The 72,089-nt window shown below is 38.3% G+C and overlaps 1 protein-coding gene across 7 annotated transcripts; it reads right to left on the bottom strand.

Annotated features, from left to right (window-relative positions):
- Positions 1 to 783: 783 nt before the first annotated feature.
- LOC133782815 (deoxyhypusine synthase-like) lies at positions 784 to 12,671 on the bottom strand. Of its 7 annotated transcripts, none has more exons than XM_062222209.1 (8): positions 12,518 to 12,671; positions 9,322 to 9,404; positions 7,564 to 7,657; positions 5,719 to 5,925; positions 5,252 to 5,638; positions 5,075 to 5,161; positions 4,445 to 4,550; positions 784 to 1,693 (listed from the first exon to the last, which is right to left on the bottom strand). In XM_062222209.1, the coding sequence occupies exons 4-8, from the start codon at positions 5,914 to 5,916 to the stop codon at positions 1,296 to 1,298; spliced, it is 1,176 nt and encodes a 391-aa protein (XP_062078193.1). In that variant the 5' UTR covers positions 5,917 to 5,925; positions 7,564 to 7,657; positions 9,322 to 9,404; positions 12,518 to 12,671; the 3' UTR covers positions 784 to 1,295. The 7 variants fall into 7 exon arrangements, with proteins under 7 accessions (XP_062078193.1, XP_062078197.1, XP_062078198.1 ...); XM_062222213.1 differs by having other exon boundaries at positions 5,719 to 5,945; XM_062222214.1 differs by having other exon boundaries at positions 5,719 to 5,945; positions 9,322 to 9,401; positions 12,518 to 12,670.
- Between the last annotated feature and the right edge of the window lie 59,418 nt (positions 12,672 to 72,089).

Raw genomic sequence — 72,089 nt, forward strand, 5'->3', positions numbered from 1 at the left:
GTTTTAAGGACTCAATTCCCAACAAAAGAATTTGTCCATTTTATTAATATGCACTTTATTAAACCATACATATTTTAAAAATATCTTGTTTATGTGAGTTGTTTTATAATTCATTGTGATTTTCTTACTATTTGGTGTGGTTGGTTCAATTTGTGACTTTCTTTATTTTGATTTATTAATATTATTTTTATTATAATTGGAGTTATCTTTGTTGTTGGAGTCATTTGTTATTTGCTAAGTCTAACAAAGTAATATTTGAATAATGCAATTGACAATAGTTGTACTCCACAGGTAAGTTTTTCCTCTTTTTGTTCATTATAATTGATTTTTTTATAATTATTGTGACACTCACTATTATTGTCCATTAAAATTTCATCATTCATTTACTTTCTTATTTATTCTTCTTTACCAATATTATTTTTGTTTGCATGATAATTTTATTTTGTAAGTTGCTTCTCAATTATACAAGTAGAATATGTGGAGTTGAAAGTAACATTGAATTAGAGCCATTAGACTCTTTTACTAGGTCTTTCAATGGTCTTGTTAGAGAATATAGCAAGTTTGTTATCTAAATTTTCAAAAATATGCATAATTTATGTTCGTTGTTCCTTAAATTAAATTAGATGTGTCTTAAGAAGGATAGACAACTTGTTTTATTAGAAAATATTCTTTGTTTTTTTTTAATATTAGAATTTCTAGCTTGTATGACATTAGTTTTTTTTATCAATAAGATATCATTGCTAAAAAAAATCTATTTCTAATTTCTCATCACGGTTAAACATATAACTAAAAAGTAAAAACATTACTACTAATAATAATCAATGACTTTTACTTTACAGTACTAGAATTCCCCATCTAACAGTATAATATTTGATTACTATATAACTGCGCAAGAGGGATACAATTTTGTGGTAACAAACCACGTGCCACCATTTGAACTACCCCAATGAGGTGGAATATTCAACATTAATGAAAACATTTTGGATAGATAGCCACTAATAAGTTGGAAAAATAAAGTACTCAATAAAAGTTGTTCTGGGAAAGCCCTGCGTTATTCAAAATCTCACACAAGTAAACCTTGCCTTGTCAAACCCACCATCGAGTTCTCCATTCCTGGTGGCCAACAGAACCACAACATCCTCTCCTCTAATATGTTGCTTTTGTCTGCCTGTTATTAATCGTAAGAATTATACAGTTCTTCATCTCACAATAAATAGAGTTGAAAAAAAAAAACTCAGACAACCCATTTCTTGGCAAATGTTTCTGCAACCAGTAGAGGAAAGGCAATTGTTGCATCACAATGCACCTGATGATTGGAAGTGAAGACACACAAACACATGAAGATGACACAAACAGTCATTGCAATTAGGAGGTTCAGAAGTTTTAATGGAATGATTTTTGTTTAGTTGACACTTGACAGAACAGAAATTCAAAATCAAGACTATAATTAAAAGTACCTTGACAGTTTTAGCGGAACCTCGGATTTTACCCCATGATACTGCCTCATCCGGACGAGCACCAGAATCACTCCCATCAAACTCTTGTGCAGTATTGATGAAGACACCATAATCTGCACCATTACGCATCATATTGGCATTGCATATGTGATGTTTAGGCAGACCCCCTCCAAGTACAATAATTCCCGTCTTTCTAGGACTTGCATGGACAGCTTCACCATTCATCGCCCTAATATCTGTTCAAACAGAATAAAGCACTTCAGTTCCCTCATGAAGCTGTTATAGAATATATATCTATATATATGTTGAACCGTATTTATTATTATTATTAAATAAAAAAAGAATCGATTTGGAGTAAAGGAGAAAAGGTAAAAAAATGTCTCCACTATTCTCTCCACCTTCCCACTTCCCACTTCCCATTCTCACCACTCTAACCACCCTCACTCTACTTTCCTTTCACTTAACCTAAAATTGAGTCTATAAAAGAGAGAAAAAAATCAGACAAAAAAAAAGATAGAGAGGAGACTCTGCAAAAATAGAGAGAGAAATACACACCATATGTGAAAAAAAAATCAGACGAAAAAAATAGATAGAGAGGAGACTCACACGATATGTGAAAAAAAGAGGAGAGAAAAGAAAGAGAGCAAAATTCTACTTCTCAAAATTCTTCAGGTTCTTCAAGGGTAAGTAATCAAGCATCTATGGTATGCGTTCATTCCTCCCCTACTCTCTCCACTCATCTAAGGAATGCACTCATTCCATTCAAAATCTAAGAAATGCACTCATTCCACTCCAAATCTATGGAATGCACTCATTCCGCTCAATCTTTTGAATGCACTCATTTCATTCAAAATCTAAGGAATGTACTTATTCCATTCAAAATCTAAGGAATGCATTCATTCTGCTCCAAATCTATAGAATGCACTCATTTCCCTCAAATCTATAAAATGCAGTCATTCCGCTTCAAATCTTGGAAATGCATTCATTCTCCTCAAATCTATGGAATGCACTCATTCTCCTCAAATTTATAGAATGTATTCATTTTGCACCTACACTTTTTAAAATAAAATTGGACTGTAATGCTGTCAAAATTGTCTTTAAAATGCTAACTTTGATTCAAAACAGTAAAATCAAGAAAATAAAAGTTGCCAAAATCTCCATACTCTGCTGGAACGGCTTAAACCCAAGAGCACATAATTTATGACTCCTGGCGTGGGATCCGAAACTCAAGTAAAATTCCAGTCGTGGTATAGAGAAAGAAATCTGCTCAAAAGTGCCTAACTTATATATGTTTGGTCAACAAAGTAAAAGTGACCGTATATACATACAACCTCAGTTCAATGATTTTATATCTGTTTAAAGACTGGAAAAATACAGTGCAACAGTATTGACAAAAGATTGATTAGCTGACTCTAAATATATATACATATATTTAGAGTCAGCTAATCAATGATGATGTGCACCCCCTCCCCCTGCAAAAAAAAACTTGGAATGTTTAAAGATAATCATCATATTTATATAATATATTAGTTATATACATATATGTTCAGGTTAATGAAAGAAAGAAAAAAAAAGGCCTTTGACGAAGCCTAATTAATTCGGATGGGAAAAGAAATGTGTATGCATATGTGTATAATCAAATTACAACAAGTTTTGGCATTAACATTTTACCAGGTTTATATTTTGTTCCTAAAAGTCTACCAAAAATATAAGGTTATGATGCTTTTGTGTATAAATATACTATAAAGATCAAGACTAATTCAATGGATAATTTCTCCTATGAATATCATTTGGAGATGTCAACAATCAAAAGACTTCATAAAAACATGGTATCACCAAGAGTCTAAAGATCAATTTTTGAGAAAAAGAATTGGAATGTGAAACAATAAGAAAATATGACAAAATATAAAAATGACTAAATAAATACAAGCCGTCATATCTATGTCAAAAAAATATTTATCTCAAATATTATTGGATTCAATTCCAAACTATAAGATTCAAATTACTTTCATAAAGACACATTCTCAAGTAATTTTGAATTTTGTTTCACAATTCTCATTAAAATAGAATTGCAATTCAAGTGAAATTAAAGATGAGTTTCAATTAAAAACAAACTCAATGTCTCCAAAAAAAATACAAAGATACAAAAAAAAATTGAACTACGTTTAACTTGATTCCTCCAAAGGATACACAGACAACCTAATTGCTAATGTTAGGTACAATCACAAACTCCCCAAGTTTCTCAATGAGGTGATTCACCTCAAACTTTCCAAACGAAGTCATTCACCTCAAAACCCAAGTGAGGTCATTCACCTCAAATGGTGAGAATTTCAAAGTGAGTTAATTCTTCACAAAATTCTCACAGATACAAAAATCCTTGAACTACGTTTGACTTGATTCTTTTAAATGATACGTAGGCAACTTAGTCGCTAAATCTAAGTACAGACACAAATAGCCCAAATTAACAAATTATTCAAACATCAAACACAAATCTCAAAATTTCATAAAATGTCATTTACCTTGGAATTCTTCCTAACTTTCAAAACAGCAAATAATTCCATGATATGGTCATCTACCGGGATTTCATAAATTTCTAAAAGTACATTGAATTCCTATGAATGGTCATTTACGTGAATTATTCCACTCACTTTCTAAAATATCACATTCAGAACTACAAGTGGTATGATCCCTCAACCAGGGTAGATAGACAACTCACTCAACCAAATTCAGTCACAATTCCAAATTCAACCAAAAAAATTTCCCAAAATTAACAAGTAATTAATATCATCATAATTGGAATCAAAAGGTTTTCCTTTAAACCAAAAATGATAGTAATTAAGAGGTTATTCTTATAATCTTAGATGGGTCGAACTCAAATGAATAAACTCTTATGCTATAAAATTGGCATAGGTAAAATTGTGTTTAACTTTAATTTTAATATTTTAAATTAGAAATTTTTGTTTAACTATATATATATATATACCTACCTTGCACTAGGTCGACTATTAGACCAGGGTTGTGAAAAGAATGGAAATACAACATGTCCCCCAAAGAGCCATCTGTTATACTGGGACAGAAGACAGGAATGTTGTTCTGCAAAACATCCAAAAAGTACATCAATTGATCTCTGCAATATTTTGCATAAAATTCTAGTAGCTTTAAGTAGTGCAACCCTTCAAGAGAACCTGCCTTCGAAGATATAACACTACTAGAAAGAAGGGCATAAAAGTGGTAAAAGGGGCAACTAAACCTAAGAATCAAACCAAATAGTAACAATTGATGAAAGAAAGAACATCAAATAGTAATAAAACAGTCGACCACAAAAAAAAAACAATATTACATCAAAGCATAGAATGGCATAAACTCAACTATTAAATAAAATAAAAATACTATTTTTAACAATTGATAGTTTTCTATTATAAAATATCATATTTGTAATTTTATTGACACAATTTATGTATGATAGATCAAAATCTTGTACTTCAAATCTTGATTGACACCAAATGAGATTAACAAGCTGAATAGGATTATTGTGACAATACAATTAAAAAAAGACAAATGTTTAACAAAAACCATAATATGACTAAGAATATATACAAACTATACTGAATACTTGCCTTATAAGCCCAATAGAGGTAAGAACTCTTGTCATTTATCTCCTTCCCCAAGCGAGCAATTAATTTATATGGCGTCCATAACAAGTTCTGCTCATAAATTGTAGTTTTAGAGGGTTACACTAGCAAATACTCCAAATACTCACAGAATGTACAAGCATGACAAAACATGATACTCACATCTTCAATTTGCTCCTTTAACATCTGGTCAAATATAGGAATGATCCAATCCTCAAACTTGCAATAATTATCATTGGGAACCAATAAGTTACCAATTCGATTCAACCCTTTGGAGCGCAAATAAGCTCCTGGTAAAGAAAAATCACCTTTGTAAGTTGGTGCAAGACATTTTATAAGGTCCTCTTCCATACCACCAGCTGTTGTAACTAATACATCCACCATTTGATGCTCAACTAGATAACGAACTGTATCTCTAACACCAGATGAAACCAAATTGGATGTAAAACCCAAAAAAAGTTTACACCTCACAGAGCTTCTATATGTTAAAGCTTTCTCCTCTTCACTGGAGTCCTCAACTATAGTCTCATCAGCAAGCCTCCAATCTAGCTTTAATGAAAAATATAGATAAATTGAGAAAGGAATATGAAAGAGGAACTGGAATCAAGGTGAAGAGAAGCTAAGCTAACCATTTCATTTACAACCTGGATGGCATCTCCAAGGTTGGAGGCTTGGAATCCAGTAGAGATCATGGAGCTTAATAAGCGCGGGTAGTCCACTCCCTGATTGAAATCATAGCCTTCAATCTTAGAGCATTTTCCTTCTAGACTTTCTGATTCTTTGAAAGTTGCTAAGTGAGCTGCCGCCAAAAGGTGGTTGTTCTCCATGTCCTTGCCCTGCCAAACCGTTAGGAATGCTAAGAAGTAGGATACAAATCTATCAGCTTCAACCAACAAGAAACAAGAAAGCCCCTTCTAACTAGTATTTCTTACCCTATTATAATTTCTCAAATAAAACTAAAAAGATGGCAATCCATGCACTACACTAAACATAAAAACCATTTAAGCATTCACAAAACATTTAACTATTAAAAAAAAGAGAGAGCCCCTTCTAACTAGTATTTCTTACCGATGTTTAAAAAAGCGGTTTTGAGGCGCACCTTGAGGCGCGCCTCAGTGTGAGGCGGAAAAAAAACCGCACCAAAGCGTGCGCCTTGCTTAGCAGAGGTGAGGCGTTGAGTTGAGGTGGGTGAAGCGGATATTGGCGTACGGCTCAGGGGTGTATTTCATAATGGGCTTTTTTATGCCCAAAAAGACCAAAAATAAAAAACTGGTCTTAATAAGCCCAAAAAATACTTATTAAAACTTATCTTAAATAGGCCCAAACCCAATAAAACTTAAAACTTATATTTTAACTAGGGCTGAGCATTGGGCGGGTTGGTCGGGTTACAAGGCATTTTTACCCGTCCAATGTCATAATCGGGTTAGCAAAAGTGACCCGTAACTTGCCCAATTAAGAAAAAAAAAATTTTTTAACCCGTCCAATAATTTGGGCGGGTTGGTCGGGTTAACCCGCCCAAACTGAAATTGTATTTTTTTTTGGGCGGGTTAGTCGGGTTGGGCGGGTTGGTCGGGTTAACCCGCCCAAACAAAAGTGGTATTTTTTTTTTTTACATTTTTGTAATTTTTTTCTTTTAAATACTAGTACTAATAGTGTGAAGTTTATCTTTTTAAGCTTAAAACAATATTTTAAATTATAGTAAAAAAATTAAAACAAAACTTAATTAATTTATATATTTATTTGAATATATTAAAAATAACAAATTGATAATAAATGCTTAATTGGGCGGGTTGGGTTATATTTTCAACCCGCCCAATGTAACAATTGGGCGGCTTAAATTTTGGTCGGTTTATTCGGGTTGCGTTTTTTGGCGGTTTTTTCGGGTTGGTTTGGGCGGATTATTCGGGTTGGACGGGTTGTAAAATTTTTTGCACAGCCCTAATTTTAACAAGCCCAATAAAACTTAAAAAAAATAAAATTACAAACCCTAACAACTCACTCACTCAGCCTATCCTCTCCCTCTCGTTCATCTGCCTTTTGTTCATCTCCTCAGCCCAGAAACCTGCCTGAAGCTGCTGAACCAGAGAAAGGGAAAAAAAAAAAACGAAACCAGCTTGCCTTCCTCCCTACCTCTCTGCATATCTGCTGAAGCTTCTTTCTATAGTAGACTCCAGCTTCTATGTTTGAGTACATTTTATGACATTTCTTATTCTATGTTTGAGTTTTATAAGATACATTGATATTTCTTTATATCTTTAGATGTTATAAAAATATATTTTTAATTAAATATTTGAGACGTACGCTTCGATGCGCCTTGAGGCGTAAAAGCAATATTTTTAACATTGTTTCTTACCCTATTATAATTTCTCAAATAAAACTCTAAAGATGACAATCCATGCACTACACTAAACATAAAAACCATTTACACATTCACAAAACATTTAACTATTAAAAGAAAGAGTGAAATACTGTACCTGCTTGGTGGACGACAGTAACTGAGCTACTCAGATGGTCGACGGACGGGTTGCCTTGCCGGTGGATGGACGGTCGACGTTCCTGGTGAGTGGCCTGCCAGTGGGAGAGAGAGAGGGTTAGCGTGAGCGTGAGGGGAGGGGCGGGAGAGAGTGTTTGTCTCACAATTAGAAAAAAGTATTTTTTAAAGGTGTGATTCTGAAATGATAATATGAATTTAGTTATTGAAAACATGTTTGATTAGTTCACTGTTAGTAGACTATTTTTAAATTTTAAAAAATTGAATCTAAAAATACAACAGAAATAGAATATGCAATTGGTTCAGCTGAATCTAAAAACTATTTTGAAATTTTAACAGTATTTGTTTGAAGATCCCATCCCATACCAATTTGTTCCAAAAGATGAAAAAATTCTAGATGTACCTTCCTCAACCAATTGAATTTTGATTTCAATTTATCCATTTTATCTCTTTTCAAAAGCATTAAATATGTCATTTTCTGTCTTTGTTTGTAACTTTTTTTGGCCTCTTCATGTAAAAGACCAACAAAATATGATTCAATAGACTCGGAGTTGTTGTTTGTAATCATTTATTGGCCTCTTCTTGTAAGAGACCAATAATATATGATTCAAGAGACCCGGGCTAGGATACATGATCCTCATTGTCTAACTTCTTTGCATCCATCTAATCATAATATCAATTATCATAATGTCTTTATAGAATACCACTAAAGCAACAACAAAATCTATCTAACAATGATTCGTAGAATAATAATAATAATAATAAAATTTGTAATGATCCACCCTGTAAAAAAAAATCGGGTTTTTAATTATTCACTACTTGGTTCATAAAAGAAAAAAAGGTTTGTGTTTTCACTTAAATCACGAAAGACAGAAAAGTAAGTAGAAGAAAACGTTAGTTTATTTGATCTCAGCTGGTTAGAGATTTGTGGCATCTTTATATAAATGTTGAAGTAGTGTCTATTATATACAAATCTGTATATAGATTAAACTGTGTGGCTAGATTTCATAGAAGATTTAAACAAGTGGGTATCTAATTATATGATGCATTACAAAAGAGTAATATAGTAGTGAAGGGTCTCCCATTGAAGATAACATACATATCTCTTTTCACCAAAACCATCACTGTGTCCAATTAAACTAAAGTGGAGGTTCTATTATTTAACTGCTTCATCCAAACACTTTTGCCAGGCATTACGTTACAAAGCCGATAGAGTCAAAAGCACACTTTTAAAAGCCATGCCAAATGAACTCGCATATTAGAAAAAAGGTTATGTGATTGTTTCAAAATATCCTAATATATCAGACTACAAAACCATTCCTACCATATCAGATCTCCCAAAGCCAAAGTTGTTGCAAGCAATTGGAAATCAATAGAGCAATACAACAATTGCTCATAAAAACCCAAGGACATCCCTCATAACACAACCAGGCCTCTTTACAAAACCAACAGAGCAGAGCAAAGAGAACAACACAACTATACTACTGCAATCCAAAGATTTCGAGCCACCCCATAACCCCACACAATATTCTACGGCAATCCAAAGTTTTTCAGCCCCACAAAAGTTCACAGAAGACAGAAAAGCAAGTAGATCCAGCAGATTGATGGGCATATATATATACACACACACATATATATATATATATATAATATCAAGAAAGAAATACTATACCAGACAGCATATGCAGTCAAGAACCCTCATAATACCAGACAGCAAAAAAAAGAAAAGGAAGAAGAATACCTGACAACGATGAAGAGCAGAGATGGCCGAGAATGGAGATCGCCGAGAGAGTTTGTTGCGATGGTCTGCCAGGAAGGTGACTGCTGAATAGAAGGAAAGGAGTTGAAGTGTACTTAGGAAATGGAGAAAACGTGAATATATCCTTTTCCAATTTTATTGCACAAAAATCGAATAATAATTTAAATTTTATTTTAAAAAAGATCAAGAATTATGCTGGGTCCCATCCCATCACTTTTAATTATTATTTTTTTTTTGCGACAAAAAGACCAATTTCTTGGTTTTAACAGTTTACAATTAAATTCTATCAACTTTAACAAATTTCATTAATCTGCCGTTATCTTTAACATTTTTTATAAAATAAATTAAAAAAAATTGATCAATGATTTGAAAATTAATTATGTCAACTTTAACGATTTTGATAAAATAAATTAAAAAAAAAATTAATCAACGATTTGAAAATTTGGTCCTTCACTTGGCTGAGAGTTAGTTATGTGAGAAAGTTAACGACAGATTAATGAGGCAGATTAATGAGAAAGTTAACGGCAAAGTCCAAAATATCACAAAAGGGTTCCAACAATTCATTTTCCAGAAGAACAAACCTCAATTATATAGTATAGATGAGTTAAAACATGCCTAACAGTGTGCATAAAATGCAAGTAAAACTCCTTCAAAAGTTAAACCTTACTCAATCAAAGTACTAACTCTGCAAACTCTCTAATTGGATTTGATTCAAAACCTGCAGCCTTTGCTAAATTTAATCACGAAAAGCTTGCATCTTCGCAGAAATCAATTCAAGATGCTCAACCATTATTGATCAAAATTATAACTCCACAAGAGCAATTAAGTAGATTACTCCAAGAGTTTGACAGGGAAAAAAATTATATTCCAATTTCCAAATGAGAACATCAACTATTGTAAAAATTATATTCCAATTTCCAAATGAGAACATCAACTATTGTGAACACTTTTTTTGTTAAGGTAACTCATACCCTGAAAACGTTTTCTAATTCAGCCACTTTGTTAAGATCATGTTCATTGGAAGAAATCAAACTATAGATTCTTGTGGATAGGGAGAGGCCATAATTCAAAGACTCAAAGCCTCACTCATAATGAGCAAGCGAGATTCAAATCAATCCAATATACAAACACATACTATGACAATTTGATGCTATACAACTTAAGCTTCAATCAAATTTCTTATAAAAAAAAACTTTAATTCAGTTATTTCAATCTACAACAAATAGAAAAAGGACTGAATGATCGTCTCAACTTTACTAACCCCAATTACATCAATAGAGTTAATATTCTCAAATAAACGCTAAGCAATCAAGTATTTACAAAAATAAAAAATTGAGTGCAATGAATTGAAGAGATTAAACCCAGATTAATCCAATAAAAATACTTGAAAGAATTTGATCAAACCTAGTTCTTCATTTTCTTACTAAAGTAGAAGAACATGTTAATACATTGAAGAAATTGCAGAATAATCACACTTACCAGTGCAAAGAAGAAGAAAGTTGTTCCAGTACGGTGTAGCATTTGGTCCTTTGGTTTCAAGAGGAAGAAGAAGAAACACAGAAATTACGGGCTGATTGGTTTATTTTCTGTAAATAATTTTTTAATTTTAAAAAACTAAATTTGTGATTTGTAGAATACGTATTAGAATGTGATTGCTCTCGTTGAATTTAAAAATTATTTTAATTTAACATTTGTAAATAAATATTGTATGATATTAAATTTTAATTTATGAAAGTAAATTTTAAAATTAATATATCGATTAAATTCATAATAATAGTACATTTGCATCAGTTTTCTTTTTAAATTAAAGCTATACTTTTAAAATTAACTAAACTCTATTTCAACAATATCATCTCTAATATTTTTCATCTGAGTTATATAAACAACATTTATCCATTAAAGGAATAAACTTCATAATATATAGTGTGCAGTTCAGTTTTAAAGCATTTGATTTAGTGAGTCAAACACTTAAATGTGTCTTATCACAATTTTGGTGGATCTATAATCAATGTAAAATTTGGATATACATATATGACTAGGAATTATTTGTTTATTACGGGTCTTTAGTGATGCATGACATAGGTGCATTACACAGACATACTTAGTAAAGGCCATTTAAAGAATAGTTGTTCATATCAGCAATAGAAGTTGATGTATGGTTATTGATTATTACATCAACAAGGTCCTACCAGAACATGAGGTAGTGCCACAAGAGTACATCAAGAAAGTATATCTGCAACAACAACAGAATACACATATCGAGGGACCCCTCCATTCTAATACATGTAAGTTTGGCTCTATGGAATACCATGCCAGTTTTGGCATTTTATCTGTCTACAATGGCATTCCAATTTTACAAGAAAGTAACCATAGGACTCAAAATTAGTTTCTAAAAATTAAAAGAGAAAGACTAAATTGGTTCAAGTGATTCTTAGTTTTAAGCATGGAGAGTTTATTAGCACCAGGACATTGTATTCCCTAGAATAGCTCTGGCTTTGTTATTCTTCGCAGTCCTAAGGTGAAACTTGTAATACAACACATTTGGAACTTTAATGACAGCAACCTTAGAATGGGAAGGAATTGCGTCATTTAAGATTGGAATGGGTGGTGGAGTAAGTGCTCTAATTGGAATTGGTGATTTTGCATTGTATATGCTCAAGGGAGGAGTGACAATCTCACGACTTGGATTAAAGTCTTCGGACTTATCTATTCATCCAGCAAATGCAAGCTAAGTCCTTATCTCAACTTTCGAAATTACTACCATATATATAATTATATAATATAGTGAATATACATTTCATAAGACAGACAAAGAATGCAAATGTTGGTCTAATACTAATGTTTGTAATTTCCCCTTAGAAAATACCAAGGATAAACACACCAAAGCAAAAGAGAAACCTATCAAATATAATAAACAAAATGGCCGAGGGGCAGTGAGGAACCTATCAAAAACAATAAATATTTATATGCAAATGAAAGAACAAATCAAAACTCCATGGAAGAAAATAAACCCCACAAATTCAGCCTCTAACAGTCCAAGAAACCAAAGAAATCTAACCACTTAATAGTCACACAAACATATAAATGTATATATATATATACATATAACATTCAGAGTGAAACCATAGTTTAGTAATATCGTATGAATAATGGCAAGAACAAGAGAGGAGAGGAGAACCTGAGTTGTCAACGGGGCAGTTGGGAGGGGCGGTGAGTCGACTAGATCGCTCATTTAGAGCAGTTGCTTTGGCAAGCTTAGAACAATCACACCGGTAGCGAGGACATGGATGACGAGAAGGACAATCTTCTAAGAGGTGAGTGGGAAGAAGATACTCTTGTGAAATGAGGCAGAAGACAGGAGCAGAGAGAACAAGTAGATAGATTATGATTTTAATTTTAGGTTTTTGGAGAAAAAATCACAAAACTAAGAAAACGCAAAATTGTCGTTTTCTAAATTACAATACAAAATTATAATTCTGATTAGGATATAATTTTTAAAAACAATATAACAATTAGATATATTATAATTCTGATTAAGATATAATTTTTAAAAACAATATAACAATCAGATATTTTGGTGCGCCCACAAATTGAGTTTTTAAAATCAGAATCCATTACAAAACACCTAAGAGCATTTGAATTCATCCAACAATCTATAATGACTACTTAACAGCCGTGTAGTAAGTTATTGGCTATTATCTATTTTTTTAATAAGACAAACATAAATGTACACATGCATTCACCTAATTATATATATTTATATAAAATTCCTCAACAAAGTATAAATTAACTTTCTTATATAAATTCAGAAGTAATATAGAAAATGATATATATTTTACTACTGTGTATGCATGTGGTGGTGTATGCATGATTTAAAAATGACAAATTACTTTTATAATGTTGTCTTTGTTTTTCTTTGTATTGACTATTATTATTATATTCATATCAACTTACAAGGGGTATATGCTTCCACTGGAACTCTTTCTATAAACGAAAAACTCCGAAATAATCAAATCTTTATTTTAAAACATTGACTTAAAATTTATTTATTAAGAAAAAACAGCACATGGTCAACTTATAAAATTTAATGAAACTTGGGAGGAATCAACTCGACCTCTTTTGATTAGGATCATCAATTATTTAGATCATTCTATCAGCAAAAGCAAGAATTACACCACAGTTTTCTTGCAAAGTTCTTCATTCTAAATGTTAGAATACACTAAAAAAATCATTAGTTTTATGGTCCACTAAATATTATACGTAAACAGATATATAAATAAATTTATATATATATATTAGCAGACATACATAGATAAATACTCACATCTTCACCACGGAACCAATTTAAACTCAGTTAACATTCTCTAAGACATTTTGTCAAACACTTTGTGGCTTTAGAAATAAAAACTGAGCAAAATCAAATGAAGCAAGATAAAGACCACACAATATATTCAGTATTCACATCAAATGACAAATACCAGTTATGAACTGTTGTAAAAAGTTGCTGCACGAAATTACCGAATGATTGTCTGGGTTGAGTCGTGGACTAGGTCGCTCTCTTTAAGATGTTCGCGGCACTGCCCAGAATTCGTGCAAGCAGACTATCAGTCCCGTCGTCCCCAGGATAAAACAGTCCAGTCTAAACTGTAATCGGACCTCCACTGCACCGTAGAGAACCGTCGTATACCACACCCTTAATGATACTACTGCTCGGATTTTTATTAAATATTTTTTTAGAAAAAATAATAAGGTTCACACCACACCAACCAACCAGCCAGGTCGGTCGGTCGGACGGACGGCGGTGGCGCGCGCGCGTGTGTGGTGGTCAGGTGAGCCTTTGTGTGACTCCTCCCTCTCCCACAAAAGTGGGTACCCCTTGAGGCACAACCCCAAGGCTGAAGTCTACACTCTATATACCCTTACAAGAGAGTATTCTAAACCAATGTGGGACTCTTCCTCTAGGGAGTCATTAAAGCACCTTTTCTATTTTTTAATAATTCATACTATTATATATTATAAGTTCCAACAATCCCCCACTTGAATTATTAAAAAAAAAATTTCATCGAGCAGTAACCTAAGAACAATAAGATTGAGCATAAACAAAGGTATCTTTCGACTTGAACCTTTGCATAGTGAATGCAATTTAGAATATACTAGAGTGACACGTAGTCTTGAACTCTATCTCTAACATTGCACCACGCACAATCTTTCTAGGGTGTAGTCCAAAAGCCCGTGCTTTAATGGCCATGCACGTCTATCCCAATATAGTGAACGCTCTAGAAATTTGCCCTAAAATTTCATAGGAAGCGGCCCCACTTCCACATTCACGTAGGCGAGTCTATCAAGAGTACTCCTGTAGCTCGGTACTCCACTCCACATAGAGTATAGATCTCATTAAGAGTTTCGATTAACTCATCCTTATGTCGCTTCAGGAATTCATGCTTCAAGTTAACTTTAAGTAATAGCATGATCTATCTCATATCACATCATAACTTGTTATTACCCATTGAACCTATTTCTTGGGATCTCTAGTCTATAGGTCGGGTTACCATCATGTGTGATTCATCATTCTAAGGGCAATAGTCCCATTCCTTTTGATGTTTTAAGGACTTTCTCTCTAGCTAATCCTTTCGTCAAAGGATCAGCTAAATTTTCATCAGTGCGTATATGATCCACTCTCACAGCTCTAGTAGAGAGGAACTCTCTAACAGTACTGTGCTTACGTCGAATTTGACGTCTTTTACCGTTGTAATAACGGTTCTGAACTTTTGCAATAGCCGCGGTACTATCACAATGGATCAACACAGCTGGGATCGGTTTTTCCCATAAAGGGATCTCAGCTAGCAGGCCTCTCAACCATCCTGCTTCTTCACTAGCAATAGCTAGTGCTATCATTTCTGACTCCATTGTAGATTGAGCCAGAATAGTCTATTTTTTAGACTTCCATGAAACAGCTCCACCAGCTATGCTAAAAATATAGCCGCTGGTTGCCTTGGAGTCATCTGACAAGGTGTTCCAGTCAGCATCGCTATATCCTTCAAGGACAGCGGGAAACTTTTGATAATGCAATCCAAGGTTCATAGTTCTCTTAAGGTACCTCATGACCCTTTCTATAGCATGCCAATGCTCAACACTAGGTCTACTAGTAAACCTGCACAATAGTCCCACAACATAGGCAATGTCGGGTCTAGTACAATCAGTGGCATACCTAAGACTGCCAATGATGCTCGCATACTCTGTTTGTCTTACACCATCACCAGTGTTCTTAAATAGCTTTACACTAGGATCATAGGGTGTACACGCAGGTTTACAGTTAAAGTAATTGTATTTCTTTAAAATCTTCCCAATGTAATGAGATTGATCCAAAGAAATTCCCTTTTCAGACCTAGTGATCTTTATACCAAGGATCACATTTGCTTCTCCTAGATCTTTCATGTCAAAGTTTTCACATAGCACAGATTTTACATCATTTATGACATGTAAGTTCGAACCAAAAATAAGCAATTCATCTACATATAAACATATGATGGTGCAAATGTCATTCTCAGATTTATAATAAATGCATTTGTCACTTTCATTCACTTTAAAACCATGTGAGATAACTAGATTGTCAAACTTTTCATGCCATTGCTTAGGTGCCTGTTTCAAACCATACAAAGATTTATCTAATTTGCACACTTTATGTTCTTGACCATGGATCACAAATCCCTCAGGTTGGTCCATGTAAACCTCTTCTTCTAATTCACCATTTAAAAAAGCAGTTTTAACATCCATTTGGTGCACAACAAGATCATGTAAAGAAGCTAAAGCAATAAGCACACGAATAGATGTTATCCTTGTGACAGGTGAGTATGTGTCAAAGAAATCTACATTTTCTCTCTGTCTAAAACCTTTGGCAACAAGACGTGCCTTGTACTTATCAACAGTACCATCAGGTTTCAATTTCTTTTTTAGAATCCATTTGCAACCTATAGTCTTACATTCTGGAGGTAAATCAACTAAATGCCAGGTTTTGTTAGACTCAAGAGAGTCCATTTCATCATTAATGGCTTTTTGCCACAGGTCAGCATCTAATGAGGTCATAGCTTCTTGGAGGTTCGAAGGATCCTCCTCTAAAGTATATGCACAAAAATCAGAACCAAAGTCTTTAGAGACTCTAGCTCTTTTACTTCTTCTAGGTTCAGTTTCATTCCCCTCAAGATGCTCAATGTCCCTAATCACAGGCATGTTACTAGATGATGCACCCCCACTATTTCTCAATTTAAATGGAAATCTATGTTCATAAAAATCAGCGTCATTTGATTCCAAAATAACATGGTCTTTCAAATCAAAAAATCGATATGCTTTACTATTAACAGCATAGCCAATAAACACACATTCATATGCTCTACTAGCCAATTTTATCCTTTTAGGATCAGGAATTCTAACATATGCTAAACAACCCCAAGTTTTAAAATAAGAGATGTTTGGTTGTTTATTTTTCAAGATCTCATAAGGAGAAATTTTGCATTTTGATTTTGGAACTCTATTAAGCACATAGCAAACAGTCAATAATATTTCTCCCCACCAATAAGATGCAGCACCAGAATTAAGCAAAATAGCAACAATTGATTCAGTAAATGTTCTATTCTTCCTTTCGGCTTTGCCATTCATTTCAGGTGAGTATGGTGCAGTTCTTTCATGTATAATTCCATGTGAGTTATAAAAATCAACAAACATGCTCGAAACATATTCAGTGCCTCTATCACTATGAAATCTCTTTATCTTTCTATTAAATTGATTTTCAATTTCAGTCACAAAAGATTTAAACATATCAAGAGCATCACTTTTATTTTTCATCAAGTACACATATGTAAAATCAGAACAGTCATCTATAAAGGTGATAAAATAACGTTTTCCATTTCTGGTCAACGTCCCATCAAGTTCACAGATATCAGAATGAATTAAATCTAGAGGCTCAGTTTCTCTAGTCACAGATTTATGGGGTATTTTTGTGATCTTAGCTTGGCTACAATAGTCACATTTTTCAAAATCATTTAAAGATAATTTAGGAATTAAGCCTAAACTACTCATATTCTTGATTATGCGCTTGTTAACGTGACAGAGTCTAGCATGCCAAGTATTAAAACTACACAACATATAAGCAAAAGCATTCACTTTATTAGCATCAACATTCAATTTAAACATTCCCTCAGTTGCATACCCTTTCCCTACAAATATCCCATTCTTAGTTAAAGTAAACAAATCAGCCCCTATAGTCTGTGTAAACCCCGCCTTGTTGAGAAGGTAGCCCGAGACCAGATTCTTTCTCATCTCTAGAGTGTGCATGACTTCCTTAAGAATCACAGTTCTTCCAGAGGTAAACTTTAATTCCACATCACCAATACCAGCAACAATCGTAGTGTGCGAATCTCCCAGCAACACTTTCTTATCCTCAGTAGCAGCAGTATATGTCTTAAACATATTCCAATCATAGCAAACATGGCGAGAAGCGCCAGTGTTTACCCACCACCCTTCTGATCCACCAACAAGGTTGATCTCAGATATCATAGCCGTGAAAGGCTTTTCAGTTGTCAGGTTAGCCTGCGGAGCAGAGCTTGGCCTGTTCCTGCACTTGCGTGCAATATGACCTGGTCTGTTGCAAACAAAGCACAGAAATGGAGCAGGTTCATTCTTATTATTAGGGGGGTTTTGCTGCTGTCTGTTTTGGTTCCTTTGATGGTTCCAATTCTGATTATTGTTCCGAGGTTGATTGTTGCGGTTGGAATTCTGCTTTCGATTCTGATTCTTGAAATTTTTCCCATTGGGTTTCAGAACCGCAGTGGACCTTTTGTCAGTGTTGTTGTTGCTGGATACAACAAGCACTTCTTCTTTTTGGTCCTGTTTACGAGCTTCCTCCTCAATACGAAGGCGAGTGATCAGACTTTCTAGTGAAAATTCTTTTGTTTTGTGCCTGAGAAATTTTTTAAAATCTTTCCACGCAGGGGGCAGTTTGTCAATAATCACAGCAACTTGAAATTGTTCATCTAAAGACATACCTTCAGAAATTATTTCATGGGCGATTTTCTGAAGTTTATGAGATTGGGCTTCCACTGACTTGTCATCGGTCATTTGAAATTTGAGGTAGCGACTGACAGCGTACTTCTTGGTTCCAGCCTCCTCAGTGTCATACTTCTTTTGCAGCGCGTCCTAGATTTCCTTAGCATTTTGGTCATAATTATAATAGTCATACAAGTCATCAGATAAACCATTGAGAATGAAATTTTTGCATAAAAAATCATTTTCGACCCAAGCATCTAAAGCCTTAGTTTGTTTCTCTTTTTCATCGTTGTCATCCTTTTCAGATACAGTAGGCTTATCAGTGGTGAGAGCTGTGTTAACCTTTTTGATTGTGAGGAAAAATAACATCTTCTGTTTCCATCTTTTAAAGTGGTTACCCTCAAAACGAAATGGTTTGTTTATGTCAACAACACCAGAGTTATCATCAGTAGTCATGGCAGAAACTAAGCGTCTTAAATTTGTTGTAAAAAGTTGCTGTAGAAATAAAAAGGAACGAAATTACCGAATGATTGTCTGGGTTGAGTCGCGGACTAGGTCGCTCTCTTTAAGACGTTCGCGGCACTGCCCAGAATTTGTGCAAGCAGACTATCAGCCCCGTCGTCCCCAGGATAAAACAGCCCAGTCTAAACTGTGATCGGACCTCCACTGCACCGTAGAGAACCGTCGTATACCACACCCTTAATGATACTACTGCTCGGATTTTTAATAGTAAAGAGAGTTATTTTTTCTGAAAAGAGATATTTTGTTCTGAAAAGTAATTGCTCTTTTTAAAGAAAAAATTCGATCTTAATTAACGGGAATAAAGACGTTTTATTAAAAACGTGGGAGAGGCATGGCAGTTGGAATCCTGAAAAATCTGAAGAGATTAAGTCTTCAGTTTACCACTTATTAACCACGTTTTTATTAAATTAAAAAATATTTAATAAATAATTTTTTTAGAAAAAATAATAAGGTGCACACCACACCAACCAACCAGCCAGCTCAGCTCGGCTCGATCGGACGGACGGCGGCGGCGCGCGCGCGTGTGTGGTGGTCAGGTGAGCCTTTGTGTGACTCCTCCCTCTCCCACAAAAGTGGGTACCCCTTGGGGCACAACCCCAAGGCTGAAGTCCACACTCTATATACCCTTACAAGAGAGTATTCTAAACCAATGTGTGACTCTTCCTCTAGGGAGTCATTAAAGCACCTTTTCTATTTTTTAATAATTCATACTATTATATATTATAAGTTCCAACATGAACCAGAAAATTAGAAATCGACCAAGAGAAAAACCACAAAATGTTCACATCAAAATATATTCAGCCATGAATTAGAATCAAGATATTACAAAGAAGAAGAGGTGTTATTGCCGTACCTGTTTTTTGGAGTCAACGACAATGGGAGGTCTGAGCTACTCGTCAACGATGGGAGGCTGGAGCACGGGAGAAAAAGATATGTCTGTCGTCGTGGTGTATCAGCTGCGTATGCGTCACTAGTTCTGAGTTGCCGCTGCTGCTGCCGTGCTGTCGACGCCGTCGGGGAAGGTGGGAGAGACGAGAGGACTAAATGGAGGGAGACTCAGTGAGAGAGAGAGGGCATTGTAGCGGCGGAAGGGAGAGGAGAAGAGTGAAAGCTGATAGAGTTGGAGAAATTGTTGCAACTTTTTAAAAAAAGTTAAAATGAATTGGTAAAAATTGAAAAAGTATACTGGTGTGTGACATGGAAAAGTCACACGTGATCTGAAACACTCTTCTAAATTTGTATATAAGATGCAATAGTCATTCGTTGGGTGTGGCCAAAGAGGTACCCAGATTTGTGCGAATGGGTGAAGACTCACGCGCCGCCGCTGTCTATCCAGCTAAGCGGGTGGTGGTGTGGTGTCATACTTTATATTTTATTGAAAAATTATTTAATATTCGTTTTAACTGCAATGATCACGGTATTTTCTCCCACGTTTGAAAAACGTTTTCTTACTGTTTTTTAAGTTTGACTTCTATACATAAGTCAGATCAAAAGAACGAGAGAAATACATCTTTATTTTTCAGAAAAATATTCTCTTCAAAAAAATCGAATTTTCTCTAAGCTTTTTGAGGGTGTACAAGAGCGAAGCCTTTCGGTGCAGAGAGGTATCGCAGTGGCTGTTTTTTCCTGGGGACGGCGTGGTTGATTGATTGTCGTACACACTTGGGGCAGAGCTGCGAAACGTCTTAAAGAGAGCGACATAGTCTGCGACTCAGCCAGAAAATCGATCGGTAATTCGTTCCAATTTTTATTTCAATTCGGAATTATCAGAAATAGAGGAGTAGGCTTCTTGTTATTTTTTTAAAGATTTATTTACCTAGAAATGGGTTGGCCTTTTCTAGATTTTAGGTTTTTTTAGGGGTTCTTTCGTAAATGCCCATTTTTTTATTATATTTTTACATTTTTAGGGTCTTCAATTTTTTTTTATATATTTACTAACTCAAGTTTTCAAAAATACGAATTACACTAAACATCAACTTACAAAAGATAACGTTAAAAAACAACAAGAAAGCAACGCGACAACAACCTCGTAACAACACCGTGTAACCCATTGCAGCTACAAAAAAAATTAAAAAACAACACAAAACACAACATCAAAAAATTCATTCTTACATTAAAAAAAACAACAACACACTGCAATACAATATAAAAAAACAACTTAAATGGAACACGACAACAACTTCACAATAATACAGTATTAAAAAAGCAATTAGACATCAATTTATTACATTAACCCAAAATAAACTAAAAAATAACATCAAAAAAAAATTTCCCTGCATTTTAAATGTGTCAAAAATAAACTCAAAATATATCTCAAACACAACTAAACATATATCCAAAATAAACTAAAAACCAACAATTGGAAAACAATTAAACATTAACCCACTATATACTAACACATTAAAAACCAACTAAAAAACAACAATTAGAAGTCAACACAGTGCATACTAACATATTTTTTTTTTTTGTAAAAATCAAAATATATCTGAAAACAACTAAACAATAATTAGACATTAACACAACAACAGAACAACTATATATAAACTTAAACAACTATACATAAATCTAAACAACACAAAAACAGTTATCTGTTTAATCTTTTTTATGTTGATTTTTAGTTATTTTCTAGTTTATTTGAGTATAAGTTAAGTTGTTTTGAGATATATTATTAATTTATTTTTTATACTTTTAAGGTCATTGGAAATTATTTTGAGGTTGCTCTTTTGTTAATTCTTAGTTTATTTTGGATTAATGTTTATTTTGAAATAGATGAATAGTGATACTAAAATAATTAAAAAATAAAATATCTTGAAATAAATTATGTTGTTATTGTTTCTTCAATTCGGCCAATCACATAAACTTGGAGAGTCGAGGCCCAAGTATTGTTAATGAAATTCCAAATGCCACAGATGAGAACATGGGCTCAACACAAGAAGCAAAAAAGCCAAGAGATTGAGAGGCACAAGCAGAATAGAAACCCTCCACACCAGCTAGAGGAATATTCCAGATGATATGTTGTATTTCATCTCATTTTCTTATTATTGTGGGTGTAGTCGGGAATCGCCATTACAATTGAATGTAGTTGCAATGCTCATTGTTGTTCTTAGCTACTAGTGATTGGTATATATATCATAGTGGGTGCATGTAAGAAATATTAGTAATGAATGGTCAAGAATACTTTCTCATCTAATTTCTTCTTCTCCCTGCCTTACTCACCTTCTGGTTTTTTGCTATCTGTTTTGTTTTTGGCCATCTAAGAGCCAACACTCATTCTTGTGTCATCTACTAACTTTATTCTTGCAAGTAGGCATATCACAAAGCCTATACACAATATATAAGCAAAAGCCCAAAGCACAAATACTTCAAAACTATAAACAAAACAGGAAATAAGAAAGAACAAAACAAAACAGGAAACACACTCACGCTGAAAGCCCTCGTTGTCCCAATTCGAACCTTCTGGAAAGAACGCCTTCCACAACCAATTAGTCCGATGCAAGTTCACTACCGGCGTCATTCTCAGTCTCAGCTCCGCCTCCGACCTCTCTTCTCCCCTGAAAAGTAGATACCAACCCCAACTGCTTGCTATACTTGTTGAGTCCATATAAAAGAAATTAATTTAGTAATACCGTATAAATGTAAAAAAAAATCCCTTATAACAGTAAAATTGTTATTTTTTCATTAAATAAGTGTTATGTGTAAATATCTCTTTTTTTATTTGGGTTTTGGGACAGACTATAATTGTCAATATTGGAATTTTATTATCTATCGGCATTGGGATCAATAATGATAGTTTTTTACTGTCGGCATTAATCTAAAATTAACTATCAGCGTTGGGGTCAATAGCGACATTTTTTATCTGTTGAATGAAATGACGACATTTATTAACTGTCAGCGTTGGTCCTTATGCCTACAATTTTTAACTGTTGGCGTAGAGCTACGCTGAGTTGACTGTCGTGATTGGGTGTCGGGAAAGCCCAATTTTGCAGTAGTGACACCATTGTTATAAACTCTGAATGTGTGCTTATATATATATATAAATTAATAATTAGGCCAAATTTAAAGACAATTCAAATGATATTTTAAAAAAATATTCACATTACATAAAAATCATTTAAAAATGGGATGTATTGACAATAATACCCAAAAAAAAAATACCACAAATCTATAAACCACTAAACTAGTAAATAAAATATGACTTTATTTCAAAAAAACTTAAAAGTATGGAAAAAAATTTCACACAATTAGCCTAAGTTAAGGAAAAGCCATAGTGTTTACCGAGCTTTTCAGAAACTATAAATATATTGAAAAATAAGAGCTAGAAAGAAAGGTTAGGAAATGAATAAGATCACAGTTTTTACGTGGTTGGGGCGTTAATGAGCCTTAGTGCACGAGTCATTAGTATTAGGCTTTAGAGAGCTTAACAATGGAGGTTTTCAGCAAGTTCAGTAGCATTTTGCTTATAAGAGAAAATCGGGGATCCTTGCTATAGTGCACGAATGACCCTATTTATAGGCAGTCATGTGACTTGGGCCGGACTAATCCAGGCCCAATAAGAATATAATTATAAATGCTCGCTAACAGAGCCATAATATAAGAATGTAACATGATTAAATGTTGTTAATCTAGGCATGTTGAGCCAGTCTAGGTGTGGTAAAGTCTTACAGTTGCCCTTTGTACGTTGGCATGAACAGATATGCGTGGGCTACCAAGGGGATCCTGGGGACAGGATCTGTTAGAGTAGTGGCAGTACCGTTTCCTAGGAACATTGTATGTTCTGTGCGTACCCCATTTAGGAGGTTAGTCGGGGAGACCAGATGTCAGATTTCTCGGGGACACGTCAGCTGTAGGAAACATTGGGATTGTTCTACCCGGATCTGTGGTCCAAGTTCATTTACCGATGTCCAGGTTCATTTACTAGGGCATACATCTTGATGGCGAATTTGAGCATTGGCAATGGACCTAGAGACCTCACCTGGATCCCACTCGATGGGATTCGTCTCCCGGAATGGATCGTCCACCACCATAATTTACATCTTGGAGGATAGAGGTTAGGTGCGCTCGGGAAGGTTGTTCAGGCCCGCATCTCCATTCCGGCCCTTTACTATGCTTATTCTACTCGCCAGCTATTGGGCTCGGCATGGTTTGAGCCGATAAGGTTTGGTTGCTCATCATTCATTGGGCCCTAGTTGGGCTCGAACCTCTCACGAGAGCCCATGGAAACCATTTGGCCATGCCACGTGTACAAGGTGGAAAATATGGATAACATTTACCCCAAGTCTTCATCTGTATTCGCGCAGTGGAGACTTGCCTTTTTCATCCTAGATCAATCACATGTATCCGGGTTCGTTTACCTACGTCCCGGTTCATTTACCAAGACCCTGGTTCTTTTACTTAGGGGCCAACTAGTCAATCCTTGTCCTTTAGACTTCCCACTGTCCTGGACACATGTCTCCAGGTAGATGGTATGTCTGTACCACTCGCACCCAAAAAATCTGGGGAAAATCTCTTGGTGACCTAGGTGACTGATGGATGTCAGCGTATTTGTCGAAGTGTCCCATCTATACAAAAAGGTGCTTTGAGCACTCGAGTGGGCTGATTAATGCTTCTGCATTATCTGGAGCCGTCAGATGGGGATTGTCTTGGGATTTTCAATGTGGTATGTTGGATGAGGGAGGCGCAGATCGTGGATCGACGAATCCACAATTTAGCACTTGATTGGGCCATTTAATGCCTCTGCGTTGTTCGAGACCGTCGAATGAGGATTTCCTTGGGATTCTCACTGTGGATCATTGGATTAAACAGGAACTTTTCTTCCTACAAATACCTCAGTAGGCTTCCTTTCACAATTTTACTGATCCCAAATTTTCAAACTAGAGAGTAGAGAGCCAGAAACCCTGAATGTTTGAAGTTGCCGACGAAATTCTCTGACGGTTGGTGCATTTTCGTGCCCATCTGTTTCCGACGAAGCCCTTTTTCATTCATCAAGAAGTCAACTTTGTCCCGGCCGATCTGTCTAAGAGAGTTGACGAGCTGTTGTATTGCCTCCTAAGGTTCAAGGATGAAATCCTGCCAGCGTTGTCGCATGTACCTCAACGAATTCCAGATCCACACTCACTCAGAAAGTTTTCTGGTCACTTCTTTATTTCTTTTCATCATTTTTGTTATCACATTGTTTCCGCGACCATGTAGTCGTTAGGGCCCCGACCACCATGTAGGGTGGCTTTAGGTAGTGGTAGTGGTAGAGGTAGAGATGAACAGTAGAGAACTTTCTAGGTGATACTCCATTCTGTAGGAAAATTGATTGATGGAGCAGGCTTGATTGCTCGGAATCATTGAACCCGGTCGTCTCAAAATTGTTTGGGTGAATTAGTTTATTTTCAAATACCCTTGGCCTTTATTTCCCGACTTATGTTCTTGAGACTTTAATTGTTCCTGGATCTCGGTCTGGAGGGACCTCTCCAAGCAGTTTTAGGAGAGTCCCCGTACCTTAACCAATTTTTTCGGTTTTGGTGCTAACTGCTTGGTTCTTTCTTTTCTAGTTGTCTCCAGGTCTTCGATCATGGGTTGTGGTGTCAACCTCTACGCAGAAGATATAGTGAATGCGGGCCTGGGCCCCATTGTCTTGGAGGGGCATAAGCTTCCCACTGGCAACACGTGGGAAATGGACGCCGAAGCGAACGAGTTCCGGAACTATTGGATGCTGAATACGCTGGAAAAAGCCTTCGGGATAAAGTCAACTCTATGGATTTTCTACAACAGGCTGGCCTAAAAAGAAGAGAAGGCACAAACTAGAGTAAGCTCATTCGGGGCCTGGAGTGCAAGTCATATCAATGCGGGAGCCATTCTCCCGCTTCACGGCTACTTCACATAGTTTCTCAAGTTTGTGGGGATCGCGCCTTTCCAGCTCCTACCCCAGGCCTACAAGTTGCTTGCGGGATGGCGTATATTTTGCACCTCACAAGAGATCGCGATACCCACCCCTGCGAAGGTGTTGTATTATTATCAGTTGGAGCCACAACTGAACTCCAAAGACAAGATGCGAGATAGATTTTATAAGTTGAAGACCTATGGCGTCAATCCATGATGGGTTGTCGTATGCCGTATCAAATTTAATTATTGATTTTATTAATTCCTTATACCAACTATTTCAATATAGTAATAAATAAGGGTCGAACCCACGAGGACTACTATTCAATTTCTTATTCAAAAGATAAAAATTAATAAAGAAATGGATTTTGATTTTTAACTCAAAATTAAATAACATAAACTAGAAAGCAAATAAAGATTGATATTACGATATTAAGAAACAGTTAAAGATTAATCTCCACCCTCAACAATCATTCCTAATCACTAATAATAAACATTATTCCAATTTCTTAATTAAACTATTAACCCCGCAGATAACGTTGAAGCAAACAATTATCCTAGTCTCCCTATTATAAGTAATCAAGGTGAAGCGTTCAATAATTAACTCTTTTATCTAAATAATAAATCTATGAAGCATACAATCTATTTAACTTAGATAAAGCATTAAGTCCTATGGAGACAAGTTAATCTAGGCAATAAATTAATGACGCATATAACTCATTTAACCTAGGTTCTATTTTTCATCACAATCAACAATTCTTTTGACGTCACTATCAATTGCAATTGATCACATACACATAGAATCCTAAACTATTAGGTGAGTAGCAATTCTAAGATGACAATTGAACAATGTAAAACCTTAATTAGTTGGCCACCTGACAAGAAATCACAAAATTCATAACATTCAATTGGAAAAATAGAAACAATTTAATATTGAGATAAATTAAAGAATAATATTCATTATCAACAATCAAGAATTCATGTCTTGGGTTTTGAATTACCCCTTAACCTAAAAAGAGCATACTCCATAATAGTAATCATAATCACAAACATAATTATAATTAAAATTAAAGAGATTAAAGGAAGAAAAGAAACTAGATTGATGAACAATAGTGTTGTAGTGTTGTAGTCTTCTCTCCAGCCCTTTCTGAGTCTTTTTCTCTCCTAAACCGTAATAAAAACTTAATCTCAAATTAACCCTAATAACCTTTTATAGTATCATTTAAATGATATTTAAAATGTAATTAAAATTCTGAAAACAGCGTCGCAGGCCGCGGCCTTGAAAATGTGTGTCGCGGCCTAAGCAGAATATAGACAAAACTGGGCATGCAGGCAGCGGCCCAACTTCACTTTTCTACACAACAGGCAGCGGCCTGAAAAATCTGGGCAGCGGCCCGTCTGGAACAAAAAAAATCTAAAACGTCAATTCCAATTAAAGTGCTGCAGCCTGAATTTTATGAGCTGCGACCTATCTTCAATTTCTTAAATTCTTGACCTTAGATAGCTTGTACGCTGCCGCCACTTCAACATTTCAATCCCGAAAGCCTGGAATGCTCCTAAAACTTCATTTTAACCTCATCTCAGTGAGTCTTTTTTCAACCTATGATTTATAAACTACACTTGCCATCAAAATGTCAGATTTATCATCATAAAATGCAATGTAGAAAATATGTTGTAGATTCACGAAACTAAGTTAAAACTACTATAAATGCTATCATAACACCATCTAAGCATGGAAAAGCTTATCAAATATTAATACAAAAATGACCTTATCAAATTCCCCCACACTTGAATTTTGCTAGTCCCTTAGCAAAACACTAAAATAACAAAATTAAAAATAAAAACAATACAAACTAATCTAGACTCACTAAACAAAGGTCTTGTCAAAAGCTTGAATGTCTCTGAGAATCACACTAATAAGTAATGCCAAAACAAATTAGATTTTCATACTCTTCACCATTTGATTTTCAAAAATAATTTACCAAGCACTTAATCACAACACCAACTCAAATGCATCAAATTTAATCCATACTTGCCAAATCATTTTCTTTTAAATCGGTCCCTGTATACCAAAATGTTTTTCAATGAAAAGCATCCACTCCATAAACATTAACCAATCATTCCCCACTAATATAAACACACAATGATAAAAAATCAAAAGGTCTTTATAGGTTTGTAATGTAAGGCTAAAGTTAATGATAGTTGAAAAAGATACATTTAAGCTCAAATCACACCATAGCATACATCATATCCATTCTTTGAACTTGCCCCAAATTTTCGCATACAATTCAAGAAAAACCTATTTTTTCTTACTTTTCTTTCCATAATGATCTCACTATTTCCCCCACACTTATACTTTTGCAAAATTTGCATATATGCATATTTTTTTCATTGCAAATCATAATTTTTTTTCTTTTGTTTTTTTCCCCTCTTTTTTTAATAATATTTCAAGGAGAGAAATATAGATCATACACAAATTACAACCAAACAAATAACCCATAAGTATTCCCTTTTTTTTTCTTTCAAATCATCCCACAAAATAAAAAATCATATATATAACCATGACATCCGGGTTCCTTCTAGAGAAGAATCCCACTCCGGTGCTGGAATTTCATCATGTGGGTAAGTTATGCTTCTTCATCCTTCATCTCATCCTTTCTTTTGTTAATTGGATACTCACATTCCTGTGAACAGGTTCGTATGCTCAAACCCGGCTCACTAAGTCAATCCTGGACCGTAAAAAGTTTTACGCCACCCTCAGTGTTGAGGAGCTAGACGTGGGGGGGTTCGTGACTACGGAGAACCTTCGATTGGTCAGGCTGATTATCGACCATCAATCAATAGATGCCCCTAGCCTCTAGGGACTGCAATGTGAGAGGGACCCTGCTCTGAGAGAGGAGTTGGCCCTTATACATATCAAGGTGGTGGAGGCTGCAGTCAAGGAGGACGCGGAGAAATTGAAAAAGGAGTAGTCACGCCGTGTGGAGCGGGCTGAATCTGAAGAATTGGATGCCATTCTCGAGGGGAGGCAGCCCAACATTGGAGCTCCTAGGGCTAGCATCTTGGGGCAAGGTAAAACGCCTCCAGTTGTAACTTACGCCCCTCATATTGAGGGCTTAGTTAAGAATAGGCAACGGTACCGGGACTGTTAGCAACGTGGGGCTTCCTTGACCCATTGCCGTAGACACACTGACACTCATGTATTCGTCCTGGTTCCTTCAATACAGTAGCTTCTTGGACCCAGATGACATGGGGGATCAAATTCATGCTTTTGCACTAGGAGAGTTAAGTCAAGCTCATTCCATGGATTAGGGTTTGTCCCGAAGGACTTAGACTTGCATGTTTCCTATGTATTTTTCTGTCATTCCCGTTTCGTTACGTTACTAATCCATTTTTTATTTCTATCTCAAGTGAAATGAACATGTCTAATCATGTGGCCAAGATGAGGAAATGATTGAGGGTAGGGCTGCTACAGCCAAGGCCTCGGCAAAGAAAGCCGCCAAGGGCCCGACCAAGAAGAAAATCATTGATATGATCCTCGGTGACTCAAAACCGGACTTGGGGATTCACGAAGGAGTTCAAACTGCTGTCGCGGTCCCGACGATGCTTTTTGAGCAGCCTTGTCCCACTCTGATCCTCTCTAGATTATTCACTTGGAGTTAGAGCCTTCGGAAGGAGGTGGGATGAGCAAAAGGAAAACAGACTATGTTGATGTGGAGTCCTCTAAGGGGGCCAAGAAGGCCAAGACAAAAGACATCACTGTGATCGAGGAACATTCCTCTTGTGAGAGCCTTATTGTTACGCTAGAGCTCCTGGAGGCTCCTGAGCTTCCCATCAATCCAGCCCTTCCTAGGGAAGAAGACTCAATCATCCTGGAGGAGAGTATGAAGATGGTGTCCCAGGCCTGGGACGAGGGGCGCGATAAATGAGACAAGGTATCTCGTGCCTTGATCATCCATCGGAAGGTGGAGTTTTCGAACATTCGGAGGCCTTCAATGCCCTCAGCAGATCGTGGATCGGCTGATAGGGAAGATTGGGTTTTGGCCTAGATTGGGGTAGGTTACGACCCCACTTGCTACAAACTTGCTGGCCCAGGTATGGACTACCATGTTAACCCTTCAACTTAAATGTTATGCCACCTTGGCGAGCAAAGACGTGCTCTTCGTCTCCCAGGCCATCTGTCATTAGGTCACTGCGGTAAGCCACTTGCCTGACTTGTTTCTTTATTATTGTTGTCTTTTTGTGTTCTTTAACTCTACTTTGTTCTAGGATGCATTGTTGGCTCATAGGAACGCGAAGTTGATTGCATAGATGGCAAAGAAGCTGGAGACGACCTAGATGGAGCTGGAGGGGGCCGTCAACCAACGAGAAGCTGCTAAGGAGGCCCTCGCCAAGAAGGTTGCCTAGGTTCAGGCTCAGCAAGAGGAAGCTCTGTCCAGGAAAGATGCCAAGCACAAGAAGTTGGTGGATAATATGGAGGCGAAGCCATCCCGTGCTTGCGACTCTGAGGCTTCGACCAAGGCAATCTTGGAGGCAGCAGAGGCCCAACATCGCCAAGAGCAGGAAAATGTGGCATCTTTTGGGGCACAAGTCTAGGCTTTGGAGGCTATGGTCCAACTAGAGATGAAGTGGAGCAAGGAGGCTCGCAAGGAGAAGGAGTAGGCTGACGAATTGTTAGCGGCCACTTTTGACGAGGCCATTTACATGGCTTAGCTCCAAGATAAGAATATGAATCTCCTCCTCTATTCGAATCCGGCTGCAAAAAGGGCCAAGTTCGAGGCTAAGGAAAAAGAGGACGCAGAGCTCCTTGCTGGGGATCAACAAGGTGAAAACACTCTGGACGTCCCAGATCAAAACGAAGCCCTGGCCAGAGCCTTTATACTTTTATTTGGGGCTTTCTCTCTCATTTTCTTTGTTTTTGTAAACACATTTTTATGGGCGCGGATGCACTTAAGACAACTTTTTGTCTTACAGTACTGTTATTATATTGGTTTTTGTCTTTACACAATGATTCCACTTTATATTCATTTGTTTTTCCTCAAAAATCCACTAAGTGTTTTTACCACTATGCACGAATAAGGATTAAATGTGGAATCCTGGTTCCAATGGCCAGGACCATTAGGAAAAATTGTAGAAGGTAATTATTTTGTCCTGAAACCAAAGTTCACGTCTCGACGGCCTGGAGCTTTTTGCACTTACCATATATAACTTAGCTGGTTTATCATGACTCTATGGTTCAGGTTCCAACAGCTTGGACCATTATGGACTTTTCAGTCATCACTTAGTTTTAACAGCCTAGACCATTGAAGATATGACTTAGGTAGATATTAGTTGATTAACTTATTTTGAACCCAAGGTTCAAGTTCCAATAGTTTGCACCGTTTACAAGACTAAATTTGATCTATTTAAACCTAAGATTCTAGTTTCAAAGGTCTTGGACCGTTACAGGAAAACCATGGATAGGGATTAGGCTATCCTGGCCCATGTTAGGTCTGGACCAATCATTTGGGATTAGGATATGGCTTTGAGCCTCGCATCCTTTTTTGGGATTTGGGTTTTGGACCCCCAGTCTATACGGTCTGGATGAGGACTAAGCTCTGAGCTTTGCATCCTTTTTTTTTTAATCCTAGACTTGTATAGATGGTGCTACCCCCCAAGTGACCAAAGAGTGTAGTCTTAGGTCACTTGTTCGTGTAAAAATTAAAGATGGACATGAACTTTTTCTTTTCTTAAAACATTCCTTATGGTGTTTTGTTCACACCATTTTCATTAAATAAAGAAATGGCCCTGGGGCGTACATTACTTGAAAGTAAAAATGTTAGAGAGCAGAGTTAAATCCTCTTGACTATTGATAGTATCGGCAGAGGTGTTCTACACTCTTGGCCCGTGGGACCTCTGTTCCGTTTAGCCGCTTTAGGCGATATGTTCCCAGACATACTTCATTTTGGATCTCATAGGGTCCTTCCCAGTTTGGTCCTAGAATCCCCACTCCAGGATCTTGAGATGCAGGGAAGACTCTTCTCAGGACTAGATCGTCGGTTCCGAACCTTCGGTTCTTAACTTTCGAGTTAAAGTGCCTTGTGCTATTTCCTTGATACATCTTTAGTTGCACTTGTGATTCTTCCTAGATCTCTTTGATGAGATCCAAGGATTCCTGGAGCAGGACATGATTTTGGATGGGATCGTATGTGTCTCGACTATGGGATGGGACAGTAGTTTCTACTGGGATGACTGCTTCACATCCATAAACCATTGAGTAGGGAGTATGTCCGGTTGAGGTTCTTTCCGTGGTCCAATAGACCCATAGGACGCGGGGCAACTCTTCTGGCCACTTGCTCTTGCAAGCTTGTAGCTTTTTCTTTAGTGTCCCCTTCAAAATCTTGTTCACGACCTCTGTTTGCCCGTTTGCTTGAGGCCTCACAACTGTGGAGAAGCTTTTGATGATTTCATGTCTTTCATAAAAGTCGATGAAGTGGATGCTATCAAATTGCTTTCCGTTTTCGGACACGATTTTATGAGGGAGGCCGTATCGGCACATAATATTGTTGATGATGAAGTCCATGACCTTTTTGGAGGTGATGGTGCTCATTGGTTCCACTTCGACCCACTTGGTGTAATAGTCTGCCCTTCCCGGTTGGGAGGGATCCTACCAAATCCATTCCCCAAACTGCAAAAGGCCAAAGACTGGTCATCAGGGTTATCTCCGTGGGAGGGGCTCACGGGATCTTCGTGTACCTTTGGCATTATTCACACTTGCGGATGTAGTCTACACAGTCCTTCTTCATTGTTGGCCAGAAATATCCTTGCCTAAGGATCTTCTTGGACAAGCTGAGTCCGATTGTGTGATCTTCGCAAAAGCCTTCGTGCATGATTGCGCTCATTTTGGTCCTAGATACACATCGAAGATAGGGCATGGATAACCCCCTGCGATAGAGTCTGCCGTCCATCATGACGTATCTGGGACCCTGGTACTGAAGCTTCCTGGCGGTGACCCTGTCTGAGGGCAATTCCCCAGTGGTTAATTACTAGATGAGAGGGCCCATCTAGGACATAGTGTAATCAATCGCGTTGATGATTGTGGGAGCTTGAATACTGGGCACGGTAGATGGTCGATTGGACTACCTCGGAGAGTTCCACTTCAACATTCGTAGCCAATTTTTCCAGTGTGTCTGCGAACACATTCTGTACCCTGGGGATCTGGCGGATGAAGTATCTTTTGAAAGATTGGAGTAACTCTCGGGTTCACGCCACATAGGCAACCATATTCTCCCCCTTCATTTGGTATTCTCCCGAAATTCGCCTGATCACTAGCTAGGAGTCGTTGTGGACTTCGATGTTTTCTGCCCCCACTTCACGGGCCAAACGCAATCCTGCTAGCATGGCCTCGTGCTCGGCCTCATTGTTTGACGCTTCAAATTGGAAGTGTAGGGCGCTTTGCAACTGGTGACCTTGAGGGGATTTTAGAATGATCTTGGCCCCAACCCCATTCTCATTGGAGGCTCCGTCTACAAAGATCTTCCACAGGGGCACTACAGGGTCAACAGGTCTTTGACCTCAGATATCCCGATGCATTCTAGAATGAAGTCGGCCAGGGCTCATCCCTTGATTGAGATTCTGGGGACATAGGCGATATCAAACTGGCTTAGCTCCATGGCCCACTTCAAAAGTCTTCCTGATGATTCGAGTTTTTTTAACACTTGTCGTAGGGGATGGTTCGTTAATACCTTGATGGCGTAAAGTCTTAGCTTCCTGGACACAGTCAGTAAGAAAAATGTCATTTTCTCGATCAATGGATATCTAGACTCTGCGCCCAGCAACCTTTTTCTTACATAATAGACTGGGAGTTGGACCTTTCCCTACTCTCGCACTAATGCGGCGCTGATGGCATGTTCTGATACTGCCAAATATAGGTACAGTGGTTCTCCATCCATCGGTTTTGACAAGATTGGCGTTTGGCCTAGATGCTCCTTCAATTTTTGAAAAGCCTCTTCACACTCGGCCTTCCACTCGAACCTCTGGTTTCCGCGGAGTATGTTGAAAAATGGGATGCACTAGTTTGTAGACTTCGACAAAAAGCGGCTCAAAGCTGCTATTCTTCCCGTCAGACTCTGAACATCTTTATGTCTTTGTGGCGATGGAATGTCGATCAATGCTTTGATCTTATCCGAGTTGGATTCTATCCTTTTTAAGCTTACTATGAAGCCCAGAAACTTCCCGGAAGCCACACCAAAAGTGCACTTTTTGGGATTCAGCTTCATCCTACACTTCCGGATAATGGCGAATGTTTCCGCCAGGTCGTCCGTGTGTTGGGCCGAAGTCTTGGACTTGACCAACATGTCGTCTATGTATATCTCCATGTTCTTCCCTAGTAGGTTCCAGAACATTCTATTGACCAATCTTTGATAGGTGGCCCCAGTATTCTTGAGCCCGAAGGGCATGACAATGTAGCAGTATACACCCCTGTCCATCTAGAAGCTGGTGTGTTCTTGGTTTGCTACATGCATCGAGATCTAGTTGTAGCAGAAGTAAGCATCCATGAAGCTTAGCAACTCGTACCCAGACGTAGCATCGACCATCTAGTCTATTCGGGACAAAGCAAAGCAATCCTTTGGGCAGGCCTTGTTGAGATTCATGAAGTCGATGCAAGTCCTCCACGTCCAGTTTGGTTTTGGCACCAACACCAGATTTTCCAGCCAAACAAGACACAAGGCCTCCCAGATGAAATTGATTGAGGACAACATCTCGATTTCTAGCTTGAGGGCCTCTGCCCTTTTCGTGCCCAATTGTAACGTCCCAAATTTCCTAATAAGGCTTATGGCCTTGATTAGGGGGCCAATGTAATGTCCCAAATTCTCTAATGTGGCTTAGTGCCTGGATTAGGGGGCTAGGAGGGCCATAATTGATTTAATATGAGATTATGGGATTATATGCATGATTATATGAGTTATATTATTACATGATGATAATTGCATGCATGTGGGCATATTTTTTATTATAATGGCATTTTCATAATTTTGGTCGTTGAGGGCGTATTTGTATACTTATGTGCATGTATGTGATATATGGGTGAGACCACATTATTATGTGGATATATTTGGATTATTCGGCATGAGACGATCCTAGGAAGTAAGTTAGCGGTTTGGTAATAACGGGGTCATATACCGGGCTCGGGGCGAGCCTAGGGGTAATTTGGTAATTTAGTACATTACCAGGAACGGGTAATGGGGGAAATTAATTGGTAATTATTTGAGGATATTGGAATTAATGGGAATTGTGAGACGTTAATTATGATTAACGGGTAAGTGGAAAATAACAAAACTACCCTTGGAGGGTTTTGGGAGAGTGTTATGGCCCTAGGGGAAAATTGGTTTTTTGGACCAATATAGTTATTGAGTCACTAAAACCCTCAGCTGAAGGAAACCTCATAGTAGCAAAAACAGAGTATCCCTCCCTCTCTTTCTCGGCTATTTCTCTATCTCTTGGAAGTTTAGGTTAAAAGCTTGGATTTTTGGGAGAATTGAAGCTAGGAAACTGTTTGGGTGAAGCTAGGAGGCCATTACAACTATTAAGGTAATGATTTTAACCTTTGATTCATGGTTTTTCTGAGTTTTTCTAGTGGTGTTCTTGGGTTGTTCTTGAGCTTCAAAACTCAAGTAGTGATTTTGAGTTTTAAAGGTGTTTTGATTGTGTTTGAACTTGGATTTTGATGAAGTTGAGGTATTGATGAAGTTTTGGGGTTAAATTATAAGCTTGGATGGTATTTAGGGTTGTTTTGAAGTTGGGAACTCAGGGGAAAATGCAAGGGAAAGAACCAGAAAATTCTGGTCTGTTGAACTGGCGTCCCATTGCTAGGCAGGGGAAAGCATGCATGCTCTCTGACTTGGGGCAGCGCCCTAGCACTACCCATGGGTGCCCCAGCGCAATGCCTGTTTCAGCAAGACCTATTTTTTGGGCTTGGGAGGACTTTGGGGGCTCGGGGGATGGTTCCACCACCCCGGTTGGGTGGATTGGAAGTCCCGAGAGCCCGGGAGTGGTCCCAGAGTTTGTTTTTAAGGATTGAATCTTATGAGATTATTATTTTATGGTTGTGACTAGGTTACCGTTAGGGCTCGGGACAGGATTGTGCTCGAGGGTTGTTTATTGGTAACCCATGCTTGGACCAAAGGTTTGAAAACTGCACCCATTATGTGTGCATGGGATTATGGCATGGCCTAAATGTTTGATCAAAGCCCGAGTCTCTGTAAATGTGCATGATTATTATTATGCTTGTGTTTCTGAATTGTTGAACAGGAACATGAATAAGACATGAACGCCTGAGTATGTGCATGATTATGATTATGATTATGATTATGATTATGCTTATGATTGTTGATTATGCATGCCGAATGCTTTATATCTAGATATTTGACATATGATATATGCCTGTTTGCATTATCTTATTGAGAAAGGCTTGAATTATTAGTCAAGGATGGCAATAGCGCTGTGGCGGCAATCCTGGCAGATCTGCTGGAAACAAGTCTGAAAACTCACAGACCACTCTGGTTTCATTCGGTCCCACTGCCGCCACCTTAGAGGAATCTACAACACTCGCTAGGAATCCTATGCAACCCTCCTGCATTAGGTCTCTAGCCTTTAGTGCTGAGATCATAGGCACCCGCGGTCCATTCACCATCCCCACAAACACAAAGGGTACCTCGCCTTTTGGTTCAAAAGTCACCATTCGTCGCTTACAGTCAATTGTTGCTCCATACCGCGTTAACCAATCCATCCCTGGTATCATGTCAAAATCGTCCATATCTAGTTCAACCAGGTCAACAAACAATTCCCTACCGTCTATTACTATTGGTAATGCTCTAACCCATCTCCTAGAGACTACCAGTTCTCCTGTTGGCAATAAAGTCTGAAAACCCCTAGCATACAAAATACTAGGTCTACAAAGCTGATCAATCACCCTAGCAGATACAAATGAGTGAGTAGCCCCAGAATCAATCAATGCAGTATACAAAGAACCAGCGCTAAAAATCTGACCTGTCACAACTGAGGGACTGGTCTCCGCCTCAGTCTGAGTCAAAGTGAATACCCTAGTAGGAGCGAGGCTATCTCCCTGCTTTGGCTCCTCTTTCTTAGCTTGTGGGCAGTCTTTCTTCAAATGGTTGGTGCTCCCACAAATAAAACATGCCCTGGTCCAGCACTCGCCCTGATGTTGTCGCCTGCATCGAGGACACATTGGAAAGCTCCTCCAGTTGTCATTTCCACCCTGACGGCCTCCAATAGAACCCGAACCCTCCTATCAGAACCATAAGGAACAAATGAATCTGGTGCTCTTCTTTTCTGCTCACTGGGACCACTGCCCCGAATAGGCCCAGAAGAAGGAGGCACCGTCCTCCTGGTATCGCGCCTAGCAGCGCTATCCTTCTAGATCTGATCCTCAGCCCTCTCTGCAGTAAGGGCTTTATCCAATACCTGGGCATAGGTGGTAGTCTCCATGTTTAAGGTAATACTCACATCGCGGGCGATCATCACATTCAATCACCGTATAAACCTATCTTTCCTGGCCGCATCAGTCGACACTAAATCTGGCGCAAACTTCGCCAATCTGTCAAATCTCAGGGCGTACTCAGTGATTGATAACCTGCTCTAAGTCAGGTTGATAAACTCATCAACCTTCGCCGCTCGAACTGCTACACTGTAGTATTTCTCATTAAAAAATGCTCTTAAAGTCTTCCCAAGTCATAGTTGCAGTATCCCTTCGCTGCCTTACTACATCCCACCATATTCGTACATCATCTCTAAGCATATAGCTGGCACAATCAACCCTTTCCTTTCCTTCAACCCTCATGAAATCCAAGATTACGGAAATCATATTCATCCACTGTTCGCCCCGCAGTGGGTCTGATCCACCCTCAAAGGTAGGAGGTTGCTATTTTCTGAATCTTTCGTACAAAGGTTCCAACCTGTTCTCAACCACAGGCTGAACCAGAGCTGGTGCTACACTCTGCTGTAGTGGTAACCCGGTGACTTGTGGAGGAGCCTGCTGCCTCAACTGACTAAGTTCTTCCTCTGTTTTCTTCAATCTAGCCTCCATTTCGGCTAAAATCTGTTGCCAGTTCTGAGGAGCAGGTGGAGGGTCCTGACCCTGATTGTCATCCTTAGCCCGATTGCCGCGGAGTCTAGATGATTGCCGAGGCATTACAACTAAATGCCTGCAATCAGTGACACTGCTCATCAGGCATGATAACAAGATCCAATTCCACCTCTCAATCTCAACAACAAACCAAGATCAACAATCCAAATAACATACAGATAGCATTTAGCACACAACGGGCCTTGCCCTGGCATCATGCATATGATATTTCACCCATCATGCTCATTATAATCTAAGCAGGTAACCAAGGCATTCAAACACAAATTCAAATACATTAATCAACCATACCAATCAACCCTGAGTCGAGCTTTTCAATGGCAGCGTGCGTACATGTTCGGTCAATCTCCAGAACCAATAAACCTTAGCTCGCTCTGATACCAAGTTGCAACGCCCTACTACCTTAGAGCCGTTACTAAGTGAGTTTAAAATGAAAACTGTGCAACTAACTGAATCTATGAGGTTTTCAAAACCAAAAGTGTGACTAAACCAAAAGTTAAGGCTGTAGTTTTTGAAAATGCTTAGTTTCATTGAGAACATTAAGTATCAAACATTTGGGATCCCAAAAATAAGGTTTACAAAATATTTACAACTCAAAAATAGATTTACACCTGGTTAACTATCAAAAGAACAAGTTAATACAGCCATATTCAAAATGCCCCCAACCAAAGCAGTCGGGCAGGCCGAACATGTACGCGCCGCCCCCACGCTCTCCATACTCATGGCTGGTTGACTTTTTCTTTGCCTTTACCTGCAACACGGAGCACCCGTGAGCCGAAGCCCAGCAAGAAAACTCAAACAGTTTATAGCATATGCATCTTATATAGTTAACATATAATCCACAGATAAACAAGTCAACCATCAGACCAAGCAAACACGGCCATGCCGCCCCAGAAGCCTTACCAAGCCTGGGGTCTCGGTCCTCACCGTAAGGATACCCCATGTATCCATTGGGTCCTACCCTGACTATAAGCACTCCACGTGCTAAGTGTTATTTCCGGCCCCAATGCCGTTCTCGGCCTTCGCCGCTCTCGGCCTTAGCCGTTCATTTCACTATAATTACACATATCGTACAACTCGAAATAATCCTTAAAACATATAATAATTCAATTAAGGTTATACCATAGCATGTAATACAATCTAGGGCCATGCCCTGCAATAACACCATGGGCCCACGCCCTGTTCTCGGGTGCTACAGTTTTCTTACCTTTCAATTCGATAGCTTTGATCACTTGACTCCTCGAGCACGATCCCACTCGAGCCCTAGCGCTCACCTAAACACAAATCATAGGTCAAAGTCATCACTAAACCTCAAGTCCAAAACCTAGCCTCAGGACCAATCCCGAGCCCCCCGGGAAGTCCTAGATCCACAAAACAAGGTGGTGGAATCGAACCCGAACCCTAGGTCAAAATCCCTCAAAAATAACCCAAAAACCCCTTTCTGGGAACAGGGTAGCGCTACAGCGCTCAAAAGAGGGCGCTATAGAGCTACAAGCAGAACCGAACTTCCCCAGAAACAGGGCCTAGCGCTACAGCGCCAAATACTAGCGTTGTAGCGCTAGTTGCAGACAGGCAACACCCAACTTCCTTATCTGCGATTTCTTTCAACCAATTCAACCCCAAACTTGTCCAAATCTTTACCAAACCCAAAAACAAACTTATCAACACCTCCCACTCATCCCAAGCATCCCAAGAACTCAAAACCCAAGCTCATGCAACCCAAATCTCAAAATCTACCATAATTAACCCTAAACCTAGAAATTCAGTCAAACATCAAAGTTAAAGACTTAGAATTCATACCGTGGATGGAAATTCGACCTTGAGTTAAATCCTAGACCTCCTTAGCTTGCTCCTTCTCAACCTTGGCCTGAATTTCCCTAAAATCCCCATCAATTCAGCTTAGATACATAGCTCAAACCAGTCAAACCCTAAAACTGAAACTTCTAAAAACTTACCTCAATTTTTGATGTGTTCTTGCTAATCCCTTGCCAATCTTCAAGTCTAGCTTAGGATCCTTGATGCTCAGCCTATCCTAGCTCTCCTCTGAGATTAGCTCCAAGAAAAAAATGAAGGGAAATGGTGGGAGAGCCACAAACCGTTCCTTTGAAACAAAACCCCTCTGTTTTTCTCTTTTTTCTTTTTCTTCCTTTTTCTTTCTTTTCCACAGCCTTATAACTCTTTTCTACCAATCCCACTAAGTATAAAGTTTCATTTAACCTATCTCTAAGAAGTCCAATGACCAAAATGCCCTCCCTATTAATTCTAAACCCCTTTGTCCATGTAGGGCCATTTTAGTCATTTTACCAAATTCCCACTAATTCCTCGAGTGTCTCTAATAATTTCCCGATTGCTACCCAATACCTGATTAATCACCAAATATATATATATTCCTCATCATCAAAATTAACCTCAATATATATTCTCTAAATTCCCATTTAAACTCCCCAGGCTTAACCCAAGCCGGGTATAAATTCCCGCTTTGACTTTTCCGCTAATCCGCTCATTCTAGGATCGTCTCGAGTCACAGATCACAGATATCAATAGAGTTGTGCCCAAAATGGCCAAAATTACAATTATGCCCTTTTAACACAATCAGGGCCTACATGCATACTAATACACATAGTCATGCATCTCAAATAGTCACATAGTCATATAACATGCTATAAATCATAAGCATGCATTTTACTCATAAAAGTCACACACATAAATCCCATTATGCCCTCCAAGCACACTAATCAAGGCCCTTAAGCCTTATTAGCGAATTTGGGTCGTTACAGGGACAGAAACTTAAAATGTATATTTTGCCATTAGAGTGGCCTTGATTATTTATAGCTTTTGGATATTTTATAAATATGTCCTTTAAGCCCTGTTTTGGGATCCCATGTACTAAACATTCATTTTAATGAAAATTATCTGTTTATGACCAAAATCTTTTAAACTTAACCTGTTTACGACTATAGGATCACATTTGTTGGGGTTTTATGCCCTAATTAAAACCCAAATTCTTTGTAATCTCATTTTATTATCAATAAAAGAATAGAAATCATTTTTTGACTTGGTTAATCACTTTGCTCACATGTTTTATTTTTATGATTATTTGTTTAATATAAACTTCTATTAAATCCTGAGCATATAACTAATCTTATTTATAGTGACGTAATCACAGTGGAATATAAATATGATTATATGTTCAAAATAAGTTAGTCCTAAGACTAGTCAGTGCACAGGATTTAAAGTGACTTGCCAATCTACTTACACATTACAGTGTTATGTTCTTTCCAGAACATTAGCAAAGTAGATAAGATCGGATGTATAAGATAAGTAAACATATCGTTATTATCTATTCTAGTCATATCATATAGTTGACCATAGGTCAATTCAATCTCAATTTAGAGTGGTTAGTACTCTAACTGATTGTATTATTTGAGTTCTTTGAATTGTTCGTTACCAGCTTACCCTACGGATTAGCCCATACTTACATCTTGGGAACTCAGTAGTATAATTGAGTGGGAGTGTTAATCATAGACATGAACATCTATAGCTTCTGATGAAGAATTGAAACGATAGTTTCCTTTTAGTTTGGTTCAAGGTGTTAAATGATAGAGATCTCATTTCAGTAATTAAATTAGTTTATAGAAATATCATTTACAAGGAACTAAGTGTTTTAAGGATAAAATACAATGAGGGGTAAAACGATATTTTAGTCCTATCTCATTATAGACCGTCTATAGAGGATTGAGTGACAATTATGGTTGTAACAATGGATAATTAATAGCGTATCTATATTTTTTATAGAGCATTCTATGAATTCAAGAGTGCAATTCCGAGTCTATAATGGAGTCACGAGGAATTAATAAGTTATTAAATTTATTTTTTAGATTTTTGATAAATTATTGGAGCTTGATTTCATAGGCCCATGGTCCCCATTGTACCTTGGATAAAATCATCTAGATAGTCTCAATTAATTGATTTAATTATCAATTAGAATTATCAAAGTTGACCAGGTCAATTTTGGATAGTCTCACAGAGTTGTGTAATTTTGAGAAGAAAAGAGAAATTATGGCAGATTTATTAATTAAGATAAATTGGTACCTAAATTAATAAATAAGTTTAAATCAAGGTTCAAATTATAAATAATTAATTTGATAAATGATTTAAATAATTATTTAATTAATTAAATCAATAGAAAATAATACATGCCTGGATTTTAAGTCCAACGGGCTTATAATCAAATGGGAAATTTTACGGGCCTAAAGCCCATTATAATTTCGAGCTAGGGCTTCAAAATGGCTATTATTTTATTGATTTTTTAATTAAATTAAATGGCCTAATTGATTCTATAAAAGGAGTGCTTAGAGAGAAGTCAAAACATAAGTTTAATCACTGGTTTTCTGATAGTTTTAGATTCTCTCTAAACACAAGTCCTTTTCTAAGCCTCTTTGTTATTTTCTCTTCTTCTCTCTATATCTATCTCATGTGTTGAGAATTGCCCACACTAGTCTAGGTGGTTCTAAGGATACATTGGAAGATTGTGAATAAAATAGAAGATCGGTTCAGTTTCTTGATAATACTCTGTGACAGAGAGGATACAAGAGTTAGAGAAACTGAAGGAATGACTGTTTCATTCTCCTGCGTATACTGTAAGTATTATATTATTTGTTTCTCTTTGAATTCAATTTTAGAAACATGTTTTAGGCTATCTCGTATTAATTTGTTTAATATTAGATATATATGAAAATAAATAAAGATCCTGTATAAGTTTTCCCAAAAACTGGCCTCAAAGCCTTTGGTAATCTTTATTTTCATGCATGAACATGTTTAAAATTGGATTATTTGATATATTTGAATAATTGGATGGATTTTCATGTTTTTATGAAGCAAATTGATTTTATGTGATTTTTAGGCATTTTTTAGGTTATTTTGTTGTGTTTTCTATGCTATTAAATTTATATATGATTTATTTTGTGTAAAACATGTTAAAAATTAATTAGAAAATGGTTTTGGTTTGAAAAATTGCACAAAATTTTTTTTTGAATTTTTTTTGCACTGGCTGCCATGCGCGCGCACCAGCGCGCAAGCCCAGCAGCCCAGCCAGTGGTACGGGTACTGTTCATCATCATCATGAGAAAAAATACCAAAAACAATAACATGACGTATTTATGGCACTTGAGATTAGGTCACATTGGCTATGATAGGATTCAAAGACTTACAAAGGACGAACCTTTGAGGGAACTCACCTTAGGTGAATTACTTGTCTGTGAATCTTGTGTAGAAGGAAAACTGACCAAGCGTCCATTCTCTACAAAGGGTGATAGGGACAAAAAAACCACTTGGTCTTGTGCATTCAGATGTTTGTGGACCGTTGAATGTACAAGCCAGGGGTGGTTTTGAGTATTTCGTCACTTTCATTAACGATTACTCTAGATACTCATGTCTTTACCTAATGCATAGGAAATCAGAAACATTTTCAAAGTTTTTCAAGAATTCCTAGCAATGGCTCAGAACCAATTAGGTAAAATGTTAAAGATCTTGCGATCTGATAGGGGTGGAGAATATTTGGATATGTAGTTCCAAGATCATTTAACTGAACTTGGGATTTTATCACAACTTACTGCCCCAGGTACTCCGCAACAAAATGGTGTAGCGGAATGCCGGAACAAAAATTTATTGGAAATGGTTACATGCATGCTTAGTTACTCAACTCTACCAACTTCGTTTTGGGGACATGCAATTGAAACCGTGAATGACATTCTCAATGTCGTGCCGTCAAAATCAATCCCCAAAACACCTTTAGAACGCTGGAATGGTCGTGAACCTAGTTTACGCCATTATAGAATCTGGGGGTGTCCCGCTCACGTCCTGAGGAAAAAGGAGGAAAAGCTAGAACCGCGAACTGAAGTTTGCATGTTTGTTGGCTATCCTAAAGGTACTCGGGGTGGACTTTTCTATAGTCATTCAGAAAAGAAAGTGTTTACTTCTACAAATGGTACTTTTCTGGAAAATGACTATGTCCAAAACTTTAAACCTCACAGCAAAGTAGTTTTAGAGGAGATGGTTAAAGAATTGACTCCAACCAATGTTCCATCATCATCAACGCGAGTTGATGATGAAATTCCCACTCTTCATGTACAACCGACGCAAGTTGATTTAAATGAAGAAAGTACCATTGTTCCTGAGCAAACAGTCACGGAGCCTCGTCGTAGTGGGAGGGTTTATAGGAACCCAGTTCGCTATGGTTTGGTTGGTGAACCAATTTGGTTGTTGGTAACACTAGTGATGATGATCCGTTGTCTTTCAAACAGGCAATGGCTAGCCCTGAAAAGGAACTATGGCTCGATGCCATGAAACAGGAAATGGAGTCCATGTACTCAAATTCCGTCTGGGATCTTGTGGAAGCACCTAGTGACTTTAGGGCCATTGGGTGCAAGTGGATCTACAAGAAAAAATGAGGTGTTGACGGAAATACCGAGACTTATAAAGCTCGATTAGTGGCAAAGGGTTATACCCAATGAGAAGGCGTGGACTATGAGGAAACTTTTAGTCCGGTAGCCATGCTCAAATTCATTCACATCCTCCTATCCATAGCAGCCACTCTCGACTATGAGATCTGGCAAATGGACGTCAAGACGACTTTTCTTAATGGAAAGCTTGACGAAATCATTTATATGGATCAGCCCAGAAGGATTTAAAGTATCTGGACAAGAAGGAAAAGTTTGCAAGTTGAATAGGTCCATCTATGGACTTAAGCAAGCTTCTCGTTCCTGGAATCTTAGGTTTGATGAAATAATCAAAACCTATGGCTTTGAACAAAATATTGATGAGCCCTGTGTTTACCAACTGAAGGCAAATCAAATAGTGGTATTCCTGGTTCTTTATGTAGATGATATCTTACTCATTGGAAACAGCGCTAAGAAATTATCAGATGTGAAGAATTGGCTGAGCACTCAATTCCAGATGAAGGATTTGGGTGAAGCAAGTTATGTTCTAGGTATCCAGATCATTAGGGATAGAAAGAACAGACTCTTAGCTCTATCTCAAGCAGCTTACATAGATAAAGTGCTTGAACTTTTCTCATTGACAAATTCCAAGAAAGGGTGTCTACCGTCCCGCCATGGAATTCATCTTTCAAAGAAGCAGTCTCCCCAGACTCCTGAAGAGGAAGATGCAATGAGAAAAGTTCCTTGCGCATCTGTAGTTGGAAGTCTGATGTATGCCATGCTGTGTACAAGACCAGATATCTGCTATGTAATGGGAGTAGTGAGCAGGTATCAGTCAAACCTAGGACTAGAACATTGGATAATAGTTAAGCATATCCTGAAGTATTTGAGACGGACTAGGGATTATATGTTAGTATACAAGAGTGGTGTTATGAACCCTGTAGGCTACACCGATTCAGATTTTCAGACTGATGTCGATGACAGGAATTCTACTTCTGGAATGGTGTTTACTCTTGGGGGTGGAGCTGTGATTTGGAGAAACGTAAAGCAGTATGCAATCTCATATTCCGCCATGGAGGCTGAGTACATAGCCGCGTCAGAAGCAGCTAAGGAAATAGTCTGGCTAAAGAAGTTCTATTCAGATCTTGGTGTTATTCCAGAAATGGATAAACCGCTTGTGTTGTTTTGTGACAATACAAGAGATATAGCCAACTCGAAAGAACCTTGAAGTCATAAGAGGAGTAAGCATATAGAAAGGAAGTATCACATTATTCGAGAATATGTGGCCAGGGGAGATGTGAAGGTTATGAAGATTGCAACTGAAGACACTCTTGTGGATCCATTTACAAAGACACTACCAGAAGCTACATTTGATAAGCATATCAAGGAAATGGGATTAGTAGAATTAAGGCATTAGTTTCAATTAGTGCAAGTGGGAGTTTGTTGGGGTTTTATGCCCTAATTAAAACCCAAATTCTTTGTAATCTCATTTTATTATCAATAAAAGAATAGAAATCATTTTTTGACTTGGTTAATCACTTTGCTCGCATGTTTTATTTTCATGATTATTTGTTTAATATAAACTTCTATTAAATCCCGAGCATATAGCTAATCTTATTTATAGTGACGTAATCACAGTGGAATATAAATATGATTATATGTTCAAAATAAGTTAGTCCTAAGACTAGTCAGTGCACAAGATTTATAGTGACTTGCCAATCTACAATATGATCTACTTACACATTACAGTGTTATGTTCTTTCCAGAACAGTAGCAAAGTAGATAAGATCAGATGTATTTGTTACATCGGTCAGGACCGATATTGACAGTTGATAAGATAAGTAAACATATCGTTATTATCTATTCTAGTCATATCATATAGTTGACCATAGGTCAATTCAATCTCAATTTAGAGTGGTTAGTACTCTAACTGATTGTATTATTTGAGTTCTTTGAATTGTTCGTTACCAGCTTACCCTACGGATTAGCCCATACTTACATCTTGGGAACTCGGTAGTATAATTGAGTGGGAGTGTTAATCATAGACATGAACATCTATAGCTTCTGATGAAGAATTGAAACGATCGTTTCCTTTTAGTTTGGTTCAAGGTGTTAAATGATAGAGATCTCATTTCAGTAATTAAATTAGTTTATAGAAATATCATTTACAAGGAACTAAGTGTTTTAAGGATAAAATACAATGAGGGGTAAAACGATATTTTAGTCCTATCTCATTATAGACCGTCTATAGAGGATTGAGTGACAATTATGGTTGTAACAATGGATAATTAATAGCATATCTATATTTTTTATAGAGCATTCTATGAATTTAAGAGTGCAATTCCGAGTCTATAGTGGAGTCACGAGGAACTAATAAGTTAGTAAATTTATTTGTTAGATTTATGATAACTTATTGGAGCTTGATTTCATAGGCCCATGGTCCCCATTGTACCTTGGATAAAATCATCTAGATAGTCTCAATTAATTGATTTAATTATCAATTAGAATTATCAAAGTTGACCAGGTCAATTTTGGATAGTCTCACAGAGTTGTGTAATTTTGAGAAGAAAAGAGAAATTATGGCAGATTTATTAATTAAGATAAATTGGTACCTAAATTAATAAATAAGTTTAAATCAAGGTTCAAATTATAAATAATTAATTTGATAAATGATTTAAATAATTATTTAATTAATTAAATCAATAGAAAATAATACATGCCTTGATTTTAAGTCCAACGGGCTTATAATCAAATGGGAAATTTTACGGGCCTAAAGCCCATTATAATTTCGAGCTAGGGCTTCAAAATGGCTATTATTTTATTGATTTTTTAATTAAATTAAATGGCCTAATTGATTCTATAAAAGGAGTGCTTAGAGAGAAGTCAAAACATAAGTTTAATCACTGGTTTTCTGATAGTTTTAGATTCTCTCTAAACACAAGTCCTTTTCTAAGCCTCTTTGTTATTTTCTCTTCTTCTCTCTATATCTATCTCATGTGTTGAGAATTTCCCACACTAGTCTAGGTGGTTCTAAGGATACATTGGAAGATTGTGAAGAAAATAGAAGATCGGTTCAGTTTCTTGTTAATACTCCGCGACAGAGAGGATACAAGAGTTAGAGAAACTGAAGGAAGGATTGTTTCATTCCGCTGCGTATACTATAAGTATTCTATTCTTTGTTTCTCTTTGAATTCAATTTTAGAAACATGTTTTAGGCTATCTCGTATTAATTTGTTTAATATTAGATATATATGAAAATAAATAAAGATCCTGTATAAGTTTTCCCAACAACATTTTCAGTTAAATGACTTGATTAGCAAGTCCTGCACTATTTTTAAATACATAGTGTAACGGTCTTGGTTGTCCAGGGCATTACAGAAAGTCTACCCAAAATGCACTCGGTGTACGAGGCGTCATTTGGGAGAATGCCGAGCAAAGGCATGTTTCTTGTGCGGGATGGTTGGGCACTTCAGGAGAGATTGCCCAGGGTGAAGGAAGGATGAGCAAAAGGGGGCGGTCAGCTCGACTCTAGCTCGAGTGTTTGCTCTGATGCAGTGAGAGGCAGAGAATGAGACTGAGTTTGGTTCCTCAGTAGTGGCAAGTCAGCTTCATAGTTCTGATTTTTGTATTATGCTGACTAGTTTTGGTGCCATGTTGTTCTTTGCTTGTTGCATCTAGAAAGACATAGAATTGATATGCAGATTACATGGTTATGTTGTGATGAGAATAAGATACTGTATTGGTAATTTTAAGAGATGAGTTAGGTTGTGGTGAGAAGGGACTCATCAGTTGACTTGATAGAGTTGGTTATGACTGACTTCATTATGATCCTGAATATGGATTAGTTAGCCAAGTATGGGGAAATGATAGATTGCTAGGAAAGGATGGTAACCCTTGGGATTGAGGGTGAGAAAGCCTTGTATTTGTTGGCATTGTGCATGGACCCCGTATGCTTATGACATCTGTATTTAGAGCTAGAGACCTATTGTAGGAGGATGCATAGAACTCTGAGCTAGAGTGGTTAATATCACTCAGGTCGTGCTAGTGGGACCAGGAAAAACTGGATTAGTTTGTGAGTTTCTGGATATGTTACAGGGATTTTCTAGCGTTACCTTTACACCAAGAGACAGAATGGTGATTATGTTGGTGCTAGGAACGGAACGAGGTCTAGGGCATTGTATTGAACAACTTCAGCAGAGCTGTAGGAACCAGATGTTCAGTTATTGAGTAAGACGTTATTCTCCAAGGTTTGGTTATTACTAACTGAAGATCAGGGAGAAGGGTAGGCAGAAAATTGTCTTTTATATCAGTTATGGGCACTAGGAGTGCTGAGTTATGTCTTGTGGATTTGATTAATGGCCTGGTTGTTTTGATGGATTAGATGAACATGGTATTCAAGGATTATCATAATTGGATTTGTGATCGTCTTTATTAACGATATTGTGGTATACTCGCAGTCAGAAATTAGCCAAGGTCAAGGAACGCCTCAGAGGTCAGGAGTTTCCTTGGACAGACATGATATTACATGTGCTTTATGGAAGAGTTCTGAGTCTTCCTATAGATCAAAACAAGTTTATGGTTTATTGTGAAGCCTTGAGATAGGGTTTGGATTGTGTTCTTATACAGATAGAATAAGGTGAATGCCTATGCATCACGTTGGTTGAAAGATGTGGCCAGAGATAGAGTAGAGTTACTGGTGGGCCAGTTGGCCAACATTATGCTTAAGTTTACTCTTTTAGAGATGATCAAAGGAAAACAGTTGAGTAACCCATAGATGGGAAGGATTGAGGGGAATATCTTAGCTGGATTAGCTAAGGATTATGCAGTGTTAGCATGAGTTTAGTGAGATATAAAGATCATATGGGTATTCCAATGGACACTGAGATCAGACGGGAGATTCTGGATGAATCTCATACTACCCCCCTTACTCTCTTTATCCATGCATCATGAAGATGTACCAGTTACTAAAAGCTTATGTTGGTGGCCTGGGATGGAGAGGGACGTAACTGAGTATGTGGCAAAGTTCCTAACCTGTTGGCAGGTTAAGACATAGTATCAGAATCCAATAAGGCCATTACAACCTTTGTGTATTCCATAGTGGAAGTAAGGAAACATCGCGATGGATTTTGCAGTGGAGCTGCCCAGGATAGTGGGTCAGCATAATTAGATTTGGATCATTATGGACCAGTATACAAAGTCATCTCACTTTTATCAGTGAGGACGTGTAATACAGTTGATCAATATATAGACCTCTATGTTAGAGAGATAGTATGCCTTCATGGAATTCGAGATCTATCTTATTAGATGATGACCCTTCTTTTACTTCCAAGTTTTGGGGAAGGTTGCAAAAGGCGATAAGTATATAGTTGGAGTTTAGTATAGTTTATTATCCTCAGATTGATGGTGAAACAGAGGGAGTTATCCAGTTATTAAAAGAGCACCTTATGAGATGTTGTATGATAGGACATGTTTATCACCCATTCATTGGGATGAGATGGGTGAGATGTTATATTTGGATCCTGAGGTAGTTTAGGGGACCATTGAGGCTATTGAAAAGATTAGAGCTTGGATGTTCCCTTCTCAGAACAGACAAAAAAGTTATGTTAATTTGAAGTAAAGGAATGTGGAGTTCCAAGTGGAAGACTGTATCTTCCTTAGATTATCACCATGGAAAGGGGTGAGGAGATAGGTCAAGTTGAGCCCTAGATTAGTAGGACCATTGGAATCCTGGAAAGGATCAGTCAGGTTACCTATGGGTTGGCCTTATCTTCGGCATTGTCGGCCGTATACAGTGTATTTCAGATTTCCATGTTGATGAAACATGTGTTAGACGTGACTCATGTGTTGAGTTAAGAGGATCTGGAATTAGAGGCTGAGTTATCCTATGTGGAATAGCCAGTTCAGATATGAAACGTAAAGAACAAGGTTGTGAGGAACAAAGCTATACCTTGGGTTAAGGTATTTTACAGAAATAGTAAGGTCGTGGGAGCGACCAGGAAACTGGAATAAGATATGCGGGATTGATATCCCGAGCTATTTAGATAAAAATTTGAGGACGAAATTTTTGTAAGGAGGGGATAGTTGTAACGTCCCAAATTTCCTAATATGGCTTAGGGCCTTGATTATGGGGCTAGTGTAATGTCCCAAATTCCCTAATGTGGCTTAGTGCTTGGATTAGGGGGCCAGGAGGGCCATAATTGATTTAATATGCGATTATATGCATGATTATGTAAGTTATATTATTATATGATGATAATTGCATGCATGTGGGCCTATTTCTTATTAGAAGGGCATTTTCGTAATTTTGGCCATTGAGGGCGTATTTGTATATTTATGTTCATGTATGTGATAGATGGGTGAGACCACATTATTGTGTGGATATATTTGGATTATTCGGCATGAGACGATCCTAGGAAGCAAGTTAGCGGTTTGGTCATAACAGGGTCTTATATTTGGCTCGGGGCGAGCCTAGGTAATTTGGTAATTATTTGAGGATATTGGAATTAATGGGAATTGTGAGGCGTTAATTATGATTAACGAGGTAAGTGGCGAATGATGAAACTACCCTTGGAGGGTTTTGGGAGAGTGTTATGGCCCTATGGGCAAATTGGTTTTTTGGACCAATATAGTGATTAAGTCACTAAAACCCTCAACTGAAGGAAACCTCACAGCAACAAAAATAGAGTATCCCTCCATCTCTTTCTCGGCTATCTCTCTATCTCTTGGAAGTTTTGGTTAAAAGCTTGGATTTTTTTGGGAGAATTGAAGCTAGAAAACTGTTTGGGTGAAGCTAGGAGGCCATTACAACTATTAAGGTAATGATTTTAACCTTTGATTCATGGTTTTTCTGAGTTTTTCTAGTGGTGTTCTTGGGCTATTCTTGAGCTTTAAAACTCAAGTAGTGATTTTGAGTTTTAAAGGTGTTTTGATTGTATTTGAACTTGGGTTTTGATGAGGTTGAGGTATTGATGAAGTTTTGGGGTTAAATTATAAGTTTGGATGGTATTTAGGTTGGTTTTGAAGTTTGGAACTCAGGGGAAAATGCAAGGGAAAGAACCAGAAAATTCTGGTCTGTTGAACTGGCGCCCCATCGCTAGGCAGGGGAGAGCATGTGTGCTCTCTGACTTGGGGTAGCACGCCAGCGCTATCCATGGGCACCCCAACGCTATGCCTATTTCAGCAAGACCCATTTTTAGGGCTTGGGAGGACTTTGGGGGCTCGGGGGATGGTTCCACCACCCCGTTTGGGTGGATTGGAAGTCTCGCGAGCACAGGAGTGGTCTCAGAGTTTGTTTTTAAGTATTGAATCTTATGAGATTATTATTTTATGGTTGTGAATAGGTTACCGTTAGGGCTCGGGATAGGATCGTGCTCGAGGGTGGTTTATTGGTAACCCATGCTTGGACGAAAGGTAAGAAAACTGCACCTAGCATGTGATGCATGTGATTATGGCATGGCCTAAAATGTTGAATATAGAATTGATCAGAGCCTGAGTCTCTGTAAGTGTGCATGATTATTATTATGCTTGTGTTTTCGAATTGTTGAACAAGAACATGAATAGGACATGAACACCTGAGTATGTGCATGATTATGATTATGCTTATGATTGTTGATTAAGCATGTTGAATGCTTTATATATGGATATTTGACATATGATATATGCATGTTTGCATTATCTTATTGAGAAAGGCTTGGCTTATTAGTCAAGGACGACAATAGCACACTAAGCATTGGTCATTATGGTTATGCTTAACCAGGAGCGCATCATACACTTGACCATTCTATTGGTCGGGGAGAACTCAGCGCTAGGTACGCTGGATCAGCTCTAAAGCTGGTTATACAGAGGATAGGGCAATAGGGCCCAGGGTGACTTATTAGTCCAATATCCTAGCATTGACTTATTAGTAAAGGACGACATTAGCAAGGTGAGTGCTAGTCGTAAAGCATTGACCTATTAGTCAAGGACGACATTAGCACGGTGAGTGCTGGTCGTAAAGCATTGAATTATTAGTCAAGGACGACATTAGCACGTGTAGTGCTGGTCAGCGCCAGGTACGCTTATACAAAGGATAGGGCTAAAAGACTCGGGGTGACTTATTAGTCAAAGACGACATTAGCATGGAGAGTGCTAGTCGTAAAGCATTGGATTATTAGTCAAGGACGATATTAGCAAGGTGAGTGCTGGTCATAAGGCATTGACTTATTAGTGAAGCATGGAAATAGTGCAGAGCGCTCGTCCATATGGTTTAGTCTAACGAGGAGCGCATTATACGCTTAACCGAACTATGGGTCGGAGATAACTAAAGCGCCAAGTACGGTGGGCCAGTTCCAAGGTTGGTTATACAGAGAACAGGGCAAAGGGCCCCAGGATGACTCATTACTCCCATATCCTATGGCGTTGAGCCAGTATGATCCCATAATCATGTATTTTGGGCATTGGACCCCGATATGATTTATTGATCATTTATCTAGGGTAATTTGTCCCTTATGACACTGTAGTCATTTATATGATTGGTATGCATGCATGAGTAGGGTTATTACTGCCAGGCATGCTTGTTATGATTTGGATATATGTTGTTAATTGCATATGAGCATGTTTAAGTTTTCTTGTTGAGCCTCGGCTCATGGGTGCTTTGTGGTGCAGATAAAGGTAAAAGAAAGTTGAACCATCCTTGAGCTGGAGAGATTAGGTGATGATGTGTACATATGCGGCTACTCGACCACCACGGGCGAGGGTTTAAAGAGGAACTAGGGTTAAATCCTATTTTGTCGCTTAGGTCAGCAAGTTGTAAATCTTTTATTGTAAGTAACCTTTAAAATGTATTTTGGGATCCCAATGTATAGAGTAAACGTTTTAGTGAAACGTTGTATCTTTGACCAAAATTTTTAACCCGAAACCGCTAATCACGTTTAGCTACACGATTATGGCCAAATGACTCGTTTATTGAGTTTAGCACTATTTTAAATAAACAGTGTAACGGTCCCTGGGTAGTAGGGCGTTACACCAATGGCCTTCGCTTCTGCCTGATGGGAGTTTCATTCTCGTCGATGTTCAGGGCATGACATATGACGTTGCGATCAATCCCAGTCATATACGAGTAGGACCAGGTCAGGACGTCCTAGTTCTCCTTTACCTGGGCAATTATGGCAGTCTTGACTTCCAGATTCAAATTTCTTCCTACCCGGATTACTTTGGTCGGGTCGGTGTCATTGATGCACACCTCCTCAACTTCCTCCATGGGTTCTAATGCCTTGTCCGCCTTTATCCGGGGATCCAATTCATCGTCTTCCTAGACCACCCTCCGTACTAGCTGTGGTGGTGGGATTGGATCAGTGTTTCCACTTCGAGAGGTTCTTCGCAGACCATAAAGATTGGTTGGGCGAAGACATGATAACACTTGCGGGTGCTCTTTTGATTTCCCCGTACTATCCCCACTACGCCGTTATCACACAGGAACTTCATGCATAGATGGCGGATGGAGGTGATGACACCAAAGTTGACTAGAGCGGGGCACCAAAAAATTACATTATACGCAGTGGGGCGATCCACCACTACGAAGGTGCAGTATTTGAATGAGCTCTGAACCTTGTTCCCCAATGTGACAAGGAGTTGAATCTTGCCCATCGAGAGCAATGAATCCCCATTGAAGTCGTAGACCTGCATGGGACACAATGCCAGGTCCGCTTCTGTTAGGTCAATTGTTGTGAAGGCCAACTTAAATAGGGCATTGACAGAAATCCCATTGTCCACCAACATTCGGGATACTCTTTTGTTGGCGATTTGAGCGTCAATGACCAAGGGGTTGTGATGCAGGAAATGAACATTCTGGGCATCCTCCTCCGTGAACGTTATTGGTAAATTCATCAGCTTTGGTCGCTGGGCCGGAGTCTGGACCAATGCACACACCTCATGGTTATGGTCGAGCTCATTGAGGTACCTCTTCTGGTCATTTTGGGATGGTCCTCCTAGGTGCGGGCCTCTTGATATGGTGTCTACGTGGCCATCTACTCGAGGAGGCGTGGTTCCGGGGGCATATGGCATCTCCGGCCCAGGAGCCATATGACCTCCAGGTGATTGCACTATTGGGCCCCCCTGAGGGGTTTGTGCTCCCGATCCTAGAACATACCCTCCCTGAGGAGTTTGGTACGATACTTGCGCTCCCTGGGCCAAAGGTTATCCTGGAGCCGAGTGCAGTCCCGAAACTCCAGTTAGCATCCTCACCCATTGGTGGAGGTGCCCCAACTTGATCAAATTCTTGATCTCATCTTTCAGCTGACGACGTTCTTCGGTTGTGTGGCCTAAGTCCTTGTGATAGGCACACCTTTTGCTCGCGTCCCTCAGGTTCTTTCCCCCTTTAAACATGGGGCTTGGTTTTCGGTAAAGGACTACGTTGCCCATTGCAAGGTAGATGTTCTCCTGGGTATCCACCAAGTTTGTATACTCTGTGTATTGGGCCTCGTACCCCCTCTTTCCTTTCTTTGTGGGCTTAGATCGGTTCTGACTTTTGCTAGATCTCTTTCCCCAAGAAGGGTTTATGCTTGCCTTAGCTGATTCGGTCTAGGATTGTTGGGCACCTCCAGGAGCGGCACTGTATTCGGTTGGTGCCACTCCATATCTAGAGAAAGGGGATGAAGGAGTTGGAGCATATCCCGATGAAGTGGGCCCGTAAACGGTTGGGGTCATGAACGACATCCCGAGGGTTCCAGCGGGTCTGAACACCGCTAGAGGTGCGAGATAGAGATTTTCTGGGTACTGTGCTCCATATATGGGAAGGGATTATGATGTTGGTTGGGGTGACGGCTGCCATCCAAATGCTTGGATTCGAGCCTCTTCCCAGTTGATGAAGCCTTGTGCCCTCCTTATAAATTCTTCAAGAGTGGCCGCCTTGCTACGTTGCATCTTATCCCAGAGAGGGGATCCAGCTCTGATTCTGGATTGGAGGGATACTAGGCCCTGTCCATCATCCACCTTAGTCTTTGAAGCTTATTCCGTGAAGCGTTGGATGTAGGCACTAAGGGTTTCAGTGGGATGTTGCTTAATGTTGGCCAGGGCACTGACCTCCATATCCAGTTTCTGGGCGGCCACAAATTGTTTACGAAAAGATGACTGCAGTCCAGACCAAGACTGGATTTACCTTGTCCCGAGCCTTTTCCACCATTCTTCGGCTGGTCTGGCCAAAGTGATCAAGAAGCAAAGGCACTTGTCATTGTCGCAAACATGAGCTACAATCATTAGGCGATTGTAGCGGGATAGATGGTCTCTAGGATCAGTGCTTTCGGTATAAGCGGGTATGTCCGACATCTTGAACCCTTTGGGTAACATGACGTCTAAGATGTGCTTGATGCATGGTTCCTTTTCTTCGTCTTCAGAATCAAAACCTCCGCCTTCTTATTTCTGGACCAAGCAGTCCGTGACCTTTTTTAGAGCGGCCAATTGTTCCATGAACTGGCCGGCCATTCCATCATCAAGGGGGACTCTTTCATTCCTCTTGTCATTGAGGTTATTCCTCAAGTCGTCTCCTCAATGATGAATCTTTTCTTTTCGGGCCTGCTCCTTCCGAGCTTTGAGGTCATCTCACAAATCCACGCAGGAAGTGTTGTCTCCCGAACCGACCGCTTCTGGCTTCTCCCCGCATCTACGTCCTTCGTGATCCTTGTTCATGGAGGCGCTAGGATAAAATTTCCTTCCCTGATTGTCCTTCGTGGGGACGTTCTGGGGCTTAGTACCCTGTGGGCGTTTCCCTTGTGGATTGTTCGGATGATTTCGTCCTGGGAAAGGATTCATCCGTTCTTTCCTAAAGAAGTTTCCTAGGTCTGCCCTGGTTTTTGGAGCGAGAGAGGCTTTCTTGTGGGGGTTTGCTTTTTTGATGAGATCGACTACTTTGGCTTTCCCTTTTTCTTGAGCTGGGTTCGATGGACCGGCTCCAGGATGAGGGGATCGTCCCGGAGGAGGAATATGGGTTGTAGCGTTGTTTAGTACGTCAGTCCCTGTAGGAGGGACAGGCGGCTGTGTGCCTGGGGGAGGAACGACTGTCAGTCCTTGAGTAGTGATAAAAGCTTGAAGAGCCATGAGGGACTCTTGCATTTGGCGGGTGGTCTCTTGTTGTTCCGCCATCCTTGCTTCTTGGTCGAGGACTTGTTGCCTAAAACTGACCACTTCTAGATCCTCCCGCTCAGGTTCAACATCATTCTCACCAGGATCAACGGGATTCTCGGCCTCGTGGTCCTCACACTTCTATCCATCTTCCTCGTAATAGTCTTCATCGTATTCACCCCTTCTTCGAAGTTCTGGGAGTCTTCAGGCAGAGGGCCATGATAAGGCACATCCTTTGGTTGGTCCTGAGGAAGTTGTTGGTTTTGCAATGGTTCTCCATTGTCTTGTTGGTGCTAGTGAGCAGGATTAAACATGGTTTGTCTGGTGTTCACCATCTTCGTAGATGACAAAGATTGATTCAAGCTTTCTTCAGGATTTCAACAAAATCACAAAAATGTTCACCGAGTTTTTCAGAAACTATAAATATATTGAAAAATAAGAGCTAGAAAGAAAGGCTAGTGAATGACAATGGGGTTGATTATGGTAAGATTCAATGATGATGCTACAAGAAATCAGGTCTTAGAGTCAGCGGTTCTTCATTTTGATCGAAAGCCTGTTATTGTCAAGCCTTGGACTGCGGATTTGAATGCTCTAAAACTTGTGAAATCTGTGCCCTTATGGATCCGATTACACGACCTGGGTCTACAGTACTGGGGGAACAAGAGTTTAAGTGCCTTAGTTAGCACTGTTGGGAAACCAATTATGGTTGATCAACATACTAAGGATCGTACTAGAGTCCAGTTCGCTCGGGTATTGGTTGAGATGGATATTACAGATTCTCCTCCTCGTATTATCCAATTTCTAAATGAACATGGTCAGTTAGTGGAGCAGGGCATTGATTACGAATGGCTTCCTGTGAAGTGTAAGCTTTTCTCGGGGTATGGGCATATTATGGCTGACTGTCGTAAGGGGGAAATTGTTACTAAAGGGAAACTGAAAGTTGCAGAAAAGGTTGAAGCACCTTCCAATGCTCAGGATCTAAAGACTTCGGTGGAGGTGGCAAGGGTTAGTCCTGATCAGCTGGACAATAAAGATAAGGCACCACCTAATCAGGATAAAGAATGGCTTATTCCCAAAAGAAAAGTTCAAGCAAAAGGGTAAGGAACTCAAGAGTATGCTAAACCAGGTTCAGCTAGACAGGAAGTGAAGACATCTGGGAATGCTTTTAGCATTTTGCAAGATTCGGGAACTAGTTTGGTGAAGGGTTCAGTGCCAACTGCGGCAAAGGAGTTAGGAATCGCTATTACTAATAATGGATAATTGTAATATTGCTAGTTGGAATGTTCGAGGAGTTAATAACAAGAATAAACAGAATTCTGTTTTAGATTTCTGTAGTATGAATAAAATAGGAGTTGGAGCTTTGATTGAAACTAAGTTGAAGGAGAATAAGGTTACTGAAATGATGATGACTAAATTCAGTGGCTGGGATTGCTATAATAGCCCAGTTATTGAGGGCCGGTTGCTTATTATTTGGAGGAAGCAATTTGTCAGAGTGATTGTCATCTCTGAATCCCCTCAGTTTGTGCACTGCTTTGTTAAAATGACAGGTCAGGATGTAGCTTTTTGTGCTACATTTGTGTATGGGTTAAACACCATTGATGCGAGGAAAAGTTTATGGGAGGATCTTTTGCAGCTTAATTTTCCTGTTAAGCCTTGGATTCTGCTTGGAGACTTCAATGCAGTGTTCAATTGTGATGACAGAGTTGGTGGGGTTCCTATTGCTATGAAGGACTTGAATGATTCTAATTTGTGGCTTGCTCAGGCTCATGTGGAAGCTCTTAAAAGGACTGGCTCGTTTTTCACTTGGTTTAACAACCAAGAAGGAGCTAGTAGAATTTATTCGCGAATAGACCATGCGTTTGTTAATGAGGATTGGCATGATATTTTCCCTCATTCTTTTGCTCATTTCGCTTGGGAGACATCTTCTGATCACTGTTCTTGTGTCATTGCAGCTTCTATTTCAGAGAAGATTGGGTTTAAACCTTTTCGTTATTTTAATTTTTTGGCTGATCTTCAAGATTTTAAAGGGACTGTTTTGGCCAGCTGGGAGAAGCCTTTGGCTGTTAAGGGTTTGAAAGGTCTTTATTATAAACTCATGAGATTAAAACATTCACTCAAGAAGTTTAATAAGACTGCTATTGGTGATGTGGGGGTAGCATTTACTGAAGCCAGGAATAAATATACTGAAGCTAGATTTCAGGCTCAAATGCATCCGAGTGACATAGAGTATCAGCATTTAGAGAAGTATGCAGCTGAGAATTTAAGCAGGATTGAAAAGATGTATTTCAGCTTTTTGAGACAACGTAGTAAGATTAATTGGCTTCAACAAGGGGATGAGAACACTGCCTTCTTTCATGCGTACCTGAAGAAAAGAAAGGTGGAGAACAGGATTGCTACTTTTGTTAATGACCAGGGGATGATTAACGATAAGTTTTCTGAAGTAGTAAATCACTTTTTAACTCATTTTCGTGGGTATATGGGGAGCAGGAGTACCACTACTATGAAGCTTAACTATGAATGCATGGAAAAGGGTGCTAAGCTTAGCTTGGAGCAACAACTTGCTGTGCTGAAACCGTTCTCTATCAAGGAAATCAAACATGTGCTGTTCAGTATTCCAGATGATAAGTCCCCAGGGCCAGATGGATATGGTTCAGGATTTTTCAAAACCATGTGGCTTGTTTTGGGAGCTGACTTTTGCAAGGCCATATTGGATTTCTTCAACTCAGGGAACATGCCTGCTGAATTTCATGCTACGATGATATCCTTGATTCCTAAGAAGGATAGTCCTTCTAGAGCTATTGATTACCGCCCCATTGCGTGTTGTTCTACAGTTTACAAATGCATTGCCAAGTTAATGTGTTTGAGGCTTGCGGAAGTGCTGCCTTCTTTGGTCAACCAAAACCAAGGAGCTTTCATTAAGGGTAGGTCCTTAGCTCATAATGTGATGATTTTGCAAGATCTTCTGAAAAATTATCAAAGAAAGCTTGTTTCTCCGAGATGCACTATCAAAATAGACATAAGCAAAGCTTATGATACAGTCAGCTGGGATTTCCTTGAAGCTCTGCTTACAGCTTTCAACTTTCCTAGTAAGTTTGTCCAGAGGGTGATGATCTGTGTTCGGTCTACTACATATTCGCTGTCTATGAATGGGAGGGTGCAAGGCAGCTTCAAAGGCGAGAAAGGGTTGAGACAAGGTGACCCTTTATCCCCGTTACTCTTTGTTCTTATCATGGAGTACCTGACTAGAAGACTTCAGCTAGCTGCGAATCACTCTTTATTCAGATTTCACCCTATGTGTAAGAGTTTAAATCTCATTAATCTCTGCTTTGCAGATGATTTAATTCTTTTTAGCAAAGGTACTAGACAATCTCTGTTAGTTATAAAGGAAATTTTGGACGAATTCACCAACACTTCAGGGCTTGCTGTCAGTAAAGATAAATCGCAAGTTTTCTTTGGTGGAGTTCAGGCGTCTGAGAGGAATAGTATGCTTTCTGACTTGCAACTCACAGAAGGAGATTTCCCTTTAAAATATTTGGGAGTGCCTCTTAGGCCTACTAAATGGAGAGCTGAAGATTGTGGCATTATTATCAAGAAAATTAATCAAAGACTGCATTCTTGGGCTAGTCGGCATTTATCTTTTGCTGGAAGGATCCAATTAATTCACTCTGTGTTTTTTGGCCTTCGCAACTACTGGATGAGCATCTTTGTTCTTCCTCACAGTGTGACTAAGGAGGTTGAGAAATTGTGTAGAGGTTTTTTATGGGGCAGTAATGGAACTAGGAGCAAAGTTCATGTTGCCTCCTGGGATAAGGTTTGTCTTCCGAAGTCTTATGGGGGACTTGGCTTCAAGAATGGGGTTAATTGGAATCGAGCTATCCTTGCGAAATTTATCTGGGCCATTTCTGCTAAGAATGACCTGCTGCGGGTCAAGTGGATCAACTCCATCTATCTTAAAGGTGCTCCTTTCTGGTCGTATGATCTTAAACCAGACACTAGCTGGTACTGGCGCAAGCTCTGCTACTTGAGAAGTTGGTTCCCTAAAGCAGATGTTGAAGCTGCTGGGAGTTTTGGAAAATTCAAAGCTACGGCTCTCTATAACAGTTTAGTTCCTCAATCTCAGGTGTGTTCCTACTATAAAGCTGTTTGGAACTCTTTGAATGTTCCTAAGCACCGATTCATGCTGTGGCAAATAGTGAATTCCCAGCTTCTTACCAGGGACAATTTGGTTCGTCTTCATCTCGACTTGGTCACTTTGGATTGCCCTGTCTGTGGTATCAGCCCAAAATCTCATGATCATCTGTTCTACAGATGCAGTTTATCTTCTCAAATTGTTGACCAGATTTTTGATTGGTTAGGAGTGGCTGCTTGGCCTAAAGATTTCAGAGGTTGGGTTAATTGGCTGAGCATGAGGATGACCGGTTTGGTGCACTGCATCAGGGTCACTGTCCTGGCAGCTGTCAACTACTATATTTGGCTTAATAGGAATCAGTGTCTGTTTGAAGGTTGTTCCAGGTCGATTTTTCATATTGTAAATGATATTAAAGCTGTAGTGAAGTATAGATTACATACTGTTATACATAGGAACCATAATAGACTTGAGAGAAATTTGTTGAGGAGATTGATGTTGTAATCTGTTTGTCCGTTTTGTTGAGCTCCTTTGTAGGAGTTTGGAGTTTGTAGGTTGGTTTTGTTCAGTTGATTAATGAAGTCTTCATTCTTCTTGATCAAAAAAAAAAAAAAGAAAGGCTAGGAAATGAATAAGATCACAGTTTTTACGTGGCTGGGGCGTTAATGAGCCTTAGTCCACGAGTCACTAGTATTAGGCTTTAGAGAGCTTAGCAATGGAGGTTTTTTGCAAGTTCAACATCATTTTGCTTACAAGAGAAAATTAGGGATCCTTGCTACAATGCACAAATGCCCTATTTATAGGTAATCATGTGACTTGAGTCGGACTAATTCGGGCTCAATAAGGATATAATTATAAATGCTCGCTAATGGAGCCATAATACAAGAGTGTAACATGATTAAAGGTTGTTAATCTAGGCCCATTGGGCCGGTCTAGGTGTGGTAGAGCCTTACAATTACCCTTTGTATGTTGGCACAAACTGATCTGTGTGGACTACCAAGGGGATCTTGGGGACAGGATTTGTCAAAGTAGTGGTAGTGTTGTTTCCTATGAACATTGTACGTTCCATGCGTGCCCCATTCTGCAGGTTAGTCAGGGAGACCAGATGCCGGATTTCTCGAGGACACGTCAGCTGTAAGAAAGTATGGAATTGTTCTACCCGGATCTATGGTCCAGGTTTATCTACTGATGTCTAGGTGCATTTACCAGGGCGGACATCTTGATGGCGAATTTGAGCATTGGCAATGGACTCGGAGACCTCACCTGGATCCCACTCGATGGGATTCGTCTCCTGGAATGGATTGTCCGCCACCATAATTTACATCCCAGAGGATAGAGGTTAGGTGTGCCCGGGAAGGTGATTTGGGCCCACATCTCCATTGTGGCCCTTTTACTATGCTCGTGCTACTCGCCAGCTATTGGGCTCGGCATGGTTTGGGCCGACAGAGTTTGGTTGCTCATCATTCACTGGGCCTTGGTTTGGCCCGAACCTCTCCTAGAAGCCCATGGAAACCATTTGGCCATGCCACTTGTACAAGGTAGAAATATGGATAACACAGATTAAGAAAACCTTAAAATATCCATATTTATGAAAATAAAGTTTGAAAATATACATCTCACATAATTTCCTCTTTATTTTATTATAAGTTTGTATTTTGGAAGTTAATTAAGTATTTAAACTGAATATCTTAAATCCACAATTTCAATGTGAATAATTTACCCCGAGAAAGAGGTTCAACACCTCTTTTGTTTTTCTAAATGGTAAAAATATAATTTTTAGTTTTAATTGTATTATAATAATATTTTAGTGCAAATAAAAGTAAGAGGTTCCACACTTTAGTGAGTTAAAATTTTTTAATTGTGTGTTTTATAAAAGTGATAAAAATGAATTTGAGATCTTTAAAATGATATTTTTCTATTAAAATTAGGCCTCATAGCCAAATTAAGTGAAATCTGAAATCTGCCCAAGTTATGCACTGTAATGTCCCAAATTTGCTAATAAGGCTTAGTGCCTTGATTAGCGTGCCAGGAAGGAAATAATTGACTTAATTGTATTTTTACATGATTAATTGTGATATATGTGTATCGGTATGTGATTACTTGAATTAAATGATTATGTAACTAGATATGCATGTTTAGGTGAATTAAATATGCATATGGGCCCATTCGTGTTAATAAGAGCATATTTGTAATTTTGGTCCGTTGAGGGCATAAATATGATTACGTGTGTGTTGTGCTTGGGACCATAGTATTGTGGAGATATATCTGAGATGTGTGGTTGATTAGTGCTCAAAAATATCATTTTATTAATCTTAAAGTATAAAATTAATTAAGTTTTAATTAATATTTTCATGGATTTATTGTCATATATTTTATATTTGAAAATATTAATTTTAATTTAATTTGTGTTTAATTTTCAGGAAATAAAATATATTTTTGACACAAAGAAAAAGAAATGAGAAAGAAAGAATTAAAATTGAAAAAAATGATGATAAAGTGGTATTTTTGAAGAAGAAATAGGCCCCAAAAGGAGCCCAAACCCAAGTTTCAGCTACTCCCTCTCGCTGCCACGTGTCAATCTGCCATTCGTCCACTCTAGCTGACGCCAGCCGAGCCGAGCCGAGCCGCATTCCAGCTGAGCCTCTGACAGCCGCACCTGCCACCTGTCCCAGCCGCCAAGCCGCCACTGCCCCACCTGCCACGTTCTGACAGACTGCACCTGACACGCCAGCCTGACGCGCCTGCTTTGTCTCCCACGACCCGACCGTGACTGACGCCTCCAGCCCAGCAGCGAACCGTAGCCCGCCACGCGTCCCACTCGTCAGCCCATGCTCCCTAGCACCCGACCACGACCAGTCCGTGTCTCCCATTTTCATCAGCTTTTTTAAGCCACTTTCCCACTATTTTATACACGGTTTTACACGATTTTGAGTCCTATTTACACTATAAATAGAGTACCAAATGGTGTAAAATCACATGAGATTGTGCAAAGGAGAGTGTAGAGAGTATTGGAGAGAAAAACACTTACTTTTCCTATTTTTCTTTTACATTTTCTTGAGTGAAAACAATGCCTATTTTAGGCTAAATTTTCTTGTGGAAAGGCTAGAGTGGAGTTCATGTGTTACATTATATTTTTAATATATTGATTCTTTATTTTGTTCTTCATTTCTATATATTTGTTACAATTAAATTTATTTTCTTCTAATTTTTGTTCTAAATTTATTATTATCTTTTACATAAGTCTAGTCATGCTCTTCTTATGTAATTTAGGTTTTTAATTTAATTTAGAATATTTGTTATATTATATGCTTTTTACTGCATTCTGCCAATGGTATTTTGTCGCTCTAAAGTATATAATATGATAGGTTTTAAAATTAGAAGTTAGTATAATTTAATTAAAGAACATATTTTAAGGTGAGCTTTAATATATATTTTCCAACTATAATTAATGGTGTAGAATTATAGTTGAGTATAATGAATCAATTTTATTAAAATATATATATGTTTGCATGAATGAAACTTATGCCTTCCATACTTTCTTTCTGATTCTAATCCCTCGATTTTATTTATTTAATGTTTATATTCTTTTTCAAATTCACATTTTTCCAAAGTTTATTATTTTTAATTTACTAATCTTTCTTTTAATTTTGTACTTTACCTCTCTGTGGATATGACATAGCCCGATTACTACTGCGACCGCTTAGGAGTTATTGGGCGATATCAGTGGTCCGAGACAGTCCTAGGGAGCGGATTAGTAAAATAGTCACAACGAGGTTGAATAATCGGCTCGGGGTGAGCCTAGGGGTATTTTGGGAATGTAGCATGTGTTAAGGGTTACCGGGTAACGGGAAGCTATTTAGCAGTTATTTGGGTATGTCGGGATTAATTGGGGGTTTATAGGACTACTCGAGGAATTAGCGGGAATGTGGCAAATGACGGGATTGCCCATGGAGGCATTAAATGGCTAAGGGCAAAAACACCATTAAGTACATCCCTCGCTAATCCTCAAATTGTCTTATAAATTCCCAATTAATCTCAACATGCCCAATTAATCACCAAATAATTGCACATTAATCAATAAATCCTAGATACACACTATAACGGCCCAAAAATGCTAATAGGGTTTATCGCCTTGATTAGCGTGCCAGGAGGACATAATTGGATATGTGTGTGATTAATTGATTAAATATGTGACCATGTGGCATGTATGATTTATATGATAATATGAATATATTTATATGCATGTTTATGAGCATTGAATATGCATGTGGGCCCGTTCTTGTTTATAAGGGAATATTTGTAATTTTGGCCCATTAAGGGCATAAATGTGATTATATGTGTTAAATGATTGAGACCATATTATTATATGGATATATTTGCAGTATACGACTCAAGATGATCCTAGTAAGCGGATTAGCGAAATAGTCACAGCAGGGTTTAATACCCAGCTCGGGGTGAGCCTATGGGTATTTTGGGAAATTTAACATATACTTGGGGTTTATCGAGTAATGAGTAAAGTATTTGGTGATTAGTTGGGAGTGTCGGGATTAATTGGGGAATTGTAGGATGACTCAAGGAATTAGCGGGAAACGGGGCAAATGACCGTTTTGCCTTTATGGGCAACAAAGCGGCTGGGATAGTATAAGGGGCATTTTGGTCCTTTTTAGTCAAGGGATATACCCAGCTGAGACTTAGGGAAGTAATTAGAACCCACCAGAATTTCTCAAATTCTCAGTACTCTCTCTCCCTCTCACTCACGTTCTTTCTTGCCCTCTCTAGAGCCTAAGAGAACTTTGAAGCTTTGGAGGAGAAATCTCAAGGAATTTAGAAGGGAAGTCTGGGAAATTAAGCTAGGGTCAGCCAAAGAATTGCTGTGGATTGAGGCTACAAACTGAGGTAAGAATTCTATCTTGTTTTTGCTGGGAATTCAGATTTTTAGGATGAATTTGACAGGGTTTTTGAGTGATGATTGATTGTTGAGTTGGGGTGGTAATTTCAGTAGGTTTTGGGGTGATTTATTATGCCTAAACTATGTGGTTAAGAGTCCTAGACTCGGTTCTGGGTTTGGTTGAGGTTGCAAGAGATTTTTGGTTGAATTGAGCTGGGAAAATGTTGGCGAAACCCGGGGAATTCTGGGTTCAAGGGGGTGTGTCGCAACCCGGTTCATGGGTGTCGCGTGCCCCAGAAGGCCATGGGGGGCTTGTTGATTTGTGGGCACGCTGTGACCCTAGAGGGCAAGTCGCGGCCCGCCTCCCCTCTGGAGCCTGAGGTTGGCACCTCTGACTTGAGGCGCGCTGCGACCCTTAGGGCCAGGTCGTGGCCTGCCTAGGCAACCATAGCCTAGGTTAGTTTTTAGGCTCGGGGAGGCTCAGGGATTTAAACCTAAGCGCTCGAGACAAATTCTACTACCCGATTTAGTATAATTCGAGGTCTCGGAGGCTAGTATTTGTTTCCAAAACATTTAATTAGATTAGAATTTGATAATTATCCATTGTTGCTTATGACTAGGGTTACCGTTAAGGCTCAGGACTGAGGATTGTGCTCGAGATCGTTCTTTATCCTTCGCTCAGGACTTGAGGTAAGTAAACTACACCCAAGTGGTTATAAATGGGTATGAGATTCCCTGTAAATGAACATATGTGTTATGTAATTTATATATCTGTTATGTGTAATGTAAAAGTACGGCCTAAGGGAGCCGGGGCTGATTATAAGCATACTGAACGCAACTTGGCCTAAGCGAGCTGGGATCAGCTAAATAACCAGAGGGCTCGGCCTAAGGGCGTGTTGACACCTAAATATTGTATTAAAGATTGAATGATATACTTGGAAGTATATGTTTATCGTTGCCTAGCTTAATACTTGTATTCTGCTGATTAATTGAACTGATTGGACTAAAGTTTGTTATATACACTTGTTGTTGTCTATGCTTGTTGATTATGGTTTTCTTGTAGAGCCTTGGCTCACGGGTGCTACGTGGTGCAGGTCAAGGCAAAGGAAAGCTGGGTCAACCATGAGTTAGAGAGCTTTGGGGGCGGTGTGTACATTGGCAGCTGCTCGACCGCCACGGCCGAAGGATTTACAGGGATAAGTGCTCAAAACTGTGTTTTGCCATTTAGACTGACTATTGTTGTATTAAGTTTTGAGGGTTGTATCTACCATGTAAACACTATTTTTGGGATCCTATGTATCAAACACTTGTTTTAATGAAAGTCAACCATTCTACAATCAAAATCTTTTAACCCTAACTTGACAGTTGAATTTAGAAACACATTTATGTGTCAAATGACTTGATTAGCGAGTCTTGCACTATTTTAAACACAGTGTAACATTCTTGGTTACCCAGGGTGTTACACACACTAAGTCCCCAAAATAACCCTAGGCTCGCCCCGAGCTGGGTATTGAACCCCACTGTGACTATTCCGCTAATCCGCTCACTAGAATCGCCTCGAGCCGTATATCGCAAATATATCCACATAATAATGTGGTACTCAATCATTTAACACATATAATCGCATTTATGCCCTCAACGGGCCAAAATTACAGATATGCCCTTATTAACAAGAACGAGCCTACATGCATATTTAATACACATAAAACATGCACATATGTTCATATTACCACGTAAATCATGTATGCCACGTAGTCACACATTTATTCACTTAATTTAACATATATATCCTATTATACCCTCCAGGCACAATAATCAAGGCACTTAGCCTTAAAAGTAAATTTAGGACGTTACAACTTCAAAAGGGATGGGATTGAAACTCCTAGAAGAATAGATTCACCAATGATGGAAACCCAACTCTCAACTTGTACAAATCAAGGGAAAGAGTTCAACGGGTAAGAACAAGTCATTGATAAGTGAATAGTTTCAACACTAAAATTTATGATGAGTTCCATCTGAGATGGTTAGTGTTGGTTGCTACCGAGTTAGGGTTAAGCCTATGGCTTTTAATGAAGTTCAGTTGAGTGTAACAAGCATCTATAAAGGTAGTAAATGTTGCAAGAACTTCACCTAGGTAGCAAAGTATGAGGTGACGATAGACTGCAAGCGAAGGATGGTAACTTTTGAGCTGGAAGGAGAGGAACCCTTCGTGTTTGTGGGGATAGTGAGTGGACCAAGAGTACCTATGATCTCTACATTGAAGGCTAGAGACCTATTGCAAGAAGGTTGCATAGGATTCCTAATGAACATAGTGGATACATCTAAGGTCGTTTCAGTCGGACCGGGTAAAACTAGGTTGGTGTGTGAGTTCCTTGATGTATTTCTAGCAGATCTTCCAGGATTTCCACTACACCGAGAGATCGAGTTTGTCATAGAGTTGGAACTGGGAACAGAACCAGTATTGAGGACACCTTACCAAATGGCACCAGTAGAGTTAAGGGAGCTGAAGATTCAGTTGTAGGAGTTACTAGATCTAGGATTCATCAAACCCAGCTTTTTTCCATAGGGTGCTCCAGTGTTGCTTGTCAAGAAGAAGGCTGGGTCCTTAAGAATGTGCATCGACTATAGAGAGCTGAATAAGTTGACTATTAAGAATAAGTACCCATTGCCTAGAATCGATGACTTGTTTGATTAGCTAAAAGGGAAGACAATGTTCTCCAAGATTGACCTTCGGTTCGGCTACCATCAGTTAAGGATTAAAGAGGAGGACATACCAAAGACCGCATTCCATACGAGGTATGGACATTATGAATTCATGGTCATGTCCTTTGGATTAACTAATGCCCCAACAACCTTAATAGACTTGATGAATAGGGTCTTCAGGGATTACATGTATAAGTTTGTGATCATATTCATTTATGATATACTGGTGTACTCCCAATCAGAGATAGAGCACGAGCATCATCTTCGTTTGGTACTACAACGGCTGAGGGAGCATAGGCTATATGCTAAGTTCAGTAAATGTGAGTTCTGGTTACCCCAAGTAACATTTCTGAGCCACATTGTGAGTAAGGAGGGGATTCTGGTGGACCAAACCAAGATTGAGGCAGAGAGAGATTGGCCAAGAACGAGTAGTGTACTAGAGGTTAGGAGCTTCTTGGGATTAGCAGGGTACTATCGGTGTTGCGTTGAGGGATTCTCCAAAATAGCACACCATTGATTGAGTTGGCGCGTAAGAAGACCAAGTATGTCTGAACATATAGATGTGAGAACAGTTCAAGGAGTTGTAGCGGCGACTGATCACTGGTCCAGTATTGAGTCTTCCAACAAACAAGGAAAAGTTTGTACTCTACTGCAATGCTTCAAGGGAGGGTTTGGGTTGTGTATTGATACAAGTTGGGAAGGTGATAGCCTACACATCTAGACAGCTGAAGGAGTATGAGCAGAGGTATCCCACTCATGATCTGGAATTGGCATTAGTGGTATTCACACTGAAGGTTTGGAGGCATTACCTGTATGGAGAAAAGTGTGAAATATACACCGACCATAAAAGTTTGAAGTATTTCTTCACTCAAAAGGATTTGAATATTCGCCAAAGGCGTTGGTTGGAGTTGGTGAAGGACTACATTTGCAAGATTTTGTACCATCCAGGAAAGGCCAATGTCATGGCCAACACATTGAGTTGGAAGGGCCTAGGGCAGTTATTCAGTTCGAGACAAATATCAGAAAATTTAGCTGAAGAGATGACGAGAGCAGGGATTGAATTGGTAGTCGGTCAACTAGCCAATATCACTATTCCGTCCAAGCTCCTTGAGAGGATAAGGGAAGTTCAGAAGGAGGATCCATATTTGAGGAAACACATGGATGATGTCTTAGCTTGTTTTGCTAGAGACTTTTCTATTTCAGAGGTGGGTCTACTGAGGTATAGGGATCGGATTTGCGTTTCGTTGGATTCTGGTATCAGGCGAGAGTTTCTAGATGAGTCTCATACCACTCCTTAATCTCTACATCTGGTTATGAAAAAGATGTACCAAGATCTGATGACTCTGTATTGGTGGCCAGGGATGAAGAAGGACATGGTGGATTATGTGGCCAAGTGTTTAACCTGTCACCAGGTGAAGACTGAACATCAAAGGCCAGTAGGGTTGCTACACCCTTTAGGGATTCTAGAGTGGAAGTGGGAGGATATTGTTGGGAATAGTGCCCTTAAAGCAAGTGTAGTTGACAAATGTTTTAAATGAAATAAATAATTGAATTGAATTATTATATATATAGACTATGTCCGATATTTTATTGATAATATTAAGTGAATATCAGAAAATTCTAAAGTTTATCTATGTGGTCTTAATCTGATATTGGTATGAGATGATCGAGATTAAGATAATAAACTTAAGATAGTTCGCAGTAAAATAAAGTTATGGAATCTTTAGAATAATTACTACTAGTACGATTCGCTAGTATTATGAATACAAGTGACCTAGATCCGGGTCACTAGTGTAGTAGGAAACTTCAATGAAGATGCTTTATATATAGTGATATATAGAATTGGACCAGATGTGACACATCAAGCGATAATCATATACACGATGATCTTAATCCTGAGGTTACTATAAACTCCTATATATGTCATCTGATCCTTTGATTCATGTGTTAAAGTTTTGTCAGAATGATCAGGCTAAGAACAATTATTTTGGAGACTCAATGATGCATATGGCCGGGGACACAGTTTAACAAACAGGGAATCTATACCTTCTTATAGATTGAATAATGTTTCCCTATTGGGTTGACTTTTGGAACTAAAAAGGTTATGAGCGCTCACGTTGCAAACTTGTTGTGACACAACCTTCACTAGTAAAGTCAATGGTGCTCTAGGAACAAGATATAGCTAAAAGGGTAAAATGAAAATTTTATTCCCATTTAATTATGAACCATTAATAGAGGATTAACATTGTATGTAATGATTATATCAATTGACACTTTATTCTTAAATAAAGTACTCAGTAAATATATGTCTATAATTATCAATAGTTCAATCTCATATTTATAGTGGAGTAATCATGAGATTAATAAATATGATTATTTAATCAAAGAGCTTTGATTAATAATCTAATATTTATTGGAGCTTGATATTATAGGTCCATAGGTTCCTAGGGTGGCTCTATCAACACCATATCAATGTAAGAGTTGATACAAGGGTAAAACTGTAATTTAAGAATTTGAGAAGAATTGTATTCTTCGGGTCAAGTATACAATTATATGATAATTAAGGCTGAATAATTAATTATTAATTTTAGAAAATATATTTATTAATTTAAATATATAATTTTCGAAATTCATATATATAAACAAATAAATAATTTTTTTTGAAATTAATTATTTTATTTGAGTGGGAGAAAATAAAATTGGTAAGTCAAAAATAATTTTTGATTTATTGAATTTTAAAATATGATGTTAATGATGATCATCAATTTGAATTTTTAATTTAAAATTTAAATTTTGAAATATGGTTGTCATCTTTTCCTTAAAAAGATAAATACCTTATTTTGTGGGATATTGATTTTAGTTAAATAAATAAATAAAAGAAAAATGCAATATCTCTGAAAAAGGATATAGCAGTACACACATGGCACAGTCCAAGGATTGTGCCATGCGTGTACCAACTGCATTGAAATTGTATCAGTGTTGTTTTTATTTTATTTATTTAATTAAATAATAATTTGAAAATAGTTTTTTCAAATTTAGTAAGTTAGATATTTACCTAAATCAAATCATATCATCATTATGATATTATTATTATATTACTAGTATTATTAGGAATAATAAGGTAATAGAATAATCTCTCTATATATATGATATAGAATAATAAGAAGATACACAACAACACAATACACAATACAGAATAATTCTTAGAATTTTTGTTAGACAAAAACTCTTTCTTCTTTTTCTTTTTCTTCTTCTTCTTTATTCTAGCCATTCTCAGACCATAATCCAAGTTTTCATGTGTTAAGAAATACTTATGATTCTTAAAATTGCAAACCCATGTTCTCTATGTGCCCACACACATCTTGAGGTGTAGAGAACACTCCAGAAGATCGTGGTTTGAGTACTCAAAGCATTGGATAAGAATATCGATAAATATACGAAAAGATTCAAGGACACTTGATAGGCTTCAAGAGGTAATTGCTCATGTTCTTGAATATTCATATGTTTATGTGTTTATATGTTATATATAAATATATTGTATATTTATATATATGTTGCATGATTAATAATATTGTATGTTAATGTTTCTGTCTGAATGTTTTCTTGTTCATATAAACTATTTATATGAATAATGAATTTTTTTATTGTTGTATCGAATGGGCCCACCACGCCCATTTCGCTGGATGCTTTGAATATTTTTCCAACAAATATCACCATGGACTTCGTGGTTGGATTGCCGAAGACAGTGGGGCAACATGATTCTGTATGGGTGGTTGTGGATAGGTACACCAAATCAGCCCACTTTCTGCCTGTTAGGACAACCTATACGGTGGAGTAGTACGATGAGTTGTATGTAAAGAAGATTGTGCGACTCCATGGGGCTCCGAGGTTGATAGTGTTCGACAGGGACCCCACCTTCATCTCTAAGTTTTG

The sequence above is a fragment of the Humulus lupulus genome, chromosome 6, assembly GCF_963169125.1.
Source record: "Humulus lupulus chromosome 6, drHumLupu1.1, whole genome shotgun sequence".
Taxonomy (NCBI): Eukaryota; Viridiplantae; Streptophyta; class Magnoliopsida; order Rosales; family Cannabaceae; genus Humulus; species Humulus lupulus.

Bases quoted from the DNA above. Each gene is read 5' to 3' on its own strand.
- LOC133782815 (XM_062222209.1), bottom strand. From the start codon at position 5,916: ATGGAGAACAACCACCTTTTGGCGGCAGCTCACTTAGCAACTTTCAAA. The intron at 5,639-5,718 runs GTTAGCTTAGCT...TTTTCATTAAAG, and splicing joins TCCAGGTTGTAAATGAAATG to CTAGATTGGAGGCTTGCTGA. The intron at 4,551-5,074 runs GCAAGTATTCAG...GATGTTTTGCAG, and splicing joins ACCTCTATTGGGCTTATAAG to AACAACATTCCTGTCTTCTG.